This window comes from Simochromis diagramma, unplaced genomic scaffold (assembly GCF_900408965.1).
Source record: "Simochromis diagramma unplaced genomic scaffold, fSimDia1.1 OVJJ01000338.1, whole genome shotgun sequence".
In the NCBI taxonomy this organism is placed as follows: Eukaryota; Metazoa; Chordata; class Actinopteri; order Cichliformes; family Cichlidae; genus Simochromis; species Simochromis diagramma.
This window is the reverse complement of record NW_024387088.1, coordinates 321,073-391,724: the sequence shown is the minus strand read 5'-3', so window position 1 is coordinate 391,724 and position 70,652 is coordinate 321,073. Positions and strand designations below refer to the sequence as shown.

Sequence of the window (70,652 nt, the reverse complement as noted above, 5' to 3'; positions counted from 1 at the left end):
AATTTGAATCAAAAATATATAACTGATTTTTTTTTTTTTTTTGAGAGTTTTGGGGAGTTTTTTTTTTAAATATAAAATTACATTAGATAGAGTGCAGTGTTCAGAGTACTTCAAAGTTTTTTGACATTTCTTTGTCTGATTTTTATCAATTACTGTCTTCCTCTATTCCGATTTGTGGAGTTTGTGCTGTTTTGCAATCACAGATTGCATAAGGGCAATGAATAATGTCAAAAAGCTCTACCTAAAATTTTGATACCCACTCATGTAAATGTGGTTTGCATATACTCAGACAACAACACAGTTTTTCTACTGTTGCTCCTATGCACCACCACAGTGGATTTTAATACATTAAAAAAACAGCATTACCACGGTGGAGAGGTTTGTGTGCCCAAGTGATCCCAGGCGCTATGCTGACCAGATAGTTTGCTTCTCCCACTGGTGGGGTCTTTCAAGGTAAATTGGTCCTCAGTGAAGGGTCAGACAAAGAGCAATTCAAATGACCTCTATAAGAGAGGAAAAAACAAGGGACCTGTGTAGCACTGCCTGGGATAGGTTTACTAAGGGCTTACCCTGGAGCCAGGCCTTGGAAGTGAGCTTCATAGAGAGTGCCCTGTGAGAAAATGTACATCAGTCCACTCTTCTGTAGGTCCACTACCAACTGGAGGAGCTGGTGGTCCAATCCCTGGATTTCAAGGCTTGCTATTAGGACATAGAAAATGACCTCTCTCATAGGGAGAGACACTGATATGGTTGGCCTCACCTTTTGCACAGATCAGACTTCTGGAGAGGGGATCGAGTTTGTACCAGTCTGGAGTTGCCCTCAGTAAGAAGAATGCTGTGTCTACATTAAGATTTTCTCAGTGGACTAGCGAGTGGTTCCCTGTGCCTTTCAATCAGGGAATGGGTCCTGTCTTTCATTTGTGCTTAGAACAAGTTCATAGTACCCAGCCTTCTTGGGACCTGGGTGGGGTTCACAAGGGTGCTTCATCTGGTGACTCAGTTGTCTTACTGAAAGACATCAATGGCCATGTGGGACATGAGGAGCATGATGACGATTAACAGTCTACCTGATGTGAAATGTAATCCTGGTTGAAGGCTCTGCCTCCCATACTGTTTTTAAATATTCTAAGAACCACAAGTGAGCAAGCAATCTGGGAGGTAAGTGCTCTATTGGGTGACATGGTTCTATGAGGTCTTTAAGATAATAAATAATTTCCCCTGGGGTTAAAAAATATTCTGATTCTGATGATAAGATGGGGCCTAAATATTAAAGACCTTGAATGTGACGAGAGAGATTTTAAGTTTGTTTCAGGATTTAACAGGACGCCAACACAGAAAACTCAATATAGGATAGATAAGAAGTCTGGTATTATTTGCATAGCAGTGAAAATGTGTGCCATTCCACCTAATAATACTGCCTAAGGTAAGCACGTATAATGCAAAATGAATTGGTCCCAGCATATGAACCCTGTGGAACTCCATATTTAACCTTAGTGTGTGACTCCATTTACATGAAACAAATTGAAGTCTATCAGATAGATATGGGGGGCTGTTGCTCAGAACATGGAGCAGGTCACCTACTAATCAGAAGGTTGGTGGTTTATAGGTTGGTGGTTTGATATCTGTCTGCATGCCAAATATCCTTGGTAAATAATGTATTAAAATATGGTGAACAGTAATGAACACTGCACTGAGGTCTAACAGGACAAGCACATCTCACACAGAGATGGGTCCACTGCCAGAGAACATAAGAAGATCATCTGTGACCTTCACTAATGCTACACCCAAGGCCTAGCAGCCTGTCCTGTCTGAAACTCTTTCTATCCCTCTTAGTTAACCCTTCACACTGTGAGGTTAATCAACTCTTTTATGAGCATACATTTCAAATAACATTAAATAATAAATAGATTCGATCTTAGAGAAGTACCTTCCTTTGGTGCTCTTACAGGCTTCTGATGATTTAACAAAGATTCACTTAGTATATCAAAAGACACCTGAAGTCTACCATTTTCCATTTTTGCTCAGGTTTTCTACCCACCTGTCTTAGTTATCAGGTAGCATTGTTCAACCAAGACTGGGTTTCAGGTTTTAGACTCCTGGTTGTGAAAGGAGAAATCTAATCCAGGATTTCCAAGCAGGTTGAATTGAACGGAGAAAGCAAGTCGTCGGGGGTCAAGCTGATGGACCTATTTAAAAGTAAGGCATAATTACAATTTTGATAAAACAATAAAAATGATCAGCTGTATCTGAGGCAATGATGTGAGGTCGGTATTTGGACACATCAGATATTTAGAAGTGATTAGAAGTCATAAACCAGAAGAGTAGAGACCTTTTTGAAGAAAAAAAGATGTAAACAAAGTGACCACAAACAGAACAGGTAACAGATGACGGCAAACTACACACACAGGTGCCATCTTCACTCCAATTTCAGTAAACCACCTTGAAATTAGATTTACAGTGTAATTACACTCTTAGTTGTGGAGCAAATCATACAGTGTTTCCAGGTTTTTCATGGTTTTCTTTGAACACTGGCTGCTTTTTCACTTACTTTCAGTCCGGTTCTTGTATGTGGCCATTTTTACAGGAATGTTTGTCTCTTAAGCAACTTAACGCTGACCTATGAATCATTCAAGCATGAAAAGGGGATCTTACTCGAGGGATGAACCAGTATTGTGTCTAGACATGACAAACAGCTTCACAAAGAACCAGCTATTTTTAAACCAACAAGGTGATTTCCCAAAAGACTATTTAAAGTAACTCCCGGCATATTTTTAGCATGGTGTGCAGTGTGTAATTAAAAAATATCGAAAGCAGATAGAAAATATCTGAAAGTAATATTGTCTGGCACATCAATACGAGCCACTGCCAGAAGGTTTTAACTGTCCCATAAGTATGGAGGAAATTCCAGGAGACATATCCTCTAGGACTCTAGGAGAACTGAACATTGCTATGTGGTCATTTACCCATCAGCACGACCAGTATCTGCTCCTTACTGGTAGCTTGAACAGCACGAGCACTGCCAGAGCTCCAAATGACCCTTAAGGAGGACACTGGTGTGAATTTTCCTGACCAGATAATCAGAAACAGACTTTATGAGTTCAGGTTGAGGGGCTGATGCCCTCTAGTGGGCCTGTGCTCACTGCCCACTGCCATATTGAGCCTGATTAGAATTTGGAATAATATCATAATGCCAGATTTAGCAGATCCACCAGTTTTACTTCAGCCCACACTAGGTTCATCATTTTCTTTTCCATTAACCAATCCTTTAGTTCCCAACACATTTCCCAGTCCACATGAGTGTGGATATCCAGCATGAATTTTCCACCTACTGAAATCTGATATTTTTTCACAGTGTTTCTTTAACCTTTGAGCTGTGTACAATCACAGTTGGTTTTAGACCAGTAAAATCAGACTGAGGCAATAAAGGTAAGAAACAGTCAACACCATACATAAATAGAGTGCAAAGAATTGAACATTTGCATAATTTATACAAGATATTCGATACTCTCTAACTTTCTCTCCTACCAGAGCTGTTCCTCTGATGTACTCCTTTCTGGTGAGTCCTGATTGTCACACCTAAAAGAGTTTTTGCAGTAAGGTTTTGACAAAAACAAAACAAAAACAAAAACAAAAAAAATGCCAAAAATAACATTTTGATGACTCAGTCTTTAAACTGACTATTGATTTATTGTCAATTGTGAAAAAGGTTTAGTATTTTTTTCTTTTTCTTTTTTGCGCAGGTGAATCTGTGTTATGAAAAATAAAGTAAACAGGTTTAGATCGAAATGCCCACTAGGGGGCAGAACCGTATTGTATTTGAAAAAGTCCGCAGTCTGGAAGCGCTGACTATAGGTGGAGTTTTCAGAGATTGAAATTCGACCCTTAAAAGTGAAACCAGTTTGTATATTTGCTCTCATTAAAGTCTCCTGCCGTCTCATCCTTTCATCTTCTACTAGAAAAAATACTTCAGAACAGATTTTAATGTGACACGTTTTCTTCTTCAGGTAAACAACGCAATGGGGAAAAAAAGCTTTCTCATAAGGAGACTTTTGTGATGATGTCATGTTGACAAGATAGTTCCAAGACACGTGGATTGTTTCTTCTTATGTGGAGAAGCCTGAGCCAAACACGTGGGGGAGTTTTTTTTTTTTTTTTTTAGGAAAGTACATAGCATTAATTTTGTGTTTTAAAGCTTTTGATGGTAAAATGGAAGAAGAGTTTTAAATGCAGTTTCTGAAAACTGGTGGGGAAAATAAGAGGCAAATATCAAACAGGAGGTGAGTTCATCATGAGTAAATTAGTGGGAAGTTCATATCTGCCCACGTTCTATAAACAGACCCACGCATGACAAGTATATTAATGAATATTCACTCTGATTTGGAGACGTGAAAAGAAAAGGGTTGCAAGAGACTGACTTAGTCAAGTAATTCTGGAGTACTCTCATGAGATCAGGTACATTTTTCAATTAGTCAGCTCCCTCTGAAGCAGCAGAACAGGTTTATCATCACGCTGTTATCTACACTGCCAGCACATGCTGAAAAACAAAGACTGAGCACTCTGTCATCCTTTTCTTCTACTGCAAGATTGGAATAGTTTTTCTTTTTTTTCTTTTTTTTTAAGATTTCTATATATGAGATTAAATGGACTCACTGTATCATTTTTGACCAGGATATGCACTTCAATGCACATATTAAACAAATATGTAGGATTTATTTCTTGCATTTGGACAATATCTCTAAAACTAGAAACATCCTGTCTCAAAGTAATGCTGAAACTAATCTGTTGTAATTTGCTATATAACTAAAATGGAATTCAATTCAATTCATTGCCCCCCTTGATAACCCCGGGCTCTATTATGATATATATGTAGATGTTGTTGCCACTCCATTAATGAAATAGCAACAGATGAATAATGACCTGTGCAAATGTGAAAGAAAAGAACACTAAAGCTTACCATAAATGGAATATCTTACACAAACATCCCAGGCTGCTCCACCTGTTTGCACTTAGAAACCTGTTTCTGCCCCCCTCTTCACTATTACTCTTATCTTACAGGTGTCAAAAGTAAAGTTGATACAGGATGACCTTTCTCCTGATCAGGTGCCAAGAAACACCACATCACTGAAACTGTCTATCACTGCTTTTGTTGGGTGTCACTTGACCATTCCTTCATCAGAGTGTCTATGAATTCAGATCCAAACAGCTTTTTGTAAGTAATCCATTGGCTGCGATCAGACAAACCACCTGGCAGGAAAAAATCAGAGATGAGACGTACAGTAACATCAGACAGGACATGAAGATTTGGTGTTCAGTTAGATTAAAAAAAATCATCAAGATGTCCATAAAGCATTATACCCTGTATCCTTATGATCCTGACCATACATCCATGTAACAGTGCCAGATACCTGCTAACAATAATAACCAGAATTTATTTCATTTTTTAAAAGTGTGGAAAAAACAAAACACAAATAAACAAATAAAGTAAAAACTGTGAAAACCTCACTACTATACAGTTGTTATTTAAAAATAACACTGAAACATGTTGATCTACGAGGTGTTGCTTTGGGTTTTTTTTTTCATTTTCTCACCTTTACCAACCATCTGTTCAGTCAGGACTTTTTACATCTTTGGGATTGAGTGGCATCTCTGTTGTCCTGTGTTTAGCTGAGAAAAGTTCAAGATTTTATAACACAATAGTCATGGGGTCAAAAAAGTTGTTGCTGAAATTGGAATACCTTTATCAAAATTATTTGAGGCACTGAATTTGCTTACTGTTTTTTGGCATTAGGTATAACTCACCAACAGTCAGACGGACAATTGAAAACCTTGTTTGACTTTTTAACTTTGGGATGAAACATCTGTATCTTTCTTCATTTCTTCTAGTGTCACATTAGTGATTCTTAGTGAGATGTTTCCTTCTTTCAGGCCTTCTGTGAACAACGCTGTCCTCCCGATGTACGATGGGATCTTCATGTCTGTCACCTCACAATTGTGCCGATAAAAGATGAACATATTCATTTAGGCTCAGACGATTTTTGGGGTCTGGGTGGAGGTCGGGCCTCAACCACTCCACCATCAGTCTGCCACATTTAACTTTGGCTCCATGTGACACGGCAGGATGGCACCATCATCTGAAGTAGCCTTGACTGGGTGAGGTGCATAAAATAAATGAAACTGTCCTGAGGAGAAGAAAAACTAATTGATTAAAACAAGTTACATTTGGCATTTTTTAAGAGCAATAGAGAAACACATGCTTTCAAAGTTATTATTTAACTTACTGTGTAGTGTGTGGTTGCAAAGTCTCTGTGTGGTAGCCTTATGTTAGACCGACAGTCTGTAAAATGATGGAGAAAAATTCTTTTGAAACACCCACAACTTCTCCTTAGTTGTGAGTTTGGCGTTCTAAAGCCCATCCTGCAGGTCCTGCAGGTTCAAACCGGACTTTGTGGTGAATCCACAAACCACAAGCAGTCATCTCTGGCTCTCTTGCACAGTGTGTCTGTCTCATGACTTCCTTCCCTAACCCCAACTGCACAAAGCACAGAGAAAACATTAAAAACTCCACACAGAAACACAGCAGGCTGGATTTAATCCCAGGGGCAACAGTGCAAGCTAATGGATCACCATACCACCCATAGAGGAAGTGTGACTCTAAAATGACATCCACATTATAAAATCCAAAATGCACCAAAGCTAAAACTTTGAGTTGTGACCACAATCAGTTTGTGTTTGTGACCTTTGTGAACTGTCACTGCAACAAAATGAACAGACAGAAAAACACCACACAACACACTAAATGCTTTTTGATGTGCGTGTGCAGATGAGCTCAGAAAAACACTAACTTGGACAACACACCACTTAACACTTTTGAAATGAACTGTCTGCTTTGGTGATGATGATGATTGATGCTGTTTCAGTACTTCAACCTGTTGTCACTATTTTGGTCAAACCACTTACAGGGATTAAAGTCCACTTGGGTCCAAAAAAATGATAGAAATCCTCTCAGCTTATTGCACCAGCATGCATCTGCACTTATTTAACTATCATTAGCTTAAACCTTGAAGTGTTTAAGGTATGTGGTACCTAAAAATTAAGACAAGATGACAGTTTATTAAACTTTTAATGAAATTTGCAGATTGTTCAGTGAAGTTTAATAAACTCACCCGTCTGCTCTGTGCTATCTAAAATATAACAGGACAACAAAGGCAGTGACGAGCAGTCAAGCTTGCAGCCTCCTGTTCATGCTTGCACAGCAGAATCCTTGTGGTCATCCCACACATTTGAAATTTAACAGACAGTTAGTAATAAAGAATAATTGGGTAGTCAGCACTTTTACCTGCTTTTAAGTAGATGTTTTCTAAAAGTGATTCAAGCACAGTAGCTTTGCTTTGTCAAAAGGAAAATACACAGAGCAGCATGAGAGTGACTTCTTGTTAAACATCATTTTAAATGGTTGGCTCCCATATTGTTTTTGTAGTTCCTTAGTTTTTTTTTTTTAAATTGGAGATTTTAAAATGAATAGGAATTTCAGATCTTAAAACCTCGTCCTGGAGCCAGGCCTAGGGAGGCAGTTCAAAGAACTCACAGCCCAATGGGCTGAGCGCAGCCCAGATAGATGTCAGTGGTCAGAGCGGAGTCCCTGGTCCAATCCCCAGCTGGCTATCAGGTCTGCTTTTATTTTGGTCTTTTAATGTTGTGTATTGTGTTCTACTCTCTTGCTATAAATGTGTTAGATAAATGATTTGGACTCTCTTCGTTTTTTTTTTTGTTCTCATGCTCTCACCTGCAGCTTACATCTATATCAGATCAGGAGTTTGGAGAGTTTCAGAGTTGTCTCTGTTGTCATGGTTTTAGTTTGAATTTTTAGTTTGAATTTGGTTGTGAAATATCAGAAGACATTTAATTATTTACAAAACAATGTTTAGTAGTTCTTTGAGGAGCAATAAGTTACTACCAAAATGACTCTGAGTGTTTTTTCTTCAGTTTTAAGAAAAACTCTTTTCTTTTTAACTCACCAGCAAGCAAACAGCAGAAACGAAGACTGATTTTGAGTCTTTGATGTTGAGATAAAACTTCTGTATCTTCCATCGTGCCATCTGTAAACAACAGCTTCCTCCTGACGTGTGATTGGATCTTCACGTCAGTCACCTCCCTGTTGTGCTGAGATGATCATATTCATCTCGACTCAGATGACGGTGGGGTTCAGGCTGGAGGTCGGGCTAGAACACTCAGTTATATCAGCTTTTGTTTCCATGTGACAAGGCAAGATGACATCATCAGCTGGAGTAGCCACGATAGGCTGAAGAGATGGTAAATGGACTGATTGTTATATAGCACTTTTCTACTCGCCCGTTCTCAAAGCGCTGTGTACAACAAGCCTCATTCACCCCATTCACACCCACTCATATAAGCACTTCTAACATCAAGTGCAATCTAACCAACATTCACACATTCACACTCTGATAAACTCATCGGAGGGCAACTTGGGGTTAGTATCTTGCCCAAGAATATTTGGCATGCACACTGGGGAACCCAAGAATCGAATCACCAATCTTCCAATCAGTAGTTGATCTGCACTGCCACCTGAGCCACAGACACCCTCAACCACATAAAACTGACCTGAGTACAGGGGGGGGGGAATGAAAGTAATTTAAATTTTATATTAAAAAAACAAAGAAGAAAATCCTCACTGGTGTTGAACTTCTTCATATCAACTTTTATATATAACTTTTATAACTTCACAAAAAGATCAGTCACAATCATGAATGATCTGAGACATACGTTGGAAAGCACCATGACTCACTCTCTCAGTCCCCAAAGATGGAACATAAAACTACAATGTGGTTTTCATCTTGGTTGGAGAACAATGGACCAGCTCTTTGTACTCTTGAGGATATTTAAAGGTGTGTGGGAATTTGAATTTGTGGACCTGGAAAAGGCATTTGATCGTCTTGAATATAGAGTGTTTGGCCCATTGCTACGAGCCATTTGGTCCCTGTACAACTATTGCAGGAGCTCCAGTGCTTCACAAGATTGACTCGATCCCTGTCAGTGTTGTACTCCACCATTGGGGTTCTAAATCACTGATTCTGTTTCTAATTTTTATGGGTAGTTTTACTGCGTAACAAGGTGATGGAAGGTTTCCACTTTGGGTGACCTCAGAATATCATCTTTGTTTTTTGCAGATGATGGGGTTCTATTCACTACATTAGGTGGTGTCCTAGTGCTAGAGCAGTTCATAGCAGAGTGTGAAGCGGTGGAAATGAAAATCAGCACCTCCAAATCTGAGTCTATGGTCCTAAGCTGGAAAAGCTGGAGCGGTTTAAGAATCACGAGTCCAACATCATCATCACGTTTGCGGATGACACAACCATCATAGGTCTCATCACAGGCAACGATGAGACGGCCTATAGAGAGGAGGTGATGGCGCTGTACGAGTGGTGTCTGGAAAATAACCTGACTCTCAACATCAGCAAACCTAGAGAAATAATAGTGGACTACCGGAAACGACCGGTCAGGGAACACCAGCCCATCCACATCAACGGTGTCAAGGTCGAAAGGGTCAGCAGCTTCAAATTCCTTGGAGTCAACATCACCGAGGACTTCTCCTGGACCCTTCACACAGACACTGCTATCAGGAAAGCTCGCCAGCGGCTTTATTTCCTGAGGAGGCTGAGGAAGTTTGGCATGAACGCCAACATCACCTCAAATTTCTACAGGTGTGCAATTGAGAGCTTGCTGACGAGCTGCATCACAGTTTGGTACGGAAGCTGCTCTGCCAGCAGCCGTAAATCGCTACAGAGGGTGGTGAAGGCAGCAGAGCACATCACTGGCACGAGGCTTCCTGCCATTCAGGACATTCATCTCCATCGATGCCTCCGTAAAGCACACAGCATCATCAAGGACCACAGCCACCCAGCACATCAGCTGTTCTCCTTGTTACCATCTGGCAGACGTTACAGGAGCCTGTCTGCTCGGACTACAAGACTTAAAAACAGTTTTTACCACCAAGCCATACGACACCTCAACCACAACACTTAAACACACACAACACAGTCCACAGGATGCACTCAGAAGCTACCCTGCAGCTTCACAAGTACTCTGTTTAATCTGCACTGGTCACTTAACTTTATTGTCATTGATATTTATATTTAAAAGTGCAATACTGTAATTTTCTGCTGCTCATTCCTGTGCAATATCCCATCTGCCCTCCCGTCATATTTCTTTTCAAGATTTTCTTATTTAATCACTGGTGTACATATATTTATATTTATAGATACATATATATTTAGTCATCTTTTCTCTTTTACCATGTCTCTCTAATAATTTGCTCTTTACTATTTTTCTATTTTTTTATTATTTTATTTTCTTATATTTTCTTATATTTTCTCCTACTGTACCATTCTGCTGAGTGACTGCTGCTCGTCAAACACATTTCATTGCAATGTTGACCCTGTGCTAACTTGCATATGACAAATAAAACTGAAAACTGAATCTGGGGATGTTGTTCATGCACGTAGAGATGTGCGCATCTCTGCTTAGACTGCTGTCCGTATGACCTACATAATAGATATACAGGAATATTTGAAAAAACTTTTTTATGACTCATACCCCAAAATTCACCTATTTTTTTTTTAAAAATAAGTCAATTTAACAGAGAACAGGCATGTTTCACAGTTGGCTGGTAGATTAAAAACCAGAAACTTGTCACTGAAAGGTAAAAAGTTTCTGGTTTTTGAGTGAAGCTACACCCCCACGCTGCCCACTGCAAGCCTCATTCCTAGCAACAGCCAGATTGCATCGCTTTGAAAGGCGTATTGCTCTGTGGTAGAGCCCACGATTACCCATGCAGAGTGATATGAGTCAGCAATAACTGCTCACATTATCAAATTAGCTTTATCTGCAGATCTTAAAATCATCTCTGCCTGTTTGAACATCTTCACAAGAAGACAAATCATCTTCTACAGTCAGGTCCTGGGCATACTTGTTTTAATCGTAACAGTGTCAAGTGTGTAAATGAGGACATTAGTGGTCATCTTACTGGATGCCACGTAATATTCCAGGATATGTCATTGTTTCCATGCTGAACCAACCCCAGAGAAGAGACACAACTGAAACCCAAAAACATCAGGTCTTTATAAAAATTAAAGTGGCTGCCTGCAATAACCATTGTTATGTGCTTTGCATTGGGACCCTCTTCTTTTCTCCTCTCCTCTGTTTTTGTAAAGTAGCAGCAGTGTTTAGTAGCAGAAAGAAGAGTGTGAGAGTAATGACTCATGAAAGAGGGGGAGCTGAACACGAAGTTTTGCAGCCTAGAGCCACCCACGCTGATTAGTCACCAAATACTACCCCACCACCTCTACCATTACAAATAAAGGAACACATAAATGTGTGTGTCTGTGTGTATATGCATTGTAGTTTACCTTCAACAGGTACGAGGGCAATAACAAACTAAAAAGCCAGCAATTAAATTTGAGAAATACTCTAACTCCACAATATTCATGTCAATATGAAAAGCAAACATTAAAAGTTGTGCTTTCAAGGAACTCAGCCTGCCCACCTGAGGCTTGTAGTTATTTGACAAAGGGTAAAACCTGTTGTGTAACTTGATGGTGGCTCTCTCACTTTGTTGACCTACTTCTACTTCAGCCTCTGCACTCTCACATAAAACAGGGGAAGGTGACCTAGGTGTTGAAATGGCAGTGAGATTTGTGAAACAAAGAGCTAAATTTTCACCTTCATCATTATCATGGCTGAAACTGAAATATAAATGTTTAAGAAAAAGTGGATGAACGTTACCACACAGAGGAAACTTGACAGTGCTGTTGAAATAACATGGATTTATTTTTTAATGTGTTCTTCCACACATGTGACAGGTGAGCTGTTAGATTGTAGTATTTCATTAATGACAAAATCACATTGTTTTGATCATGTTCTGGAGAGTTTGTGGAAGTGAGTTTTTACATTTTGTTTTATCAAGTTATTTATTTGTTTGTTTGGTCATTTAAATTCAGAATAAGTCTGGCAATTAAAAACAAAAAGAAAAAAGTCCTCATAGGTGCTGAACTTCCCAGTGCAGTTAAAAACTTGTAAGTTTATTAAAAGAAGATTAAGAACAAAGTTTACAATGTGCAGCATCAATCCATTTTCTTGTCAACATAACCAAGAAAAAAAAGATGTGGTCACTTCAGAGATGTAAATGACAATGACATAACTACTGGTTCTTTGAAAAGAGCAATCAGTCAAAGAGTCACCAGATCTTCTGATTCTTGCTGTATTTTATATGTTTTGTGGTGATCCTACTTTATTTTGTGTTTTGTGTATTTTAATAATCTATTTTTGATACACATTGGAAACAATCTTGACTCAGACATTATTGTGCTTTGCATTAATTCTAAACTTTTCCCCAAACAAATAAACATCACATCAAAATCACACAGGCCATCATCAAAGTTTTCCTGATGATGCTTTCAAAAGTCTTTTTTTTTTTTCAGTAACTGTAGCATCTTCAATATGAGAAAGAGACAAGAAACTGAGTCACTGATGAACATGAGTCACCTCTCGTCCCTCTGTCTCCATCTCACCCTGCATGGACACAGCATGTGATACATCTATGGACATGTTATTTTAGAGTACAGCACTTTTGTACTCAATGTGTGCATGAACAGCACTTTACACAACATGTCCCATTTACACATCCATGCATGCACATTCAACTAAGTGCTTTTTCTTCAACATTCACACTGCAGAGTGACAAATGCACAAACTTACATATGTGTACATACATATATATGTGTGTATAAGTGTATATGTATGCGTATGTACGCATGTGTATGTATAACTTGTGCATATCTTTCTGGTGTAAATATAAATGCCTGTGTTATTGGGTAGATACTTATGTTATAGTGTGTTACAGACATTCCCTGAGTAGATATTCCTGAAACTTATGTCTATTTTTATCTACTTCTCTTATCCTAAAACAAACAATGTAAAACTACATGCTGCCAATGGAGAGATGCCAAACTGTGTTTCATTGTTCTGGTAACAGTGAGAATAAAGATCTAATCTATTTTTTTTTTTGTCTTTTCCTCCTTTTGATTTACTGAAAAAAAATGAAATTACAACAAAAACCTGATGTCTTCAGTTGAATCAAGTAGGTCAGCAGATATGAGTCTCTTCTTTCCTTCTGACACAAAGTGAAAACTGAATCACAGAGAAGCAGCAGGTTCACCTATCCAGTCAGAGTGTAATGCTCTGTGGTTAAGTCCAGGCTCACGCGATGAGTAATATCAGTCAATTGTAACTGCTCACATGTACAATTCTTTATCACTTATCTCACCTTTCAATTTTATGTGTAACATTTAAATTACTGTAGTTATTATGGCAACTTGTGAGAGGTAATAATGGTTCTTTTTTTGGTATTTTGGTGTATATACCAAAAAAAACTGAGTAAAAAAGTTGTTGTTAGAAGACATTTTAAGAGAAACCGTAGCCTGTCACACACTCACATCCCAGAGAGACCGAAGAACACTACCACAACCAGAAACCAGGGTCAGGCTTGTGTTTTTGTGTTAGTTTCTAGAGGTAGCTCAGGTTTCAGAGCTTTGGATGGTGAACATCAGCTGTTGATTCAAATAAGCTGGTGGTGAAGCTTCAACTTCTGAACTTTGAATAACAAGTTTAAAAAGCAGGTTCTCCACTGGCACTGATGGCACTCTTGGGCATTTGAGTTGACCAAAGATACCAGGAGAGTCGGTGCGGCTGAACGATGAGGCTGTGTGGATAGGGAAAACCCACATTTGTCTCACACAAGCCCTGAGTGGCTGTGCCTACACAGGGGCCAACAGCTGTGTAGGCATCGAGATTACTACTTGAGGTCAGTGTTGTGGGTTGAATTCTGCTGCTAAATGCTGAGGGCAAGCGTATGACTGGAAACAGGTTTATACATTTAATGCATTTAATTCTAAGAAATTGGCAGAGGTTGGAGGATAAGTGAATAAACCAGTTAAATAATTTGGAATTCCCCATCTAAACCTGCTGCTAAAGAAGGCGCATCATTGTTCAGTGCAGAGGCGGGGGCAGACATTTGATACACCTGGGGCTTAAAACAGGACTACAACAGTTCAAAATCAGGACTACTTGGGACTTAACCAAGACAGAACCACAATCAGAACTAGATGAAAGTAGCACTAAAAATCATCATAGACCTGCACTACACTTATTTTTTAATTCTACCAAAGTCCACTATTTAGATTGAGAAAAGTTTATACAATTATTTAGCCTTGTTGTGCAAACAAGCCTGCATAACTTAATAAATATAGAATTTGAAAAATAACAAACCTAAAAAGAAACACTAGGTACGAGATACATGAGGACCTATGATACGGTGATACTTTTGGTAAACAACCATTTGACTAACATGTGTGTCTCACCTGCTCTTGTTCATCTCTGTTCCTCTCTCTCTCTCTTTGTGCTGACAGTCATCAAATATACAGCTGAAACCAGATATTCACAAACTCTTCAGATAAAAACACTTTTTTAATTGTAACATCAAATCAGACTAAATGTTTATTTTTTTAGATTGATAAATATAAAAAACATATTTGTTAACTTTAAGAGTAAAGAGAGAAACTGTCTGTATTTCTTAATTGTAAATGGCACCAAATTGTATTCAAAATTGAGCCACACTTATGGAGCTCCACAATTCTTTTCCTGGTGTTTTGGTTGACATGTCTTGATGTTCCCATGTCAAAGAAACAGGCTCTGTGTTTTGCCTTATATGCATCCACAGCTGTGCCACCAATTTATGCACATGGACTCTACTAACCTATCAGAAGCTTCTTCAGCTCAGAATGGAATCGTCTGCAGTTTCTTATTAATTAACAATAAACTTAGTGTATATGTACTCCTAAATTTGATGAAAGTGATAAAAATAGAAGCTCTGTCTCTCTTTATTCTGACATTTAACTAATTCAAAAGATATTTCAATATTTATTTATCCAAAACAAAACAAGTTTACTCTAAATTGATGTTGTACAGTAAAAACTGTTCTTGTGTTTTCCATAAAGTGTATGTAAATATCTGGTTTAAACTGTGAATATACTGCTGTGTGTTGAAGTTGCTCTTGGTTTGCATAGAAATATACTGAACAACATACAAAGCATAATATATAAAATACTACCAGAGTTTTTTCTTTGAAAGAAGCCCCTTATGTCCATTCTTGTATATCAGTGCATTACTGAAACTGATTTATTTAGCTGTGGAGGGAAACAACTGAAAATATGAAATAAACACACATGTAAGCTAAGACTCTCTAAAGAAACAACATTGTTGTTGTTCGGATTTTCATTTCGCCATTTGTTGATTCACTCGAAGAACAAGTAACGTAATATTGGTCAAGTGATCAGTTTGATATCAATCTTTCGTGATACACCGTCATATTTACATTATTTGTACAGTACGAATGATTTGCTTTCCTGTCAAACTTCAGTTCTCCTCTGTCTGCCTGGCTGCGTTTCTCCAACAGCTCACTCACGGGCAGCAGCTGCCCCGCCCCCTCGCTCAGTCACTTAGTGCCTGAGCTCGGATCATACCAATATTAGGGGGGATTTACGCACAGTCGTAAATTCCCACAGTGTGCACTATGTCCTTCGAATATTGTGTGTACTTTTTGTTTTATACAGTTGTCAGCCAGGCATCTAACTATGAAAAAATTACACTCCAAAAGACCCCGGGCTTCTGAAAAAACAACCCGGGCTTAAGCCCAGTAAGCCACCCCCCCGCTCCGCCACTGGTGCAGTGCATCAAGGTTTTGTTAAATTAAAATGAACTGCAGTTAATTTTTTTTTTATTTTTTTTTTAAATTGCAACACAAATTGATTTCTGAGCCATAAGAATAAAGAGAGGAAACGTTAAAGTTCATACTTTATAAATCAGAAACAGCAATGTTTGAAAGAGACCGACCTTTATTTTTAAATAAAATTTTAAAAAAAAATGCAACCTCTTAAAAACAGCATTAACATAAATCAGCTTTGATGACATTGGTTATTATTTTAGTCAAAGACAGCTGCCCTGCTCAAAGCACTTTAGTTATGACTGTAAAGTAACTGAAGGGCTTTTTAAAGTTCACTAGATTAAAAAAAACAAAAATCTACCACTAAAAATATTATTTTTATCCATCCATCCATCCATCCATCCATATAAAACTAAAAATAGAAAATTTTACTTGATACCACTACAGCAAAACAAAAAACCGCAGAAAAGAACGTCGACCTAAATGCTTCTCTGTGTCCTTGTACAGGTTTCCTCACATGAAACTAACTTGGACAGAAGATTTGCTCAAACAGTCACGAAAAATATTTTTAGAGTTCTGCTCTACAGCAGACCACTTCACGCTTTTGAAGTTTGATCCCAGAAGTCAACTTTGGCACCAAGGATGGTTGTTCTTTCACTGTCTTGTTTAAACCAGGGGTTCAGCGTGACTCCCAATAAATTACAAGACATTGTGAAATCCTCCTGCTGCAGAGCCACCGTATCCACATGAGGCTGGAAACGTTGTTCCTTTGAATCCTTAAACAAAAAATTAAGTGAAGTGGGTGATGCTTTCACCTCTGTAAATGTTTCCAAATTGTCCAAGAGTCACCTATGAAGCTGCACTCGCAAGCTGGAGTAAGAAAGAACAGACACACAGTTTTCCTTGATTTCCATCCTTCAGCCATGAGGTAAATGCATAAAATCAAAGATTCAAGTATTTTACATACTTCTGTTTTTCTACGCTTTCACTCAATGAACCAGCCTCCTGCGACTACGACACAGAGCAGCATAAAAACACAGAAAACCACAAGTGGGATCAGTCGGCTCCGACGGGTCATACCACCTGCCAGGAAAAACCAAACAGAGATGAGATCTACTGTAAGACACAACATGAATGTCACATTTATTAAACTATCAAGCACAGAAGTTACATAACAGTTAAATAAAGTTTGAATTACTGAGATATCACTGCTGATGGTCAGGACTGGTAGCTTTATTGCTTCACAGAAAGACAACAGATCAGAGCTGCTTAAGGAAAGTACACTACACTTCCTGTATGTGCTTCAATTTAAGAGGTGCACATGTTAAGGACAACAAAGAGAGGGTGCCACCAGTGAGAGAAAACCACACCATAATGATGATTTTGATCCAGCTGTAAACTGGTTATTTTAAGGCTTTTTAACTGTCTTGATTTGTTCCTCATGTTCTCACCTTTACTGTGAAAGTCTTCTGCCAGATTAGGAGTTTGGAGAGTTTCAGGATGCAGTGGTGTCTCTGTTGTCACATTTTTAGCTGAATTTAAGTTTGGCAGAACAGAAGATTTTAAATTATTTACAATATATTCAAATATTCTTCAATGAGCAAAAATAAGTTGTTGGTAAAATAACCCAAGTACGCAGTAAGTTTAAAACTAAACAACAAAAATCTTTTCAGTCTGACTCACCAACAATCAGATGAACAATTAAAGACCTTGTTTGACTCTTTAACTTTGGGATGAAACATCTGTATCTTCCTTCATCTTCTTGTGTCACATTAGTGATTCTTAGTGAGATGTTTCCTTCTCTCAGGCCGTCTGTGAACAACGCCGTCCTCCCAATGTACGTCATCTCCCTGTTGTGCCTGTATAGATGTACATATTCCATATTACGATCGGGCCTCGACCACTCCACCGTCAGTCCCACCACGTTAAACTTTGGCTCCATGTGACACGGCAGGATGACATCATCACCTGGAGCAGCTACGATAGGCTGAGGAGATCCAACCACATGTAACTGACCTGAGGAGAAGAAAAATAAAGAAATACATCCTGCTGAAAACCAAGTTAAGTATGACAATTCAAAAAAATGTCTTTAATCTCCTAGGACCTGGCGTTTTTGGGCTTTTTTGTAAATCTCTTTTGAGGAACTTGTGGTTTGCTTTGGTTATGGTCTAACATCCACCTTAGACACATTCCTCGGAGTTGGACCCCCGACCAAGTTCCAAAGGCCAATGTTGTCACCAGTACGTTATCCAGTTATACATGTGTGAAAGAAATATTTAAAAATAAATAAACGCAAAAGCCACATATACTACACGTTTTCTGCATCATCTGCCAGTATAACAGACTTTCAGACTGGTGCTACATCATCACTGACTTTTATCACAGTTTTAAATCACTTCCATTATCATTATTTCTATATTTGTGTATAAACTCGCAAGTGTAAACACGGTGACAGCGCATCAGAAGCACGGCCAGGGGCGGAGCGTGGGGGTGGCTTACTGGGCTTCAGCCCGGGTTGTTTTTTCAGAAGCCCGGGGTCTTTTGGAGTGTAATTTTTTCATAGTTAGATGCCTGGCTGACAACTGTATAAAACAAAAAGTACACACAATATTCGAAGCACATAGTGCACACTGTGGGAATTTACGACTGTGCGTGGATCCCCCCTGATATTGGTATGATCCAAGCTCAGGCACTAAGCGACTGAGCGAGGGGGTGGGGCAGCTGCTGCCCGTGAGTGCGCTGTTGGAGAAACGGAGCCAGCCATACTAAGGAGAGCTTAAGTTTGAGCAGGTACCAAAGCAAATCATTCGTACCGTACAAATAATGTAAATATGACGGTGTATCACGAAAGATTGATATCAAACTGATCACTTGACCAATATTACGTTACTTGCTCTTCAAGTGAATCAACAAATGGCGAAATGAAAAGCCGAACAAATGCTATTTTTTTTTTTTAGAGAGTCTTAGCTTAAGTGTGTTTATTTCATATTTTCAGTTCTTACCCTCCCCGACTAAATCGGTTTCAGTTATGTACTGAAATATAAGAATGGACATTAGAGGCTTCTTTCAAAGAAAAAACTCAGGTAAATGTTATTTTATATATTATGCTTTGTATGTTGTTTAGTGATGGGATTTCCGGCTCTTTTTAGAGAGCCGGCTCTTTCGGTTCGACTCACTAAAAAGAGCCGGCTCTTTCGGCTCCGAACCGGCTCTTCAGGTTGTTTTGTTGCTTTAATTAATTTATTATTAACAATAATATAAAATTATGCACAAAAGGAATTACTAACATAAAAACAAGTGGTTTTATTTATATATGTTTATATATAAATATATGCGGTGGCCCCTAGAGACAAAACACGTACAAACTCCAAAACACATTTCTAGCATGAACTGAACTTCCAAAGCAGAGCTACTAGATCACTTAAATTACACAATTGAAAGCATGTGTGTTTTGTTTGTGTATTTATACACAGGCACTCATATATATATTCAAATAATTTTAAAAAAAGTTCATTTACCTGTTATTACCACACACCAAATCCGGTCGTTGGTACTTGCTGGCTTGTGTAGCCACAAGATAACAAAGGCTCAACACTGCGCCCAGCATCCTGGAGCACTTCTGTTGTCTTTTGTACGTGTTTTGAGTTTTTATATGCTTCTGAGTTTTTATGTGCTTCTGAGTTTGTACGTGTTTTTACGTGTTTTGGAGTTTTTACGTGTTTTGGAGTTTGTACGTGTTTTTACGTGTTTTGGAGTTTGTACATGCTTCAGAGTTCGTACGTGATTGAAGTTGTATGTGCTTTGTCTCTAGGGGCCACCGTAAATATACTTTTATTTATTCACTCCACATAAAATGTAATAAATAAATCATATAATACAAAAATCAACTATTCACATTTCAAGTTTTAACTATTTAAATTTTCAGCTTTTTCCTTTCACAAATTTAAAGTGAAAAGAACACAAAACACTGCAAACCACAACACAATTAAATATAAATTATAATATGAAAACTAAAAGAACATGCATATTCTCTGTCATATGGACCTGCATGAATAAACTTTCTCAATCCTTTATCATCTGCAACTGAAAATAGTTGTGGATGATTACTATACCTTTCTAATGTTGTTGTCCCTGCCTCTCTTTCTCTCTCTCTGGCTCTGTTCCTGTGCTACTGAGTGTAACTACCGCCCCTCCCCCCTCTGCCCAGCATAAAGCACAAGGCTCGCGTGCAGAGTGAAGCGGAAAAAAAGTGCGAGAGAGAGGCTGAGAGAAAGAAAAAAAAAAAAAAACCCACGTGACGGCTCGCGATAAGGAGCCGGCTCGCGTCGTTCACGTCAAAGATCCGGCTCTAAGAGCCATTTCGTTCGCGAACGACCCATCACTAATGTTGTTCAGTATATTTCTATGCAAAACAAGAGGGATTTCAGTACACAGCAGGATATTCACATTTGTAACCAGATATTTACACTTTAGGGAGAAAACATAAAACATTTTTACTGTACAACATCAATTTAGAGTAAACTTTTGTTTTAGATAAATATTGAAATATATTTTGAATTAGTTAAATGTCAGAATAAAGAGAGACAGAGCTTTCTGTTTTTTATCACTTTCATCAAATTTAGGAGTACATGTACACTAAGTTTATTGTTAATTAATAAGAAAACTCCAGACGATTCCATTCTGAGCTGAAGAAGCTTCTGATAGGTTAGTAGAGTCCATGTGCATAAATTGGTGGCACAGCTGTGGATGCATATAAGGCAAAACACAGAGCCTGTTTCTTTGACATGGGAAAATCAAGAGATGTCAACCAAAACACCAGGAACAGAACTGTGGAGCTCCATAAGTGTGGCTCATTTTGAATACAATTTGGTGCCATTTGCAATTAAGAAATACAGATAGTTTCTCTCTTTACTCTTAAAGTTAACAAATATGTTTTTTTATATTTATCAACCTAAAAAAATAAACATTTAGTCTGATTTGATGTTACAATTAAAAAAGTGTGTTTTTATCTGAAGAGTTTGTAAATATCTGTATATTTGATGATTGTCAGCACAAAGAGAGAGAGAGAGGAACAGAGAGGGAGATTGAGAATGAGGACAGAACAGAGATGAACAAGAGCAGGTGAGACACACATGTTAGTCAAATGGTTGTTTACCAAAAGTATCACCGTATCATAGGTCCTCATGTATCTCGTACCTAGTGTTTCTTTTTAGGTTTGTTATTTTTCAAATTCTATATTCATTAAGTTATGCAGGCTTGTTTGCACAACAAGGCTAAATAATTATATAAACTTTTCTCAATCTAAATATTGTACTTTGGTAAAATTAAAAAATAAATGTAGTGCAAGTCTATGATGATTTTTAGTGCTACTATCATCTAGTTCTGATTCTGGTTCTGTCTTGGTTAAGTCCCAAGTAGTCCTGATTTTGAACTGTTGTAGTCCTGTTTTAATTCTGGATCAGTTCTGGGTCTGGTTGAATTGGGGTTTAGTCCTCATGTCTTGATACAGCCCTGATTTTGTTCTGCCTTGCTGCTTAATTAAAAAACTAGTTTAAGGTGTCCTGCAGATGTGATATATATTTTTCCCTATATGAAGTCATTCTTTTTTGAACAAAACTCAAAACAGAGCCAATTAATCTTTCAGTCATTTCTACCCGCCCCAAGGGAAAAAAAAAATCCCACATGCATACTACCCTTTTGGGCTAAGCCCCGGGTGTTTCAAATGTCTGGCTCCGCCTCTGAGCACGGCCAAAAAAAGATGATTAACATGAATTAAAAGCTTAAATGTTTTCTAAAGAAATGAAGTAACTAGTATTTCAGAATTATTACTTTTTTAATTGCAGTGAAATCTTACCTTCAATAGACTTGAGAGCAAAACGCAGCATAAAGCTGAGAGAGACACACTGAACCTAAACGCTGCTACATCCATCTACAGTGAGAGGGAGGCAGAAACTGTCTCACGGCAGCTGATAAATGCTGAAAAAGTGCAGCTCTAACAGTGTTAAACATGCATCTCAGTAAAATGTGCAACATGGACAGGTTTGGGTCTCTGAAATCAGCACAGCTTTAATTTTAGAACCAAAGCCTGTTTTAAAATAGACACAAAGCTCCACACAGCTGTGGGGCAGGCTTCAGGTCTTTACATCATATTCTTGCATTGAATGTAAGTTACATTATTCTAAAAGTAAAATAATAATGGTAAATAACACAAAAGAGCACCTGTAACTTCAAAAACAGTGATTAAGAAGATTAAGACGAGCAAAATCAAATCACTGACAGAAAGATTCCTCTGTTTGCGAAGCATGTGGAGAGCAAAGTGGATCCTGACTGTCACCGTTTACACATCAGTTAACAAAAAGGAATCAGTTGCATGCACTTTATCCTTGTTTATAACCTGAATGTTTTGTGCTCTTCCTTCTTTATTTACATGGTTCAATTCATGTATTGTAGCTTAGTGGCTCATTTACAACATGCACTGAAAGCTAGCTTGGCTCAGGCTGTAAACACTGTGGAAATGTGGCTTTGGTTAATGCTACACGTGTCTCTGTACAAGCAAGCATTAATAAAATGAATCATTTTCACAGCTAATTATCACCACCATCCCAAAATAACTGACCATTTCAGAAAGTTTCTATTTGGCTGTTTAGCTACAGGTTTAAAAATAAATGAATTAAGTTAGTAAAAATCTTTAAACTGACACAGAAACTAGAAACTTCTATAGTGAAATGCTCAAACCTGACTAATAGATTCAGCTCAGTTATTTATGATTTAAACATCTGTTTCATTTCCAAACACAATATATATAGGCCTATAAACTAAAAGAAATAGCTAAACTCTGATAGCATAATAATAAAAAAAATGAGCTCCCTTTCTAAACCCCCAACATAACTTTACACAGAAGAGTAAGGCACAATTTTTGGTGCAGTATTTTTAGACTAATTTACACTTGAATACAGCGTCTGCTTTTATTTACAGTGTGAAACATCTGCAACATCAGCCAGTATAACAGACTGCTGCTACATCATCACTGAGTTTGCCACTGTTTTTAAATACTCCCATTAAATTATATTTGTAACTAAAGCAAGTTTAATAATTTGCATCATTGACAGGCGCTCAAGGTGCATCGGAAACAAAAATACGACTAACATGAATTAAAGCTTAAACAAAACTGGACTCATATGTCAGAGCAATCTTACCTTCAACAGGTGAGAGAGCGAAAAGCAGCATAAAGGTGAGCTTTAAAGCTGAGAGAGACACACTGCACCTAAACTCTGCTACATCCATCTACAGTGAGTGTGAGACAGACGCTGACTGACAGCAGCTGATAAATACAAGTCTGTCTCTCTCCCTCCGCCCACTTCGCAACAATTTTAAAGTGCTTATTTTTTTGTCCCAGCCCCCCCGCCCCCTGTATTTACCTCTTTCCAGGTGCCATTAATAATAATAATAATAATAATAATAATAATAATAATAATAATAATACTACAAGCTTACATAAATGTTAGCAGGGAATTTTAGTGCCAGAAAAACAGGAAGTTTTCTGCAACAGTAAAGGAAGCCTGAAAAACTCCAAATCAAGTGACGGGAAATTCCTATTAATTACAGTAAACAGTAAAAAGTTAACAGCCCACAAAAATCAAAAGCAGCAGTTAGTTCCTCTTTATTCCGATTTTTAATTAACCTGTAGTTCAAGAGCGCGGGCAAAAAAATGACAAATATTTACAAATCCCAGCAAGAGTTGCACAAAAGCTGAATGACAGAGAAGAAGCAGCTCACCTGTTCAGACAGGAGCTTAATTAGCTGATCGTCACCACCATTCTCTTCATGGAGACGAGAAAAAATGATAAAACAGGCTGTTTTCTTCAGTAACATGAAGGAAGGAAGCGCTTCATGTGCGGCTCGGAGTCTGAAAGTGAAAGTAAAATAAGAAGAAGGAGCAGTGGCTTCCTGCTGACGTGCGATTAGTTTCCATTTTTTTCTACTCCCGCTTTTAAACACATTTTTAAGTTTTAGTTATTCTAACTGTGTTTCCAGCGTAATAATCTTAATCCACACACATATTAATTTTCTTTACATCTTATCCGGTTCAGGGACCTGGTTCAGGGGAATTTAGAGAGAGGGTGGATGGAGTGAAGCCGATGACACAAGAGTGAAAGGTCTACACATCTACACCGACACTGTAGTGGGTAGGTGTAGATACTCACAGCCAAAGTCAAAGACACAATTCAGCCTAAACGATTCCAACCAACAACCTTTTTGGTGCGATGCAACACTCTTAACGACCACATTTAAAAGAACCTAATTCCTGTCAATGACTGCATCAAATTCAAATTTTATTTGTCACACACACACACAACCATACACAGTATGACATGGGGGTGAAATGCTTGTAGCTGTACAATGCCCGACCATTAAATGACAGAAGAAAAGTTTTACAATATTTACAATTTACAGTTTACTACAAAAATTTACAAATTAACTTAGGAATTTACAGTAAAGAATGTGCAAATAGCAGAAGAGATTATAAAGATAAGGATTATAAATTATAGGAATTATAGGATTATAGGAAATGTGTGGTGACGTGTGTGAGAGTCCAGTCTTATAGTGACGTGTGTGGGAGAGTCCAGTCCTACACCTGGTTCAGGCCCCGAATAGCCTGGGGGAAGAAGCTCCTCCTCATTCTCTCTGTTTTGGCCTTAAGGGAGCGGAAGCGCTTCCCAGACCTCAACAGTGAGAAGAGTCCATTGTTGGGATGGGAGAGGTCCATCATAATCTTCCTAGCTTTGGACTTGCACCGCTTGGTGTAGATGGACAGCAGGTCAGAGAGCTCTGATTGAATGATGCGTTCTGCCGAGCGCACCACCCTTTGCAGATCTCGTCTGTCCTGCTTGGTGCTGTTCCCAAACCAGGTGCAGATGTTTGCCGTCAGGACGCTCTCGATGGTGCAGGAGTAGAAGTTCTTGAGCACCTTCAGTGGCAGATGGAAGTCTCTAAGTCTTCTGAGGAAGAAGAGACGCTGACGGGCTTTCTTAACCAGGGTGTTGATGTGACAGGACCATGACAGGTCCTGAGTGATGTGGACACCCAGGTATCGGAAACTGTCCACTCTCTCCACTGGCGTGCCACTGATGATGAGGGGTTTGTAATTCCTCGCCTGCTTTGTAGTGAAGTCCACGATCAGCTCCTTAGTCTTGCTGATGTTTAGGAGGAGGTTATTCTCCTGGCACCAGGTCTCCAGGTTCCTAATCTCCTCCAGGTAGGCCGTCTCGATGTTGTCGGAGATCAGGCCCACAACAACAGTGTCGTCAGCAAACTTGACAATGGAGGTGGTGTCGGATGTGGCTACACAGTCATAAGTGTACAGTGAGTACAGCAGGGGGCTTAAAACACAGCCCTGAGGCACTCCAGTGCTGAGTGAGATGGAGGGGGAGACTTGTTTTCCCACCCTCACTGATTGGGGTCTGTCTGTGAGGAAGTTGAGGATCCACTGACACAGTGATGAGCTGAGTCCTAGATCCATCAACTTGGTGAAAAGCTTAGAGGGAATTATTGTGTTGAATGCTGAACTGTAGTCCACGAACAGCATCCTAACATAATTCCCTCTGCCAGTGTCCAGGTGACTCAGGGATGTGCGGAGCAGGTGAGATATGGCATCGTCTGTGGAACGATTAGTCCGGTAAGCAAACTGAAGTGAGTCGATGGTGGCAAGAAGTGAAGAAGTGATGTGATCTCTCATCAGTCTTTCAAAACACTTCATCACAATTGAAGTCAGTGCTACTGGATGGTAGTCATTGTGGCAAGCGGGCTGTTGTTTCTTTGGAACAGGGACAATAATGGACCGTTTGAAGCACGTGGGAACCACAGCTTGGGCCAGGGAGAGGTTGAAGATCTCCGTGAACACCGGTGCTAGTTGATCAGCGCAGGCTCTAAGGACCCGGCCAGGGATTGCATCTGGTCCTGCTGCTTTCCTGGTGTTCACCCTCCTGAAGGTGTTCCTCACGGCATGCTCTGTGATGACGAATGCATTTTCTTCACTGGTGCACTCCGAGCGCGCGCAGCCGTTTGTTGTTTTAATTGCTGCGGCGTCGAAGCGAGCATAAAACGTGTTCAGCTCATCAGCCAGTGAAGCATCTGCATTCATCATTGAAGAAGCTGGTCGTTTATAGTCCGTTATAGTCCGCAGTCCTTTCCACAGGCTCCTAGAGTCGCACTGTCGTAGCTGTGACTCTAGTTTTTCCCCGTAGCTCTGCTTTGCCTTTCGGACCGCGCTGCGCACGTTGTAGGACGCAGCCTTGTATAGGTCCATATTACCAGAGACAAGCCCTTCATTGTAGGCAGCGGTGCGTGATCTCAGAGCGTCGCGGATGTTTTTATCCACCCACGGCTTCTGGTTGGGAAACGTTCGGATGATAGTTCTTTCTGCTGTGTCGTCCGCTAGTTTCCCGATAAATCCCACAACCGCTTCCGTAAACATGTTGATGTCATCAGAGCTGCGCCGAAACATGTCCCAGTCTGCGTCATCCAGTGCGTCCTGCAGCGCGGCCACCGATTGGTCCGTCCAGCGAGCGACCTCCCTCCTGATTGGTGGTTGCTGCTTTAGCCTTTGTTTGTAAGCAGGCATGAGGAAGATGGCGGAATGGTCCAATTTTCCAAATGCCGGCAGGGGCTGAGCCTTGTAACAGTTCTTGAATGGGGTGTAGCAGTGGTCTAATGTCCTCGTGCCCCAGGTGGGGCAGTTGATGTGCTGGTGAAGGTTGTGAAATGTCCGTTTGAGATTCACTCTGTTAAAATCTCCCATAACAATGAGTGCGGCATCTTGGTGAAGTGTTTGTTGATGTGTGAGAGCCTCATGTAGCTCACATAAGGCAGTATCCGAGTCCGCGTGAGGCGGAATGTAAACAGTGCAGGCAATGACCGCAGTGAATTCCCGAGGGAGATAGAAAGGGCGACACTTAACGATCAAAAGCTCCAGATTGGGCGAGCAAGAGCGTGTGAGTGGGGGGATGTTTGTGCTGTCGCACCATCTGTTGTTCACCATCAAACACACTCCACCACCTCTTTTCTTCCCCGACTCCATTGTCCTGTCCATGCGGTAAACTGAAAAGAACCCCGTCGGCTGCACGGCGTGGTCTGGTATCGCTGGGTTCAGCCAAGTCTCGGTGAAGCAGAGGAGGTTGCAGTCCCGAATGTCTCTCTGGAACTTGATTCTGGCTCTGAGGTCATCAAGCTTGTTCTCGATGGATTGAACATTGGCTAGCAGGATACTGGGCATGGGTGCGCGGTGTGCGCGAGCCCGTAGCATGTTCCTGATGCCGGCTCTTTTACCTCGAGGCCGTCGCTTAGGGTCGCGTCCTTTGTTCTCTCTCAGGATCTCCTTTGGCCAGGTTGGGTCCGGAGTTAAACATGGTGAAATGTTCGTGTATTGCAGACCAATAGAAACCAAAGTGTCTCTACTGTAGCGGATTTGTGTGTTTTGCATGATGCCCATGCAAGATTATCGCAGATACAGTGGGGCAAAAAAGTATTTAGTCAGCCACCGATTGTGCAAGTTCCCCCACCTAAAATGATGACAGAGGTCAGTAATTTGCACCAGAGGTACAGTTCAACTGTGAGAGACAGAATGTGAAAAAAAAAAATCCATGAATCCACATGGTAGGATTTGTAAAGAATTTATTCGTAAATCAGGGTGGAAAATAAGTATTTGGTCAATAACAAAAATACAACTCAATACTTTGTAACATAACCTTTGTTGGCAATAACAGAGGTCAAACGTTTACTATAGGTCTCTACCAGGTTTGCACACACAGTAGCTGCTATTTTGGCCCATTCCTCCATGCAGATCTTCTCAAGAGCAGTGATGTTTTGGGGCTGTCGCCGAGCAACACGGACTTTCAACTCCCGCCACAGATTTTCTATGGGGTTGAGGTCTGGAGACTGGCTAGGCCACTCCAGGACTTTCAAATGCTTCTTACGGAGCCACTCCTTTGTTGCCCGGGCGGTGTGTTTTGGATCATTGTCATGTTGGAAGACCCAGCCTCGTTTCATCTTCAAAGTTCTCACTGATGGACGGAGGTTTTGGCTCAAAATCTCACGATACATGGCCCCATTCATTCTGTCCTTAACACGGATCAGTCGTCCTGTCCCCTTGGCAGAAAAACAGCCCCATAGCATGATGTTTCCACCCCCATGCTTCACAGTAGGTATGGTGTTCTTGGGATGCAACTCAGTATTCTTCTTCCTCCAAACACGACGAGTTGAGTTTATACCAAAAAGTTCTACTTTGGTTTCATCTGACCACATGACATTCTCCCAATCCTCTGCTGTATCATCCATGTGCTCTCTGGCAAACTTCAGACGGGCCTGGACATGCACTGGCTTCAGCAGCGGAACACGTCTGGCACTGCGGGATTTGATTCCCTGCCGTTGTAGTGTGTTACTGATGGTGACCTTTGTTACTTTGGTCCCAGCTCTCTGCAGGTCATTCACCAGGTCCCCCCGTGTGGTTCTGGGATCTTTGCTCACCGTTCTCATGATCATTGTGACCCCACGGGATGAGATCTTGCGTGGAGCCCCAGATCGAGGGAGATTATCAGTGGTCTTGTATGACTTCCATTTTCTGATGATTGCTCCCACAGTTGATTTTTTCACACCAAGCTGCTTGCCTATTGTAGATTCACTCTTCCCAGTCTGGTGCAGGTCTACAATACTTTTCCTGGTGTCCTTCGAAAGCTCTTTGGTCTTGGCCATGGCGGAGTTTGGAGTCTGACTGTTTGAGGCTGTGGACAGGTGTCTTTTATATACAGATGATGAGTTCAAACAGGTGCCATTCATGCAGGTAACGAGTGGGGGACAGAAAAGCGTCTTACAGAAGACGTTACAGGTCTGTGAGAGCCAGAGACTTTCCATGTTTGAGGTGACCAAATACTTATTTTCCACCCCGATTTACGAATAAATTCTTTACAAATCCTACCATGTGAATTCATGGATTTTTTTTTCACATTCTGTCTCTCACAGTTGAAGTGTACCTCTGGTGCAAATTACTGACCTCTGTCATCATTTTAAGTGGGGGAACTTGCACAATCGGTGGCTGACTAAATACTTTTTTGCCCCACTGTATAGCAAAAAGTGACGAAAAACTGCAAAAAGTGGAGAAGTTAGGGCAGAGCATCCAGCACGGCAGCCGACCTCACCGGCGCCATTTTAAAGAGTGGGCGATTTTAGCCCATTCAAAATGAATCAAAGCACCCCCAAAGATCTCTTACTTTTTTTTTTGACAATGTCTGCTGTTTGTGTGACACACTACTAAAAATATAAAAAGCATTAGGTACTTGGTTGAGACGTAACATTTTAACAACAAAAGTATAGATACCGCCCCAGGGCTGGACTGGAACAAAAAAAAAATCGGCCCGGGCATTTTGACTAGAGACCGGCCCACCAGGTATTATAGGAAAAACCATAAATCCTTTGAATGAAAACAAACGCTGTTGTGACAGTGATGTACACTGTCTTGTTGGTGTATATGTATCAGTCTAATAAACTTAAACCTACACCGTCCTCCCTATTCTGGTATTCTAAACAGTACCCAAAAGTAGACTGCTTGGTTGAGTTAACCTCCTGAACTATCTACAACACATGGTGAAAACCTGAAATTAAGACAGAGAAGACTAGAGGTGAGACATGATCATTACTCATTACTGATGACAGATTTAAATATATTTTCATAAACCATTCATTTGCCACATCAATAAACAGCATGGCAGGGCAAAATATTTTTTCTAACATGGCAACCTTTAAAAAGTGAAAGGAGACAGAAAGACAGGTGAGAAAGAATAAAACTTAATTGACTTTTTGATGGCATTTTACACACAGTACTGGTACAGTATCTAGAAAATGCGGGAAAATACTGGCATCATTTACAGTACTTAGCTACTTCTGAACAAATTATGATGGGACCCTGAAAAAAATTTACTATGTACAATAATGGATTTCTATACATTTTACATCAGATGAAAACGTTTGTTGTAAGATTCAGATAATTATTTATTCAAAGTTTTTAAATGACATAACAAAGAAAAATATTTCTTTGTGCCCCCCTCTCCCTGTTAATGCCCTACATGGCCCCCCTGGCAAAACTTTGCTAGATCCGCCCCTGCACAGTTACCAGTTGTCAGCTACTTAGAAAAGGATCCTGGTGTTATTTGTCTCTCAGAAACAGTTCATAACTTCCCTTCAACTCATTCATGTCGAGAGAAAAGCCGATCAGCTGATCATTGATCAGTTTCATGATTGAAGTAGCAACAGGAGAGGGAGGGTGAGAGGATGAGAGAAGAAGAGGCAGCTGTGCAGCAAAGACACAGAATAAATCCAGCTTTGTGTCTTTTTCATTGTAGCTGAAGTCGGTGTTGTGCCAAAAAGTGATTTCCAATGTTTCTGTGTATTTTTTCTGTGTAATATCTTTACGTATGTACATAAATAGACTTCGGTGAACAGGGTTTACAAAGGGGTTATATATAGAATTAAAAAGTTATCCGTTTTTCAAGTATCTTCACAACTCTGTGTTATTGTACTTACATTATAACCAATCCGGTCCTTTATCCCTACTTAAAATATTTTTACAGAACTATTGTAATATTTGCTGCCATTTCTGCTGTCCTATTTGGCCAACTTACTCTTACAAAAGACATTTTTAATGTTAATGAGATTTTTTTTTAACTGCATAAATAAAGGTTATATAAAAGTCACTGCCAAAAACTGATTGCGGCTTCTACCTTGTTACACAAATGTTGTTTGTGGCTCAAGATGACTTTATGTCACCCATGAGGGATGCATTTGACATCTGTTTCATATATTATAGCCCAACAAGTTACTTATAGCAGTTTAAATATGAGCAATCAATTTTTGGCACAACACCGGGGCAAACTGTGCTCCTTTTCACCTCAAAACGAAACGTGCAATATTTTCTCTGAATATGAGATGATTCCATTTTTTATGGGACGGTTGGAAACTCTAATAACTAACCTTATAAATAAAATAAGATAAAACAAGTTCAACATCAATAACATCATAGCACCCGCCCAGCTGTGTATAAACTCCATCATGCTAGCTAGTACGCAGTACGAGTTATTGTAACTGACTGTAAAAAGTCAGCATAACGAAAATAAACTCCACCTAAACTTGGTTTATATCTGACCCCTCTAGTGGGCCTGTTTTTTACATACTTCTGTTTTTTGACGCTTTGAATCAGTGAACCAGCCTCCTGCGACTGCGACACAGAGGAGAATAAACCCACAGAAAACCACAAGTGGGATCAGTCGGCTCCGACGGGACAAACCACCTGCCAGGAAAAACCAAACAGAGATGAGATCTACTGTAAGACACAACATAATGGTCACATGTATTAAACTATCAAGCACATAAGTTACATAACAGTTAAATAAAGTTTGAATTACTGAAATATAAGCCCTGATGTTGACTTTAATACTTCAAGTCACAGAATTCTCAGAGCAGAAAACATAAAACAGAACTGCTTAAGGGTATTACACTACTTCCTGTATGTGCTTCAAAATAAGAGCTGCACGTGTAAAGGACTAGACAGATAGGCTGCAATCAGTGAGAGAAAGACTTTTTAATGGTCTTAATTTGTTCTTCATGTTCTCACCTTTACTGTGAAACTCTTCTGCCAGATTAGGAGTTTGGAGAGTTTCAGGATGCAGTGGTGTCTCTGTTGTCACAGTTTTAGCTGAATTTAAGGTTGGCAGAACAAAAGATCTGAAATTATTTGCAATCATTTTTGCAATAGTCTTTAAGGCAAGTTTGAAATCAAACAACAAGACTCTTTAGTCCAACTCACCAACCATCAGATGAACAATTAAAGACCTTGTTTGACTCTTTAACTTTGGGATGAAACATCTGTATCTTCCTTCATCTTCTTGTGTCACATTGGTGATTCTTAGTGAGATGTTTCCTTCTCTCAGGCCGTCTGTGAACAACGCCGTCCTCCCGAAGTATGATGGGAGCTTCATGTCAGTCATCTCCTTGTTGTGCCTGTAAAGATGAACATATTCCACTCGGCTCAGATGGCCGTTGGGGTCAGGATGACGATCGGGCCTCGACCACTCCACCGTCAACCTCGCCACATTAAACTTTGGCTCCACGTGACACGACAGGATGACGTCATCACCTGGACTGGTTATGATAGGCTGGCGAGATCCGACCACATGAAACTGACCTGAGGAGGAGAAATAAATAAACGCATTCTGCTGAAAGTATGACAATTTAAAAAATGATTCAGAAAAAGAAAAGGCAGAGCTGCAAAGGATGAGAAAATAAAATAAGTCCATGATGAACAAAAGATCAACAAAAGTTTTTTGGTTTTTTTCATCTCTTTTGAGTAACTTGTGGTTTGCTTTGGTTAGGGTCTAACAAGTTCCAAAGGCAAATATTGTCATCACTACGCTATCCAGTTAAGAAAAAATCTAAAGCAAATACACACAAAAGCAATATACACTACACGTTTTCTACCAGTGTAACACTTTCAGACTGGTGCTATATCATCACTGACTTTGATCATGGTTTTATATGACTTGCTTTATCATTATTTTTATATTTGCGCATAAACTCGCATGTAAACACGGTGACAGCGCATCAGAAGCACGGCCAAAAAAAAAAAAGACGATTAACATTAATTAAATCTTAAATGTTTACTAATATCTTAAAGACGGGAGTAATTTCCCCATCTTGGAATGAGGCATCTATTTCCTTAATAGCTAAAGAAGGAAAGGACAGGCTTGACTGCGGAAATTACCGCCCTATTAGTGTTCTTAATCAGGACTATAAGATATTTACATACATTCTTGCTAAAAGAATTGAAAATATTCTTCTTCAGATAATTAGCTTGGATCAGACTGGTTTTATTAAGCAGAGACAAACGCAAGATAATGTTCGCCGAATACTACATGTTATTGATTATGTAGAGAAAAATAAAATTCAGATGGTCCTTATGAGCTAGATGCTGAAAAGGCTTTTGATCAGGGTTAACTGGGAAGTTATGGGCAAGTTTGGATTTCATCAATCGTTTATCATCATCATTCAAGCATTATATAAATCACCAAGCGCAAGAATCAAAGTCAACGGGGCACTTTCTAATTTTTTCGATCTACAGAGAGGGACACACCAGGGTTGTCCATTTAGTCCTCCACTCGTTGCCCTTTTCATAGAGGCCCTGAGTCAAAGTGTTATACAAAGTGTTAATATTACAGGAGTCAAGATCATGGGTCGAGAACAAGATCTTTGTTTGCTGATGATATTTTGATTTACTTGACAAACCCAAATATTACTTTCCCCAAGCTGTTATCACTCCTGGAGACCTTTAGCTCACTATCAGGTTATAAACTAAATATATCAAAGACTCAGATATTAACTTTTAATTATGAGCCAAATCAGGAAATTAAGTCTAAATTTAACTTGAATTGGGAGTTGGAGAAAATGAAGTATATCTTGGAGTAAATATCACTAAAGATCTCTCTAAAATATATCATGCAAATTTTAAACCCTTGTGTTATCAAATAAATGAGGATATTAAAAGATGGAACTTAATACCAATTTTAAATTTCGAGTCACGTATTGATACAGTCAAAATGAACGTCTTGCCTAGGATGCTGTTCCTAACACTCCCAGTTGAAATAACTGATAAACAATTTCAGGAGTGGGACAAAATAATTTCCAGGTTCATATGGCAGGGGAAAAGACCACGGATTAAGTACCAAACTATCCAGCTGGCTAAAGATAAAGGGGGGTTTGGGTTCCCATGTTTGAAAGATTACTATGTTGCAGCTCGACTGACGATCTTAGCGTGTTGGTGCAGCTGCTTGATCAGTGTTTTTCATTAGCAATTTAGCCAAGTTGATGGTGGTAGTGTGCGTGTCTGTGTGAGTGAAAGGCAGAGAGGGAAAGCGAGCGACATATTTTCTGTTGTAACCTTCATTTTATGGAGGCACAGTTTGAGCACTCAGGTCGCATCAGAGCATCGGGCCGTATAGTGTGAGACCCTGCATCGTGACCTACCAACTTCTAACCCCTGCGAGTCAATCGTGCAGTTTGAGCAGAAGCTGAATAACGCGACTGAAAAAAATCGCACAGTGTCTGTCCAGCTTAACGTGAATTAAAGCTTGAAAACTGGACTCATATTGCAGTGAAATCTTACCTTCAACAGGTGCGAGAGCGGAAATCAGTATAATGAGGAGGTTTAAAGCTGTAAGAGACACGCTGAACCTGAAGTCTGCTACATCCATCTGCTGTGACAGTCAGACAGACACTGAGTCACAGCAGCTGATAAATTTCGGACTTTATAAAACAGGTTGTTTCCTTCCGTCACAGATCTGAACGCGCTTCAAGTGCAGCTGATTGCAGCAGCTGAGTCTAAAAGTGAACAGAGAAGCGCGTGCGCGTTGGGACACAACCTGTTTCACTTCTGCTGTTAACTTGTTACTGTGTGTTACTGTGTGTTCAGTGTAACACTTACACACATCTTATCCTCTTCAGCGTCCTGGGTCAGGAACAAAAAAAAAATCACCAAGTTGTATAAAGCAAGATATATAACTTTATCTAAGGCCAAAAGTTCCCTTTATCCTTTAAAAGAAAAAAAAAACATGCTTTGTGTGGAAGATTTTCTAACAGGTAACCTGAGCTGTTGTGAGCAAGTCAGTGTAAAAATGTGAGGAAAAAAAATGAAATGAAATGAATTAACAGATCAAACTGTCTCCATCAGCTCCGTCATTCATGTAAGGAGAGATTCTGGGATTTTTTGTGAAATCAGTTTAGCAGACAGGACTTCAAAGCTACACCTCCTCGGGCGGCTGTTGGTGCATGTCTTCACAATATTCTTCCAACAAAGAAACAAGCAAACAAAAAACATATCACTGTCTTTACACGCCTCGCTGCACAAGCATTTCTTATCATGGCTGGGTATAGTCACTACAACAAATTCAGTTCTGAGTCAGTCAGAAATTTTATAATTATGATTTGTCTTAGATATGTACTGTTGAAAGAACCCTCTAACGTTGTAAATTAAATATGTTGATTTCCAAAGTAAGAATAAATTCTAAAGCGTCTACAATTTTGCACTTTTTATTTAACCTATTAAGGCCCAGGGTTTTTTCTGAGGTTCCTGCTGGAAAATGACATGTTCAAAGTGAACTGCAATTACAAACTCAGTGTGAATGATCTTGGTATAAACACAGCAGATGCCTTTGTGTCAGAGTAACTCAGGATAAAACACAGAAAAAATTTGCTGTTTTAGCTGTTTGGTGGTTGTTGAAATAGTTTTGTGAGCTTTTAGCTGAGATTCTGACATTTTGGACAAAATAGCTCTAATTTAAAAATCAAGGATTATTCAAATTGAAATCGATTTGAATTAGGAAATCGATTTTTTTAAACCCATGTCTGTTTCTCATATAATCAGAGGAGCAGTGAGACATTGAAACATGAATGTTGCTGCCACATTAGCCTTATCTTGCTAGTGGAAAACTGATTCTGATTTTAATATGACTAATGCTGTGAGTACTAACAATAGAAAAACAAAGAAAAACAGCAGACACTATTCTGACTCATGAAAAAGGAGAGGAAATACCTCTTCCCCTCAAAGTTTAGTGTTTTCCCCACATTGGCAATAGGACTGTTAGGTCAAATGTGTTATATCGACAGAATTACACAGTCACTTCTAATGTGACAGTAACATGCTATGCCGCAATCAGCCTTCTACCCTACCTTATCTTGCACAATTTTCCACATCAGCAAGTAAAAACTAAAGTAGTGGTGTAAAAATCCCTGTGACAGTCGTCATTAGAGCATCCTCAGTTTACTGGCTTAGTGAGCTAATATGTTAAAAGTGGAATGAGTTTACGATAGTCAGTGTTCTTTGATGTGGCGTTTGAATGATCGAGGTGGGGGCAGCATCACGGGCATCTCCAAAAAAAAGTTGCTCGTACTCATGCTGCCCCGACATCAGCAAGCGTATTTTGGAGATGGCATAGGCACTGTGATATCCTACAACTAAGGAACCACGGAGACCGTGTTGACCTCACAGTCACTTCTTTTATTGTATGAACTGGGGCATGCGCCACACACGCTGACACACTCTCAAACAACTGTTGCCCCCGGTGGACAAATCTCTGCTACCACAAAACATCCCCCCCCCCCCCCCCCCCTTAAACTGAAACTACTCTGTAGTTTTAATCACAACATAAAATACCCATAAACAAAAACTTCACCTTTATTAAAATGCAACAACCCCGTCCCCAGCCTTTATGGAAATTTCACTCCGTAATAATGAACCTTTAGTCCAACAGTCTTAGGTTAAACTATAACAGTTCTCCGTAATCTCCTTTTTATTATTGTCAATCATGGTACAAAGTCTCTCAGATGCTCAGGTCTCTTGGTTCTTTGCAATCACCGTAACACAGTGGCTGGTGACTCCTGTGAATCACTACTCTCCATCTGTGGCTTCACCACTGGTGTAACTTGCACCTCAATGTTTTCTCATCATTGTCTCCTGCCTCAGCGCTGATGATTGGTGCTGCTTTTGGGTTCTTGCCCGGGTGGCCTTCAGGCATTCCTGCTCACAGGCACGGCTCCAGGCAGGCAAACAACTTTTCTACATGACGCCTCACCACTGCCCCATTACCCAGCATCACCAAGTAGGAAACAGGCCCTGTCATCTCCTGTATAAGTCCTGGTATCCATTTGGGTCCTCTGCCAATATTGTGTCTGTAATAACAAACTTGTGTTTGGCATGTGTATCATGATACAGTCTTTGGCTATATTGTTTTGCTGTCACTTTCTGTTTCAAGTCAGGGTGTATGAAATCAAGAGTACACCTCAACTTCCAGCATCATCAACTCAGCGGGAGACCTCCCCGTTTTGGACTGTGGTGTGATTCGGTAACTAAGCAGAGCCCTGTTTAACTTGGTTGCCAGTGTGTCTCCAGCACTCATTTTCATGAGTTCTTTGAAAGTTTGCACTGCTCTTTCGGCTAACCAATTGGATGCTGGGTGATATGGAGGTGACATGAGTGATTCCATTCTTTGCCCTGAACTCTTTAGTTTGTGCACTTACGAAACACTGGGCATTGTCTAAGACCACCATCTCAGGAAGGCCGTGCATGCTGAAAGAGTTTCTCAGGCAGTCTATGGTTGCAGCTGATGTAGCGGATGGAACTGGATACACATCTAACCATTTGAAGTGGGCGTCCACTATTACTAAGAACATTTTACTCAAAACGGGCCCGCATAATCTATATGTATCCTTCTCCAGGGCTTTTCTGGCCACTCCCAGGGGTGTAGCGGTGCCTCTTGAGACTTGTGTCTATGTTCTTGACATGTACTGCAGGACCTCACCTTGTCTTCAATGTCAGTCTCCATATGCGGCCACCACATGTAGCTTCTGGCCAGGCCCTTCATGCGGCTCATTCCCGGGTGTGTAGCTGTTCCAAAAGGGGGCGTCGACCTCGTTATGGTATCACCACCCTAGCCCCCCACAGCACACGCCCATCCTGCACACTCAGCACCTGTTGTCTCTGTCTGTAGGGCTGAAAATTAGGATGCTCCATAGTGGGCCATCCTCTCAAAACATACTGACGCACTCTGGAGAAAATGAGATCTTTGGTTGTCCATCTTTGCAGCTACTCACATGTCATCATGCCCTCCTGGTCCTGATTAACCATCAACACCTAGTCCTCAGCTGCCACCTCTTTAGGGAGGTTCTCTGGAAGATGAAGACGACTCAGACCATCAGCATTACTGTTATTCTTGCCTTCTCTGTATTTAATGACATACTCATATGCTCTTAATAACACTGCCCATCGCATGATCCTCTGTGATGCCATCTGAGGGATGGCCTTCATCTCATGGAACAAACTTATCAATGGCTTATGATCCGTGATAATCATAAACTTCCTGCTGTACAGGTACTTGTGAAAAATACTATACACCAAATATTACAGCCAATTGTTCTTTATCCAGCTGTGAGTAGTTCTTTTCTGCTGCATTCAGGGTACGTGATGCAAACCCAATGGGTTTCTTCTGACCACCTGGCGTGCGGTGAGCTAGTACTGCTCCCACTCTGTAGGGGGACGCATCGCAAGAAAGAATTAAATCTTTCTGCTCATCATAGTGTACCAATACACTGCTTGACTGCAACAGTCTTTGACTTGCAGAAAAGCTTCTCCTGTACTGGTCCCCAACACCATGGTTCCTCCTTTCTCAGAAGCTTGTGCAGTGGGGCCAACAGTGTGGAAAAGTTTGGCAAGAACTTATTACAGAAGTTCAACAACCCAAATAAGCTTTGAGCTCTGTCACTGATTTTGGGGGTGGCACCTCCTGCACTGCTTTCACTTTTGCTGCCATTGGATGTAAACTGGTCTCATCCACCCGATGTCCTAAAAATGTCACTTCCTTCTCCATGAGTTGACATTTGCTCCTTTTTAAGGCCCGCCTCCTCCAAGCGCTGCAGCACTCCATCCAGTGTTTGAAGATGTTCTTTGTCATTCTTTCCCGTCAGAATGATGTCATCCAGATACACTGCGACATTGGTCAGACCTTGCAACACACTCTCCATGGTGCGCTGAAAAATGGCAGGACTTGAACTTACACCAAATGGCAACCTGGTGTATGTAAACAAACCCCTGTGTGTGTTTACTGTGACATACTTTTGAGATTAGTCATCAACCTGTTGTATGCGTGACTCATATCTAACTGGTGCATTTTTCTCCTTCCGCCAGCCCCGCTATCATGTCCTCCATTCTTGGAATGGGTATTGTTCTACAGGCGACACCTTTTTAACAGTCTGTTTGTAGTCACCACAAATTCTGGCGCTGGAGTCTGGCTTTAGCATGGGTACGATGGGCGTGGCCAACTCTGAGAATTTCACTGGTTGGATGATCTTCTCCTCCAAACAGTCTCTCCAGTTCCTGTTCCACTTTCTTTTTCATAGCAAACGGAACTGATTGGGGCTTATAGAAGCACGGTTTGGCTACATGTATCTTTGCTGCAAACCCCTTCAGCATTCCCAACTCATCCTTAAACACTGTTTCATGTCTGGCCAGTATCCACTGTAAGGCATCGTCTCTGCCTTCTATCTTATGTACAGGTTGCCAGTCTAATTGAAGGGCCTTAATCCACCCCCGACCCATCAAACTAGTTCCAGCCCCTTCAGCCACCACCACATCCAGGTTTTTTTTTACTGTCTCTGAATTCCACCTGCTCTTTGGCTGCTCCCCACACGGGCAGGGGTGGACTTTGCATCTGTGTATTTTGGAGAATCACAGAACAGCCGGTACTCCAGGAAGTACCGGCTGTTCTGTGATGTGGTATTATTTGTGCAGTAAGAGTAATTACTGCATAAATTGTTAAGCTTATCAAGTAATGAATTCATTTTAAGACATTATATAACAGCATGTTATATAATCTATTCCATGCTATCTTGGAAGAAAACCTTTTTTAAATCCATTCCATCATTTTATTTTCAACATCAGCACTGTTGCTATAATTTTGATGGTTTGATAGCATAGGCCACAATTAAAGTCTTGTAACACCAGTGTTGGGAAGGTTACTTTTAAAATGTATTCCATTACAGAATACAGAATACATGCCCCAAAATGTATTCTGTAATGTATTCCGTTACGTTACTCAATGACAGTAACGTATTCTGAATACTTTGGATTACTTAATATATTATCATGCTTTTTACAACAACGTGAATGTACTATTGCTGTGTGATTTATTACTATTACTGAAGGTCCGCGACTCCGAACTGTAGTAAAGGGACCTCTGACTAATACGGCGGGGTCCCTGTCGGCTCGTAGCCGAAAAATAGCTTTACTTTGTTGTGTGGGTCAACTTTTCTTGCGAGAGACAGAGAGAGGCGTTGAAAGACTGCTCCAACGGAACTTATTGTTTTCGGAGGAAAACACGAACACAGTGTACAGTCGAGTCTTAATAGCTTACTTACAACTGGGCTCGTCAGGCTCTCTTCTTGGCTGAAGTGGTTATTATTATATTTACATGCTTCCAACTCCCGTTTTTCCTCGATGACAACTCGTACCTTTCCACTCCCCTTTTTCTCCTTCCTCGCTCACAGACCCATAACGTGTATGGCAGTCCATTCTCCCTGCAACACGGACTACACTGCCCATGATGCTACATTCTTTAGAGCTATGCTTGTAGCATTCTGCCTGTTAGCTTACCACAACAACAACAACAACGAAAAGGCGCTCTCTCACCCAGGAAACACACAGTCGCAGAGAGAGAGAGAGAGAGAGCGTGTCGCCCTGTAACCATGGCAACCGTAACGTTGCCGCCTGGAACAACAGAACGTAGCTGTCAAACAAACCCAAACAGTCCTGACCCGCGACAATATGAAACAGGAAAGTACCGCAGTGTAATCCATTTATTTCAACAAAGTAACTGTATTCTGAATACCACCTTTTAAAACGGTAACTGTAACGGAATACAGTTACTCATATTTTCTATTTTAAATACGTAACGGCGGTACATGTATTCCGTTACTCCCCAACACTGTGTAACACTCATGGCAAGCATTATTGTTGCCGAGTCTCCGCACGCCGATTACTTTGGTCCGGGCCCAGTCAAAGTCCAGGGCTGTTTTTTAGTCCCAGTCTGTCCCTGCACATGGGTACCTTGTGGCCTCCATACAATCTCAGTTTGATTCCACACTTGCTTACTTTGGGTGCATTACTGCCTTCAAAGGGTTTTTAAAATGACTCCTTCAACATGGCAGTGTAGCCACAGCCTGTGTCTACTTCAGTTGTCACATTGTGTCCATTTACTTTTAGCTTCTGTCTGAAGCTAAGGGAGGACCTTAGGATACTAATCTCCTCATGCACATTATACATAGTCACACTACTTGCCTTTATGTGGTCCATTTTAGCTCCTTCCTCCTCACTCTCCACATTCTCCTCCTCTAAGAAATGTGCTTGTTTACCTTGTCTGCCACGCCCTCCTTTTTGTTCCATTTTCATTATCATCGTATCCTTTATTTATTGGATAAGATGTTAAAAGTGTAACACTGATTAAAAAACATGTCTAAAATATGTGATTACAAAATATGGGTTTGTTAAATATGTAAAGTGCTGTAAAGTTTGTATGAGGTAGAGTTTGTAATGGTCACATGACCAGAGTTTGGCTGAGAGCACAACCATGGCATTGTGGAGCTAGCATGGATACAGAGCTACAGATGCATCTACAACCTCAACGTTAATGCTATTCTGCATGTGTTCCAAGAGGCGCACGGTATGGTTCCATGTATATTGTTTATATAATGTTACATACGTGTTCTACATTGGCAATAAGAAGACACTTTCAGTGATATCCATTATTTTGCATTTTTTCTGTTCTGCTTGCTCAAGACTGTTTATGGACACTGACATCAGAGACTCTGATAAGCTCAAAAACATTTGTTGTAAACTTTGTGTTTCTTCAGTTGTCACAGTGTCTAAAGACAATCAGAGTGAGAGAGAGAGAGAACTTTTAACTATTTCAATTTTCAGCTTTTTTTTTTTCTTTTAAACAAATTTAAAGCGAAACAACACAAAACACTGCAAACCACAACACAATAAAATATAAATTAAAATATGCAAAATTGAAAGAAGATGCACATTGTCTGTCATATAGGCCTGGGATGCCAGTCTGTGGCAGTCCCACAAAAAACAGGGTAACAATGCGATAGAAAAAAATGCTTTGTCATGACTTGCTTTCATTAGTATGATTACAAGATATTTCTAGGACACGTGGATTGAGTTTCCTCTCACATGGAGAAGCCTGAGGCAAACAAGTAGATGAGTCAGTGTTTGCGGGAAAGTACAAAGCATAAATCCAGTGATTTAAAGATATAAATGGTAAAATTGAAGAAGTTTTAAATGCAGTTGAAACAATGATTAAATGAAAACCACATTTCTAAAAACCTGATTAAAATTAGAGCCTGACAGGATCTGTTGATGAGCTCTGAGTATCTGAATGAAATCAGATACAGTGGAAAGAAGGAACAGGAAGTGAGCTAATCATGAGTAAATTAGTGGGAAGTCCCTGTCTGCTCAGTTTCTATAAACAGATCCACACATAATAAACATATTAAGGAAGTTTCACTTGTACACGTGAAAGCAGAAACTGTAACGAGAAATTGCAAGGGACTGGCTCAGTCGGGTAATTCTGGAGTACATTTTCCAGTTTTCTATTTTCCGAGCTTCATTCATAGCAGTAGAACAGGTTACTCAATACACCGCTGAAAAACAGAAACTGAGCACTCTCTCATTCACTTCTTCAACTGCCAAGCTGGAAGTGTTTGTTTGTTATTCATGAGTTATATAAAAAATTAATTTAAAAAAATCACAAGCAAAAAAATGACAAAAAGAATAAACAATAAATAGTTTAAGAACAAAAGTCTATGATTTTACAGCAGTGCATGCAAAACAAATGCGGGTCTTCAGCTGCAGCAGGACTCGGCTCAGTTTACATTTACAGTTTTTATACATGAAGACGAAACAAAAATAGATCACAGCACAGACTCTGATGTCTCCGCTCAGCTGGCTGCTGGTTTGATTGTTGAATAGAAAGTTGCTTCAGAATCTGTTTCTGCTAAAGACACAAAGATGCAAACTGTTAAACTACTAACAACATGCAGACATTAAAGTTCAACTACACTTCATCACATGCTATACATTTTTAAAACATCTACTTACAGTGACACCAGGCAGGGAACAGATGTGTGGGCTTTCTTTGTTTCACGCTTCATTTTTCAGTGACTCTCACACAGTATGAAGGGGGTGTCCCCGCCCCCTTAAAATATGACTGCCTCTACCTTCAGCACTGAAGTGTTGCAGTGAATCAGTACTCACTTGTAGTAATGGGCAATTCTTTATAATGAATACTTTTACTGTAAGCACTGCATACATTTTGATGCTAAAACATTTTTAACATTATTATTAAGGAAGATCTTTGTGTACCAATAATAGGAAATGCAGTAAGTCTTTACATTTAAAAGAATCTCTGTGATGGTACAGGACACAGCAGTCATTTATAAGCCACTTTTCTCTGTTTCTGTCATTAAGACACGTCATGGCCTTGTAGAGGAACCAAATGCAAGGCGCTGAGGGAGGCTGAGCAATGACCAGAAAGTAAAGTCAGTACTCCATGTGAAAAATCCCTAAAATGCATTTAAAGGAGAGAGGACAGAGTTCAGCCTGTCTAGGGATGGGTACCGGTATCCGGTGCCATGATGGCACCGGTTCTGACATAAACGGTAGTAACCAGACCGAAAAACAGCGCACATTTCGGTGCTTTATTTCGGTGCTTTTTTTTCCTGAGATGTGATACACTTTGAATTCTAGCCAATCATTTTACGTTTCCGAGGATAGTAGGCGGGTCCAGGTACGTACGTTCTTTTAGAGCAGAGCTACAGATTAAAAATGCCCAAGGCGAAGCGGTCAAAAGTCTGGCTGTACTTCACAGCAAAAGATGCAAACTCAGCAGCCTGCAACAAGTGCTTTAAGCTGATACTGTGAAAACACCTCAAATCCGATGAAACACCTGGCGACGCATAGCGTTTTTTTTAAAAGCCGAAAAATGCGCCGTATTTGATAGCTTGCCGCGAGACCTCACACCGAGCGCATCTACTGCGGGTGTGGTGCCTGTTATCGACCCGGATGATGATGGCAGCAGCAGCCGTTCTTCTCTGCGTGAGTAGCTTAATGTTGTCCGTGTGTAATTTACTTTGAGTAGGCTAACCACGTTATTACATTAATGCATGTAAGGTGAACTAGCAAACATCATCATAGCTACATGCGGCTGTCTTCTTGTTTGATGGCAGATACTCCCTTCACCCTGGCCAAAAAGGCTAAAATGACCAAAGAAAAAGTGGAAAACAGCTAAACATGAGAGGTTTTTGGATAAAGTTTGTGTTTTTTCCATTGTTTAAGCACTGCTTCCAGCCAAGAGTGATACCATATATGCCCTATAGCTGCAGAAAAGGCTAACATTGTTATCTTTTACAAAAAAAAAAAAAAAAAAAACAGCTGAACATGAGAGGTTTTTGGACCAATTTTGTGTTCTCCATTCTTTAAGCACCGGTTTGAGCACCGTTTAAGCACCGGCACCGTTTCAAAAGTACCGGTTTGGCACCGGTATCGGATAAAACCTAAACGATACCCATCCCTAAGCCTGTCTTATATGGAAAATGGACGCGATGATGCAGTGAAACGTGCAAACATAGAATCACAGTATATTAGGCAATGAAAGCTTGTACAGGTTGAAGGTTGTGTTATTCCTCAACACAGCCTGAACTCTCTTAGGCAGCGTTCTTGTTTCTTTAAGTCATCTTCAGGAATAGTTCTCCGGGCTTCTTGAAGGACATTCAAAGCTCTTCTTTAGATGTTGTCTGCCTTTATATGATCCCGTACTTCAACAATGTTGAAGCCTGGGCTCAGGGAGGCGAGTCCATGACTGACAGTGTTTCTTTGTGTGTTTTTTGAACACTCTGTTTGTAATGCAAGTGAAGTTGCTGCCTTTGAGATGCTTTTCAGATGTCGTGGATCAAAACCTGATGGTATTTTTTCTGTATTCATAATTTCAGCAGTTTTGACAAGATCTCCAAAACACTGGCTGAAGTGAAATGAAAAACCACGAGGAAGCTTTACAGGTGGCTGTAGACACTCACTGTACCTCTCTCACGACCTCCACTGTACATACTGATGACAGTTTGAACCAAATATTTTAATTTGGGATTCACTCCATCACTTCCTGTTTTCCTACCTTAAGAATGGGTTCTTGATGGCAGCCCTACCACTTAACACCAATTCTGATGAGGCATCAGTAAATGTGCAGAGATTTCCAAGATTTTCGGCTAATGGTTCTTTGGGAAGCATCGTGTTGGTGCAAAAATGCTGTGCGGTGTTTCTCAAACTGTGTTATCTTTGGCATTTTTGTAGAATCTGATGACAAAATGGGAATATTTATGTGCAACAAAGATGCAATTAAAAATGTGTTCTTTGCTAATCCTTTGTTATGTGTTGACACATCAGTGGGTTAGGTTCCTTATACTTCAGTAATTAATAGTTGAGTTAAGTAGCTTAACAAATAAAAAACACATTCCCCTAAAAAATTAAAATAAATAAAAAAATAAAAAAGAGTGAAAAAGCAGCCAGTGTCCAAAAGAAATATTTGAAAGGCCTTCAGAAAGCCTGGAGAACTACTGCTCAAGACCGCTTTGAGAAAGATTACAGGGAAGTCTGACCCCTTGGAAACCAAATATAAAAAAATTAGGTTAGCTCAGGACTTTTGCACAGCACTGTATACTATCTTGCCACACTGTGTCATATTGTGACTTTAAATCGGGGCCCTAAATATCAAATATGAGTAGTCTCTCCTCATGGTAGGGGGGACTAAGATGCGAGGAGAGGAGCGTAGGAGAATAATGAGCAATGCCCATAGACCAGGCAGAAGTAAACCCGGAGAAACTAAACATAGTAACATTTAAATAGAAACCAAAAGTCATTAAACGCGACAATCTGGGAACACAACAGATTTTGATTATATTTTTATTACTCATGGGTGCTCTCTGTCTGGTTTTTATCCCCCCCGACCACAAGTGAAACCACATTTTTAGAACTCTCTGAACCCCCTGTGAGCCACCCACCTGTATTTGTTTCTTTCTATGTTTAGTTATCGTTTGTATCTTATTATGTGCTGATACTCCACTGACTCTATAAATCATTAACAAAATGAAACTTGTTCGTGTGCTTCCTTGATAACGACTGATACTCTTGTGTCATTAAACAATGAGGTCGTAGTTTCATGCAGGCGTTACGTTTACACTTGACTCAAAGATAAAAGAAGTTTCACTCATGACCAGATAACATAGCACAAATAAAGTCTTTATAACTTTCCACAAAAGGGAAAAACTGAGGTAATATAAATAACATACATATGCTTCAGGCTCTTGTGTACGTGTGGGAAAAGAGCTCTGCATGTGTTTTTACCTTTGTCACTCTTTGGCTGCACTTCCGGTACGATGGTGACATCAGTGTAGGAAACATCAGGGTCAGTTTCACCTGCAGCACAACACTTCTCACTGTTAAACATCTGCTTGGAAATATGATTCTCGACCATAAAACAACCATGTAAAAAGTTAAACATATAGCTCTCTGCTACATGTAATCGATCTCATTTATATAGTTTGTTCGGTTAAATCACTAAATATAGATCAGCTTAGTAAAGAGAGAACATCACAGAAAACCATTTGTAACGTAAATCCTGCTGTTGATTCATCAAAATTAGATTCTTAAAGCTGTAGCGCTCTTCCAGGTGTTTTGTCTTCAGTGACCTGAATGCTTCTACATGACACTCTCTGACTGTTTTACCAGGAAACATCTACTGCTTTTTTATGCTGTTTCCCAACAATGAGCTCTCAGCGATGCATAAACTCCTGCAGATACAGACGAGGAAGTTCAGTTAAGGCTTGCAGTGTGAGCAGGAAGCTGGACTACCCGAAAGAAACCCACACAGGGAGAACATGTGCAGTCTTTACATAAACCTGTAAAAGTGTGGGGGAGGGTTTGATAGTTTCATAGTTTAATACTACAAGTATTATTTTTGGTCTCTTACAGTTATGTCTAAACACACCAGAACCAACAACGACCCGATTACTTTCTGATTGTGTTTTTTCACACAGGCCCTCTGTTTTGACCCAAATCAAACAAATACAACATAAACGGTTTCTGTGCAGCGAGTTTCAACACTTTCATCATACAAATAGTGACTAATCAGAGATCAGATCTGCAGTGAGCTCATGAAACACAAAGACATACCAAGGAGATCGAACAGCTGATAACACAGAAGAATATGTAAGACACGATGCACTCATACTTTTTTACGTTAGTCGCACCACTGTGTTTTAAGTATATCAGCTCATGTATGTACCGGCCTGTGTTAAAACCATGTCTGGTGCCAACAATTGACCCAAAATCTTCAATCAGAAGGGGGAAGATATGAACAAAGCGAAAGTACGTGGCTTTTGCAAAATAACCACAACGAAATGCAGCAAAACAGGAAAATGTTGTGTTGATGTGGAAAATAATAACTAAGAATCATATCAACACTCAGCAAAATCAAAAATAGTCCAATGACTAGCCCAGTTTCATTACAGCCCTTCTAAGAAAGTGTTCATTAAGTGTATATAAACAGTACACATAAGAAATATTAAATCATCATTTTAAATTGATTTAATCACATTTTTAAAATGTGCATTTATATTTATATTGTGAGCAAAAGATGTCTTCTTTTTTTAAGTTCAAAAATAAATTTGGGAGGATCTAAAACCTGAAAGATTGTTCTTTTATCTTTTGAAAGGCAAAGTTAATTGGTCGGCTAGAAATGAATAGAAACTATGCGGGAAATGACGCTCGCAGTCACCTTTGTTTAGACTGTATCATCATTTTTAAGATGTTTTATTGGTTGTTAAGCTTAAGAGTGTAAAAGTTAGCACCAAGATTTAAAAAAGGCATCAAAGACACTGTTTACGTCCGATCACTTTTTAAGTTTCAATATTCTCATTTTACTAAATAAAGAGCCACAAAGGTTCAGTGTGCAGAGATGCACTGATACTTACATGCGATGACTACGCACATATAATTTTCTTCTGGAAATTTGCATAATCTGACTCTTTGAAACTGCATGGTGTTATCTGATGTGACACAACCCTCCCAGAAATGCCATCCAGGGGAAAATAATCGACTAAATCAAGTATGCGGTTCTGCTGCTGTGACAGCCGAAAGAACAACAGATAAACTTACTCTTTATCGCCACGCTGAAAAACTAACAGTTAATCTCTTTGAAACTTATAATATAATCTTAATATGTACATAGTTTCATAAAGTAAAGTACCTTAATTTATTGGAAACTTAGGGCACTCTAACCAGCAGTGCACTTTTGGATTTTAGCGGCGGGATTCTGTATGAGAAATTGAACGATATAAACTGTGTGTTTACAGTAACTAAAGAATATGACTGTAAGTGCAAAGCTGTGGCTAACAGATATACTTCAAAAACAGACTGACCTTTGTGGTTCCTCCAGAGGCAGAACAGCAGCACCAGCACAACCAACACCACAGCCAGCGAGAGGCAGACACCCACCACAGGAAGCACAACATACATAGGAGGGGAGTGAAAAGATTTGGGTCGCCCAGCTTAAACACAATAGAAAACAGAAACCACAGTTTGTTCTTGATGCAAACGCAACAACAAGTTTGGGCTATCGCGTTGGTAGACTGTGATCTCTGTGCTACGCTCAAATAAAAGCACCAACAAATGTGGAAACAGAAGTTATATCTACTGTGTGAAAAAGTTTGTTTCCTTTTTACTTTTCAGTCCTCTCACCTTTGACAGACAGCCAGCTGTCCGGTGATTCTCCGCTACCAGAGATGGTACACTTGTAGAAACCTTCATCAGACTTTGAAACTTTGAGGATGGTCATGATTCCTGTAGAGCTGTTCCTGATGAGGTGGCCATCTTTATAAAATTCAGCTGGGAGGCTGATAAAAGAAGTCTGTTTAACCATGCAGCGCAGAGTTGCAGCATCGCCCTCCTGCAGAGGATGGACCGGACTCTCCAGGATCACAGAGCCTCCTGAACAACAGCATGACAGAAATGATCAATTAGTTGGTTTTAAGATGGCTCAAAGCTTCAGTTAAAAAAAAAAAAAACTGAAATCAAACATAGTCAATCCAAACTATCCTTCTTCCTTAAACCAAGACATAGTCCAGATCAGATAAGCTCAAAATGGAAAAAAACTTCCTCCTCAACATCTGGCATGTTTGAATGAATTCAGCTATTTCAGCCATTCAGATGCCATTTTAAGTTACTACTGCATTGAACAGCTTTTCATTTCATTACACATAGCGATAAATTTCACTAATGTATCCTTTTTGTTTACCGAGCTAGATTTTTAGTTCTAAATATTAATTTTCATTTTTATCCAAACATTTTAACTGGCAGGGCATACTTTTAGGTCAATAATTTATAGCTTTTTGTTCATAATTTTAGCTAGCTCCAGCATTTCATCTAATTATTGATTATGCGAAGCTATGGAATTAACTAAAAGCTTTAACTGTTAGCCATGCTTGGAATAAGCTTTGTCCATGCACTAATATCTAAATGACCCTTATTGCAGTTCTTTAATTCAAAACCCATTAGATTCTGCCATTAGATTTTCTGCTAATTTCTTTAGCTAACTGCAGGTGTTGAGTTACCCTTTACATGTTTCTCCCAGTTACTCCAGAACTACACCCTCTGGTTAGCATGCTTGTACCCCATGATACAAGTTTTTGTTTATTTTGAACTAAATGATTTATGCTAAGCTAACAGGGTGCAGGTTCTAGCTTCACATTCGATATTTAAAGAAGTAAAACAATAATAATGCTCTTTTCTGTATTTTAGCAAAAGTCTGTTTTTTGAATCTGCTTGTTTGCTATCAGGAGGCCACAGTCAGTATTAATATCAGACAATGGGTAAGAAGTCATTTGGCTGGAAAACATAAATGAGGTTTGTAGCTGTTTCAACAAATCCTCATGTCAGGCTTCTCATGGTGCATATTTAATATTTAATATCACGTTATCAGTCTGTAATAACACAACATTAACATAAAGTGACCCACTATAACGGTTACTGGTTGGATTTCCCTGAAATTTGATGCATTAATTTAAATGCCCTCAGTCCACTCAGTGACATTTTCTATTAGGTTCAAATCTGTGTTGATTGGTGCTTAATTCTAATTAGAAATTTTTCACTATTTTAATATGCTAAACTTCATAAACCTGCTGAACATCCCACCCGCATGTTGGTGTCATATTTCAATCAAGACTCTGCAAACAGAACTATCTGTAATCCATAGATCCATAAATCCAAATGACGCCTTCTTCAATTTAGTACTTAAACTCACCGGTCACCGTGATGTTGACAGCTTCACTGCAGGCTCCAGCTCCAGAGTCACACCAGTACAATCCACTGTCTGATGGGTAAGCATCTTGAAGGAAGCAGTTTGATTCATTTTTTGTACCCCAGTGTTTGGAACACTCTTCATTTGTTTTTGTTGACGTGTTTCTCTTTATTGTCCAGTTAGAGTTTTTAAGCTCTCCACAGCTCAGTGTAACAGACTCGTACCTGAAGAACTGAGATCTGTTGGGAAAGATACTCAAAGTGGCTGAAAGAAAGAGAGAAAGAAACAACAAACAGAAAGGTGAAAAACAATTAAATACTTTTACAATAACAGATATAAGGTTTGAGCTATAAGGTAGCCACCACCACCTAAAACTGAGTCTAGCTGCTCTTGAAGCTGCTGTAGCATCTGTTCTGTGAAAATTCTCTACCAAACACTGATGAGAAGGTGCTTCCCTCCATTGTCGTGGGTGAACGGAAACCAAATGAGTGTAGAGTATTTGCAATTAATAATGCTAAATGGTTTCCACCAGTTGCTGTTTCATGAAACAACAATGCACTGTAAAATCAAAAGAAACACAACTGACACCATTTGTCTCCTCTTTGCAGCTCTGTTACGTGACATATGTAATGAAAGCTTCACATATTACCCACAAAACAGATACATCTGCATCTCCTGTTACAAGGTTTCATATGAAACACATGTGGGGTTTTTGAACGATGCTCTTTATGGGTGAATATGTGATCTGTATCAGGATGTCAGAGTGCAAATACGGTTTTATGCCCTAAATAAATGCTCAGCTGCAATTCTTTTTATTTTGTCTGTGTCTATTGTATTATTTACCTCATGAGCACATCAATAATTAATTAGCATTTGCTTAATTTCACTTCATTATCTGAAAACAACTTCATAGGTAAATTAACTCAAATTAATAAAATATGAACAAAAACTTCTGTAGTTAGAAACTACATTAAAATACTGAAGCTGTAAACTGAACACAGATAGCAATAAAATGTAAGAAGCTTAGCAACAATGAGGCAACTTTTTGCTTGTAAAAGTTGCTCAGTTTTGCACGATGGTTTAACGATTATAAAGTAACAATTACCTTGTAATATCAAATAATCACAAAGCTTACACTTTATTGTAAAGTATGTTTGAATTCATGTGAAATACAAAAACTAAATTTCTCTTTACTGTTATGAAAAGATCAAAGGCTGAACTATTAATCCATCTGTTCATTAAAGCCAAAAGCTAAAGCCCACACACAGACTCACTGGAGACTTGACACATTCTAGTACTCACCCATAATTGTGCACAGAGCTGTGATCTCCATGCTGCTTGGCTGGTGTTCGACTCTCAGACTGAAGAGTTTCGGAGGGGCTGCATCACACCTCAGTGCTGACTTAGTGAAAAAGACAATTATGCAGGATGTATGTCACAGTTTTATTTTTGAAACCACAAATGCAAAATGTTTACGTTCTTCACCCTGAAGACCTGAAGTATATTAATGATGTATTAGACCTGAATCAAAACAGCCCTGAGATTCATGCAGAAAAACTTAAATCTTGCATAACAATCTTCAAACATTGCATAAAACTTAGAGAAGAAATTTAATTATTTTGATGTCTGGAAGTATGTTAGTGTTATATTAAAGTTGCATTTGTTGATTTGTGCAGTTTGCACATGCAGGTTGCAAAAGAAGTTTCATGTCACAAGACTTTGGAAGTGAGTCAGGTTACCGGCAGGATTTTGGTAAGAAAAGCAGATATCCCCTAAAGTTTTTTTTGTTTTTGTTTGGTTTTTCAATAATGGCACAACTAAAAGCATTTCCCTCAGCGCCCCCAAAAACTCCAGATTTGACTTGATTAGGTAACTGTAACGCAGGGTTTGCCAGCAAAATTCCCAGAGCGCCTGGCTTGATGAGGCTCACTATCACAAGTGATACTTTGGGCACCTTTTCCATTCAATCAAAACTTAAGACTTTTGTTTTCTCACCAGTACGATTTCAAACGAATCTCTCTCTCTATATATATATATATATATATATGTGTGTGTGTGTGTGTGTGTGTGTGTGTGTGTGTGTGTGTGTGTGTGTGTGTGTGTATGTATATACATATATTTATTTATTTATTTATTTCCAAGCAGCTTTATGTTGGTGTGTGTCGGCAGTGTTTGCTTTGAGTTGGATAGAGAGTTAAACAACTCTGCACACTCCCACACAGTAGGTTGGCGTTCTTTCAAACCTCTACGCTTTTGTGTCAAAAGGGTTTCAGTTAGTTACAGAGAGATTCGTTTGAAATCATACTGGTGAGAAAGCAAAAGTCTTAAGTTTTGATTGAATGGGAAAGGTGCCCAAAGTATCATTTTGGGTACTTATATATATATGAATACAATTTAAAAAATCCTGTCTTAAAACATATAACACTTATTGACCCTACTGTACAAGCACTGAAATATACCAGGCCAAACACAGCTGCAGCAGTGAAACTTCCATCAGAGGCGGTGTGGTGTGTTTCAAAAGCGTCTTTTACTCCATTGCTTCAAAGTGTGCTGAGTCTGTATTTACGGGAACCTTGTTAACAGAGTAAAGTCAAGCAGGAACTAAGGGAATCTAATTACTCTTCAATGAAAAGACTCACTGCAGTCCATGGGCCTTGTTTCTGAAGCAATTCAGCGACTGCGGTGATACAGAGCAGGTGATGATCAGACACAACTGCTGGAGACGTGACTTTAAAGACACGGGGTGTATTTCAGGAGTTATATTTATGTATGAAGCAGAGGTTGAGACATTTAGTGAAGACATTACAACATTACAACATCTGAACTAAATGTTAACCTCACCAGACACAGGTCGCTGGCCCAAATATATGGAGAGAAATTTGCATTACACACATGTGCGGGTCCTCAAAAGTTACACACAAATCACTGGGCACATTATTAAACATTCATTTAAGCTTTAGGATCGTATCATGCAACTTTCTAACACTTTTGAGACAAATTTCTCTCCAAATGTATCCGTTTTTTTCTAATATTGGTTTACTCAGGTTACTAAGTAAATAACTTAACTAACTTCACTTGAAATATGAGTGATTACTCATATTTGTGAGATTATGGAGGAAAACTCATCTCAGAGATTAAAGATACCAACATCCACAGCTCTTTTCTGTGATTTCATCTATGTTTGTTGTCTTATTCTTCCTGTTGCTCCTTTTATCTTTTAACTGACATAATATACTATTACGTAGCAGTGGGTTACATAATAACATGTGGGATGTGCAGTCATACTTTAGCAGATAATTCAGTTCAATTACAATTTTTTTTTTATTTTTCCAAATTGCAAAAACAGTCATCTCAAGATGCTTTTTATTGTAAAGACTCTACAATAGCCCAGAGAAAACCGCAACAATCAGCTGACCGCTATGATCCAGCACGTGGCAACAGTGGGAAGAAAAAAGAAACCCTCCTTTTAACAGGAAGACACCTCCAGCAGAACAAGCTCAGGGACGGGCAGCCATCTGACATGACCAGCTGGGATTGGCGGAAGAAGTTGAGACACAGACACACTGTGGAAGAGAGTCAGAGATGAATAATAGCTACTGATGAAATGCAGAATGGTGTGTATATAACAGATAATAATAGTATTTTAAAACATCTACAAGTATAAACTGTACAGTTCCAAATCATCTGGCCTGTGGCTATACTTACCATACTTACCATACTTACCAGCATAAAAACTCCAAAACAAATTTCCCTGGCAGGTTTAGTAAATCTAGTGTTAACGTGTACAGATGTGGTTTGTGGTGAATCTGTGTACCAGTTCCTCTAAAGTCCAGTTTGAACCTGCAGGATGGGCTTTAGAAAGTCAAGCTCACAACTAAGGAGAAGTTGTGGGTGTTTCAAATACATTTTTGGTGAGATTTTACTGGATGCCAGTCTAACATAAAGCTAACGCACAGAGACGTGCAACCGCACACTCTCACATCCCAGCCAGGTTGAAAAAGCAGAGCTTCTATGAAATGGAAATCCACTACAACTTCTATTTAACCCCACACAGAAAAGTCCCAGCTGACCAGGATGTTTGAACACAAGGTGATACCGACAAATAAACACCGTGGTGCACTGATGTTTCACTGGCAGCACGTTCGTATTTATCACATAGACAAGATAAAAGCAAATAAAGTTTAAATGAATGGCCGCATCCATGAGGAAAGACAAACTGCACACATATACAGACTCGGTGGAGGCAGAGGAGCTCATTCTTGGACCATGTGAGGCCTTTGCATGTTGATCCTTTCAGCAGCTACTTCATTCAGTTGTTGCCCGCTGTTGCTCACTAAAAATGAGGAACGGAGGTGTTTGATTTCGTAACCTCCCCCATCCCTGCTGCCGCTCCTCTGATCTTTTTACTTTCATTTTACCAGCGAGGCAGCAGCTGCTCCACGGTCTCTCTCTTTTACCAAATAAAGTAGTTTTCTTATAAACACTGCTCCGAGAATCCGATGGTCACCGTGAATTTACAAATCTGCGATCCGAACAGGTGAGTTTCTTCTCTGTGATATCACAGCTGCTTATGAAGTTTGGTTTTTATATTCACCCATGTGTCGTTCAATTGTCGCTTTCTCAAACTTCAAGTTCAGTAAAAGTAGAGATAAATATTCACTACTTTCTCCATTTGAAGTTTGATACTGTACAATTAATCAGGTTAAAAGCACTTGTTTCTGGGGAATTCACCTGTTAGGACACGCCCCTCATGTATTTATAGCTCGTGTTCAGACTTATATTCAGCTGGTTTCGAGATGCTTTAATTATTTTCTGCATTACTGTCATATTAAAATGGGCGTAGGAGAGTTCAGTTACAGGATTTCTATCTCAACTCTAATAGTCGTCTTTCCGCTCCTTTTCGTCTTCAGGCTTGCTCAAGGTAAGCTTTAAAGTACATGTAAGGTATCCTTGCTTTGCAGCCAAATATTATTACTACTCTATATATATATATATATATATATATATATATATGTGTGTGTGTGTGTGTGTGTGTGTGTGTGTGTTATGGAAGTGTTTTCGTATGTAGCGCTCTTAGAGACCTGTCAGACTTATGCGGCTGTACTGTTATCGTAGCCAATTAAATAAACATGACTGAGACAATCCCTTTAATTTCTATGAAGACAAAAAAAGTAAACATGTCAGCATCTTTGATACTAATGACGTTAGATGCTGTGATGCCTGTGTGTAACGTTTCAGTTTACTTCTATTGATATTTGGTGGCAGTAGGCTGCTTGGATTTGATTGGTCAAATCTTACCCTCGTAAAACAAATCACTGAAAAATATTTGGCTGAATTGAACTGATATAAAGCATTGTCCACAAATCTCTGTTGATTTTGTTTTTCATTAAAAATATTTGGTTGGTTTACTCTTTTTTCTTTTGAATAACCAATAAATTATTCATCTATCATAAACACTCCCTTAAGAAATGAAAATTGATGAATGAAAAGTGTATTGGAAACATTTTTAAAATCTTAGACAGATTTCTTTTCTTTTTTTAATGAACTTACATACTTGCATGGTTAGAAGAAGAAATACTAAGACTGCATGTTTGACTCGAACCTTTTCATTAGCAGTTTGTTTAGCTGGGATAGGCTCAAAGAATTGGAATCTGTATTACTATAACTTGGGTACCACTGGCCTATTTAAATCTTAGGAACACATTATGTTTTCTATGCCATATATAAGTATAACTGCATGAGATTTTGTACTTATACCAGAGGTGTGATTTGAACCATCAAGGTCTTATGTCAGTTGCCTCTGGAGTCAGTTAAGTCTGTGAGGATTAAGTGATTAGGCCTTAGTGATTAGACTTTTGGTGGAGATGGGACTGGGCCAGTGTTTGGTTGGAATTTAGGAGCAACTGAGCAACATTGAGATTAAATAAATGCCAAGACAGATTGCACAAAGATGTGTGTGTGTGTGTGTGTGTGTTGTTAATGCATGATATGTTCACTTCACTAAGAAGAAAAGTGGACAGTTATAAGCCTGATGTTATCTAAAACATGAATCAGAAACATGACTGTTGTAGGAGGGTGTCCTAGTCACTTGAAAAGCTCTTTCAATAGCATCTGATTTGTCTGAGAAGTGCTATATAAACAAGGCCTAATTGGTTGTATGTTGATTTGATTTATATCTGCCACTAGACAGATTTAAAATCTCCCTTTTTGTCCTTCAGGTCAGTTACACGTGGTTGGATCCCTTCAGCCTGTTGTAGCAGCTCCAGGTGATGATGTCATCCTGCCCTGTCAAGTGGAACCAGCATTTAACGTGGCGAGGTTGACGGTGGAGTGGTCAAAGCCGGACCTCCGTCCTGACCCCAACGACCGTCTGAGTCGAGTGGAATATGTTCATCTTTACAGAGACGCCCACGAGGTCCCCGACATGAAGCTCCCATCGTACATCGGGAGGACGGCGTTGTTCACAGACAGCCTGAGAGAAGGAAACATCTCACTAAGAATCACTAATGTGACACAAGAAGATGAAGGAAGATACAGATGTTTCATCCCGAAGTTAAAGAGTCAAACAAGGTTTTCAATTGTTCGTCTGATTGTTGGTGAGTCAGACTGATAAAATCATTTTTTTCTCAGTTTATTTTTTCTCAAAAGTATTAAAAACCTATAAGACCAATGACTTTAGTTATATCAGCTGATAAATACATATTTTTATTTAATTTATTTTGTTCTTTCAGACCCAAGTTTAACTGAAACTGGGACAACAGAGACACAACTGGGTCCTGAAAATTCCCATGTTCCTGATTTAAATGAAGAGATAGATAATAAAGGTGAGAACATGAGACCATCATACACCCAACACAGAATATGAAAAAGTCTTGAAATCAGCACTTTTTTGCTCTTGGGTCATATGAAACCTACCATAAATGTTGCAAGTGCCTGAGACACTGAACCATTCATATTAATCTTAGCTGAATACGTGTGTGGTCTACGACACGAGTACATGTATTATGATTGTAAGGCAGCGGTTGTTCTGCGAGATAATGAGCAGACCTCTATGCATGCCAAATTTAATGCAGCTCTCGTCATTGTAACACTGTCACACAGCTAGATCTAAGCCTGTAACAAAAGCCTTTGCTTTCCACATTGTAGTACAGATGCAGGTCTTTTGCAAATCCATGCGCCAAATCTTTATCTCACCATTGTCAAATAATACAGTTTATCTCCACCTTTGCTGACCTCACAAAAAATGTCCCAAAAAAGTCAACAACATGATCTGGTGGACTGAAAAAGAAAGTGATTTTATGATTCTACTACTATAAAGACAGTTTCAATATACCAATATAAGATAATTGTTATCTTATATTGGTACCCATAATATGGGTGGATGAGAATGTGAAGTCAGCACATAGCAGTGCTATGTGTTAGCTTATGACATCAGTGTTTTATCTAAAAGTGCAGCAGAGGCTGCCTTATGCTTTATTTCATGACTGTACTGAATTATAAAGACATCACAGGAACTAACTTATCGTCTACCAAAAATTAAACTTCATATAATTTCCTTAGGGATTAATAAAGTATTCTGATTCTGATGATTAGACATAAAATTTCTATCAATAAAATATTGAAATATAAAAATGTGCAGCTTCGTGAGTTTGACAGTTACAGCTGGTCTCATCTCTGTTTGGTTTTTCCTGGCAGGTGGTTCGTCCGAGCGGTGCCGACTGATTCCAGTTGTGGTTCTCTGTGTGTTTATTCTTCTGTGCTTCGCAGTTGGAGGATGTTTGATCACAGAGTCACAAAAAGCAGAAGTATGTTAAAGTCTTAAATATTTGTTTTTATGCATTTACTTCACGTTTGAAATATTTGAAATATCACTGTACACAAAAGTGATTAAAAAAATCTTTCTCCAGCTCAAGAAACGTCCAATCGAATTGCTTTGTGCAAGGGCGCATTGGAACTGTTAACAGAGAAGAGTGCTGCCTACGTACCTGCGGATCTTTCATATGTGTTTGAAGATTCGAAGCATTAACTCTTCCAGCCTCTTCTGGACACAGTGGACGTGTCCCATAATCTGTTTGGACCCAAATGAACTTTAACTCCTGTAAATGATGACCGTGCCTTCAGTGACTGGTCAGCTGATGTCAAGTAGTTTCGAGTGCAGAAACAGGATCCATCATCTGAGCCAAAGTTGAACTCTGGCTTCAGAGTATACGGTTACTTTAAATCTGTTGAAGTGATGTGTTGCAGCACTTTGTGTTTTACATGTCGACACTAAAGCTGAATTTGTTTTTGTTACTTTTATGTTAAGTTATTTTGCTCACAAGGAAAGATTTAGCTCTGTTCACATAACTTTGCACTACATATAACGTGACTTCAGTGTTTTGCATATATACACACTTGCAGGATATATGAAAAACTGAGGATTGGTGGGAACTGAGGGGAGTTTTGTGTTTGTGTTTTTTTAAAGAGTCAAATCCAGCAGTAATGTATTGAGACAGCCTGGAGCTGTAGGTGCTTTTTCATCTCTTAGTTTTCTTATAATGACACATTGTTTCTGTATCAGTTTTAGGATTTCAGTATTTGGATGTCATTTTAGAGGTATGTTTCCTTTATCAGGAAGAACTTTTCCATCCTCTGAACTCTAAAGTGCTTTTCAGTTACTTAACACTGACAATTAACGGGCTTTTGAGCCACGCAGCTATATTTATGGAGAAAAGAGCCAATATCATCAAAGTTAAATATTCATTGTTCTGTTTATTTGAGCTTCTTCATATTTAAATTCTTAAAAAATTGGTCTTTTTTTTTAAACGATTGTTCTGATTTTTGAAGTTTGAAACTCTTGTCACTCCTGCATTATCAAATGAATTTATGTGATATTTGAAACAGTGTTTATTCGGTTTCATGCAACAAAAAACAGCCACATAAAGTGCATTTCCAAGTGATTGCAGTGTGTTTGCGTCATATATTCAGTGATTAAAATCTGTTCTGGATTTCAGCTGTTACATCACATGATAGGCATCTTATGTTGTGTTAGCATCAAGGAATCATGGATGAGTAATGTGGGTGAGAATGTGAAGTCAGCACATAGGTCATAGCACTGCGTTAGCTTATGGCATCAGTGTTTTATCTAAAAGTGAGCAGAGGCTGCTTTATGCTTTCTTCTATGACGGTACTGAATTATAAAGATATCACAGAAACTAATTTATCATCTACGAAGAATTATACCTTACGTCATAATCTGTAGTAGATTTCATTTTCACTGAAACTGTAAACGTATCTGTTGGGTGAAATTTCACATCCACCGTGCTTCGTCATATCCCATCATATTGTTTTCATTTCCTTTCTGTGATTCTGTATAAACTTTATGTTTGCAGCCAATCCAGACATAAAAACTAACTGCTTCATCAGGTTCTAATGCTTTCTAATTTGGGCCAAAACTGAATAATTTATATGTGTATCTGGAGTTTAGGTGGATCTATTTCTCCAAACATAGGCCGGGGTGTTATTAAAAAGGTATATGCTTATGTATGTTTGATTTTACGCACTTACTTCACGGTTGAAAAATGTTAAACAGAAAAAGCTGTGCACAAAAGTTTTGGGGTTTTTTAGATTTTTTTTTTTTTAGTTATGAAAGCCACTGGAATTCTTTAATTTTCTTGAAGGTTTGAGATGTGTCTCAAAACTGGATTGTAGGTAGCAAACAGTTAGTGTCTATGTTCAAGGATGGCCTTTCACAGTAGACATAGATGGCCTCTTTCACTCCTCTTTCAAACCATTTGTCTTCCCTGATCTTCTTTTCTGTGCATCTTTGATGATTTGATGAAAGCCCAGTTGGGATTTCCACATGTTTTAAGAGTTTTCTTTACATGTGTGTGTTCCTTTTCTTTCTCATCTGGCTTAGAGGGAACATTTTCTGCCCAGTGCTGTAGGGTCCTGATTACTCCAAGTTTGTGTTCCAGAGGGTGGTGAGAGTCAAAGAGGAGGCACTGCTCTGTGTGTGGAGGCTTCTGGTAAACTTCAATGTTGAGGTTTCCATGCTGCTCAATGTGCAAAGCACATTCCAGAAATAGCAAACTGTTATCCTTTGTATCTTCCCTGGGGAACTTTATATTTCTACCCACTGAGTTGATGTGAACAGTAAAGGCTTCTACTTCTTAGGTTTTGATTGTGACCCAGGTATTATCCACATACCTGTAACAGCAGCTTGGTGCTGTCCCTTTAAAAAGCCTTTACTTTCCACTTGCTCCATGTAAAGGTTGGCTACAATAGGTAACACGGGGCAGCCTGTGGCAAATCTATGGCCTCATTGTATTTACAATTCATGGTGGTAACACAGAGGTCTAACAGTGTGCATATCTGACTGGGGGTAAAGCTGGATCTTTTTTCTAGGGAGCTGTCTTGCTGTAGTCATTGCTGCTTGAAATCAGGCCAGTACAGAATAATATGGAGTTCAGATGAGAACTTAAAAGACTTACTCCAAATATAGGCTCAGGAGGGTTATTAATAGGCTGTATTGGAATAAATAATGCATTTAATTAGGATAAAGTAAACACCTCTTCTTTTTTTATTTTTTTTAAATTCGACAATATTGCAGAAAAAATCGTCTTATGATCCCACAAACTGAGTTTGTTCAAGCAGATCAAGTCAAACTCAGATTTTCAGGACAGAGCCATGGAGCATCCACAACTACTGAAGACCGAAGCCTGAGCATACCACTAACCACAACAAACAAGAGAGAAGCTAATCGGGGATCACACAATTTTGTTTTCATTTAAAATGCTTGTTAATTAATTTTTAGTAGAAATTTTTAGCTATATAACAATTTTAGCTATATAATTTTATTGTCACAACAAGTCCTGGGTTACACGTATGCTCTGCATGATTCAGCTGGTTTGTGTTTATGACAAGTTGCAGAGTGCCCTCTAGTGGACCAGTGATGCAACATCAACACTTATATTTTAAGAGCGTTCCTTCTGTCTCTTCTTTACTCCTTTATTACATTTTTCATTTATTCACCATAATAATTGTTGATTCCAGTGTAGATTCTGATTGCAGCCAGGCTCTAGTTATTAATACTAAATGGTTTCTTGCCACCAAACAACTTTGTGTATCATATTTACCCCATAAACCCAGCAATGATTAATTAACATTTACTATATTTCATGAAACCTATTCTTTTTCATGTGAGAAGAACAAAGTGAAAGTGAAAATAAAACTCCAATTTTCAACTTTTCTGCATACGTCAGGAAGGAAATGGCTGAGGGAGGGAGGGAGGCATGAAGGATGTTACTTAGACTTGTGGGAGATGACTCAGACTTGTTGCTGCCAGGAGATGACGTAGAAGAGGCCCGGACATGACAGCTTTAAGGTGCCTGAGCAGGAACAAAGTGATCGCACCCAACATCCACACTGGACGAGTAAGGCAGAGCTCTGAATTTTGTGGCATTGCAATGTGTAGGAAAGGAAATAAGAACACTTAGGCACACACAAGTAGATTACATAATCAGATCATTTCTATTCAAGTCACTTTTATTTATATAGCGCCAAATCACAACAACAGTGGCTTCAAGGTGCTTAAACTATGGGCACTTCCTATTGAACTATTTCTTTGATTTATATAAATAATATTTTCTAAAACTAATTAAACTTTATCAGTTCAGTTTGGACCCTAAAGAAATGGGGTTACAACAGTTTTTAACATGAAACCTAAAAACTGCCCACAACCACCTCCTAAAGACCTTAAATAGAAAATAGGCAAAGTGGTTTTAAATATGTCAGACCACACAAACCAGAGTCAGGTGGTTGTCGCTGACTGCAACTTTAAACTGAAAACAGAGTATCTATAAAATGTTTGATGCATGACTCTGATACCCTGGGATCTGGATACACTGGGTCCCAGTGGTAGTAAACTCAACGAGTCCACACATTATCCTTAGATTAGGCAGTCCATCAAGAGGCCTGAATCAGCCAAACCATGACACAGGAAAGCCTTTGTCGATGAGCTGATGATTCCCTGCACACACTGCAGTTTGTGTCCAAGTTTGTGCTCCAGAGGGTGGTGGGAGTCAAAGAGGAGGCACTGCTCTGTGTGTGGAGGCTTCTGGTAAACTTCAGATTTCTATTCTCCTCAATGTGCAACTGTTATCCTTTGTATCTTCCCTGGGGAACTTTATATTTCTATCCACTGAGTTGATGTGAACAGCAAAGGCTTCTACTTCTTAGGTTTTGATTGTGACCCAGGTTGCATCCACATACCTGTAACAGCAGCTTGGTGCTGTTCTTTTAAAAAGCCTTTACTTTCCACTTTCTCCATGTAAAGGTTGGCTACAATAGGTAACACGGGCTCCCTCGTGGCAAATCCATGGCCTCATTGTATTTACAATTCATGGTGGTAACACAGAGGTCTAACAGTGTGGCTATCTGACTGGGGTTAAAGCTGGTTCTGTTTTCTAGGGAGCTGTCTTGCTGTAGTCATTGCTGCTTGAAATCAGGCTTCTACTCCAAACATGGACTCGGTGGGGTTATTAAAAGGCTGTATTGGAAATAAATAATGTATTTAACTGCGATAAAGTCTCAACACCATCTTTACTCATACATTTTCATTATCACCATAATATGTGCTCCAGGTAGATTAGCAGCAGCCTGGCTCTTTATTAAACTAAATGTTTCTTGCCACCAAACAACTTTGTGTCATATTACCCATAAACCAGCAATGATTAAAAAACTCTTTCCATCCTCTATTTAAAGTAAAGTAGCATTTGTATAGGTTATTCTTTTATTTTATAAATATACAATAGGGTAAACATCGATTGTTTATTGACCAGGTTTTGGGTGTTTTTTTTTAAAATTCCTGATTTTACTATTGCTAATGTTTTTCAATGTCTGTTAAACACAGATCTTTCGTCACAACTACTCTGTACTCAGAGGCGAAACCGGCAACCGCAGCTGCAGTGGAACATACTTTATGTTCTGTCTCTCTGGCTCCCTACAGAGGACCCCATAGCTACAATTTTGCGCTTAAGTTGGGAGGGGTAATAAAACAGAAGTCAGTTCAGTACAATCAACTGCCATCCAGCAGTGAGTTTACACACTAACTTAAATCAGCATTTTGTAGGTAAATGTCTAAATGAGCTCGAGTGAATCAAAAATGAACCAAAACTTATTGAGTTAAGGAGAAAAATGAAGACTAATACCATGAGACTGAAAACCAGAACACATATCAAAATGAGCACGAGTAACAGTAATCACAAAGTAAGCTTCTGTGGTAAACAAACTTGTAATGGTCTTTTTTTGTACAGCTATTTAAATCATTTATTGTAAAGCATTTAAATGAGTCTCCTGTGAATTCATATGAAATACAGAGGCGTGCTTCCTCTGGTATTCTGAAGTAAAACATCACAGGCTGATCAGTTTGTTGCTACATCTATTTATAAAATGCAAAAACAGATGGCCACACATGATTGACTTTTCACACATTTGGCTCAATAATGGTGCACAGAGTTGGTGAGCTCACAGTGTCAGAGCGGCTTTGTAAACCTATTTGTGGAGGATGTATGTCACAGTTTCATCTTCGATACCACAAATTTCAAATGTTTACTGTCTTTACCAAGAAGTGTATCACAATGAAGTGACGTTATGGAATATTTATTAAACTCTGAATTCAAATAGTGCAATGTTATTAGGAGAAAACTTCAATCCTGCAAGAAGATCAATTGACACACTGTGGGAAGGTGATTTGTACAACACTTAAAGGAGAACGTCAATGTCTTTTTTTCCAGATATTTATGTGATATCCCTTAATTTCTGGAGTTTACACACACAGACAGTACTAGAATAAAAAAAAAAAAAATACAAATTTGGCATCCATTCAGATGATGATGTAAACTCACAGATTGAGTTAAAGACTCATGGAACAGCTCTGCTGAGTTTTCTCTTCTGTGACTCCAAATATTATCATCATGTCTAAATTACAATCGAATATATACAATATATTATTCTGTAAGAGGGGAGTAGGAGAGCTGAAATAAAGTAAATGTTCATCACTCTATGGAGGATGTGCAGTTACATTTTAGCTGATGCTATTTTAAAATATGTGTAAATATAAAGAGTGTGTTAGTAAACCAGCTATCTTAGTCTTTGGCCAAATGAAGAAGTTCAGTGAGGTTAAACATCCTCTTTGCCTAATCTGTATGTGCTAAATTTATCCTACATTTCCTCTAATTGCTGGTTTGTGGTTGCTACATTTGGATGGGCTTGTAGAAAAAAAATAAGTGAGTAGTTAAGCAGAAGCTGTAGATGTTGCAAAGGAATTTCCTGTTGTATTCTACAGTAGTCCATCTATTGCAGGGATGGCTGGTATGAGCAGGAAGTCGATGCACCGTAGGGACAGAGAAACATACAGCGACACACTCAATGAACACTTAACAGTCCATTCTTTATTAAAGCTGTGGTTCTCAGCATCAGAAAGCTTTTGTACTCCCAGTGTTCTGCACAAACTACCACGCTGCATGTGACAGCGATAAAAAGGGAATAAATATCATACAGCATTTATATATTCCGTCATATTCCTTCTTATCAGGTAGGCGGGATGAAAGCATTGGAGGTAAGCTTTCACACACACACACTTTTTAAATTCAGTTTAACAGGATTTGTGAAATGTACAGTAATCGTACCCCTTTCAAAATAAAATTTTGTAGTGAAAGGAACTCACTAACTCCAATTTTCAACTTTAGTCCATACTTTAGGAAGGAAAGGGCTGACAGAGGCAGGATGGATGTTACTCGGGATTATGGGAGGTGACTCAGACTTATTGTCAGGAGATGAGGTAGAGGAAGCCCAGACATGACAGCTTTAAGGCACCTGAGCAGAAATAAAGTGATCGCACCCAACATCCACACTGGACGCGTAAGGCAGAGCTCTGAATTTTGTGACATTGCAATGTGTAGGAAAGGAAATAAGAACACTTAGACACACACAAGTAGATTACATAATCAGATAAAAGTTTGATTTCTTTGATTTATAGAAATAACATTTTCTAAAAGCAAATTAAACTGTACCTTTCATTTCTTCATCAGTTCAGTTTGAACCCTTCTGAAACAGGGTTACAACAGTTTTTAACATGAAACCTAAAAACTGCCCACAACCATCTCCCGATGACCTTCAACAGAAAAAAGGCAAAGTGGTTTTTAAATATGTCAGACCACACAAACCAGAGTCATGTGATTGTCACTGATTGCAACTTTAAACTGAAAACAGATTATCTAAAACATGTTTGCAGCATGACTTGGATACCCTGGGATCTGGATACACTGGGTCCCAGTGGTAGTAAACTCAACAAGTCGAGACATTATCTTTAGATTAGGCAGTCCATCAACAGGCCTGAATCAGCCAAACCGTGACACAGGAAAGCCTTTGTCGATGAGCTGATGAGTCCCTGCACACACTGCAGTTTGTGCCTGGGAACTCAAATCGCACAACTTCAGAGCCCCACCTTACACAGCACTTCTTGTAATTGACTTTGAATGTTGGCATTTTGTTCCAGCTCAGACTTCTCAGAAGCCAGTTTGTCCTATTCTAAGGTTTCACCTTTCTGTTCCTTCTCTCTGTTATTACATACACGATTACTGTTGGTGTCATGCCTCAGGCTGTTAGTGACCCAACAATGGAGCTTCAGAAATAATGACCATATGTTAAAAGTCCTCACCTCTGTCCATACGTCAGGAAGCAGAGGACTGGAAGAAAAGTGATTCTCATCGCTGTTAGGAGATCAGGTGGAGGAGGACTAGACAATGATTGTTAAACACGGCATTTAAGTGTGTGTAATCCACCTCTGAGCACTATGATAGCTGCTATAGGCTCCACCACTCCACCCTCCCGAAACCTGAATTGGACAAGCAGACGAAAATGAAGAAAAAACAAGACATGAGTATTTATGGAAACATGAAAGTATAATAATAATAATAATAATAATAATAATAATAATAATAATAATAATAATAATGTATTTTTTAAAAAGAAGCATAACCTGGAAGGGAAACATAAGCCACTCCCTCCTCGTCGTCTTTCTCTCTCCCTTGCACACCGTTGCACACACGCACTGGTGCGTCAGCTTCAGGCGGACCATCACTACTGTTTTTCATAAAGTTTTCTCCCCTCGATAAAGAACCCGATGGCCGCGATCAGCTAATGAAACTTCTGACTGAAAAGGTGAGCCGCTTCTGCTCTGATCTACAATACTGTTTGATCATTAATGAGAACGAGCGCTTCCTGGATTCAAACCGCTCCTGTCTGAATGTATAACGTCTTCTACGCATTGGCTAAAATATTACAGCACTCCAAACCTCTCTTTAAAAGTAAGATTAAAATTACTTTATTCTCACGGAACGGTTATGTTTAACCTGAAAACACGTCGACGCGTGACATAATGTTGGCAGGCAGCTGACTCATGGCCCAGAGCATGACTCAATCTTTGTCAGGTGATTAGTTCCAACATGCCCACAGACCGGTCATTCATCAGCTGCTCTGCAGTCACATAGTCCTGTCGAAGATGGACACAGAAGAGTCAAGTGTCAGTGTTTCTACTATATTCACGTTCTTGTTGTTGCTTTCCCCCATCGTGTCTCTTGAAGGTAAGCTATAAAGCTATACATATGATGGCTCGCACATGTAGTTGGGTTTGATGATCTAACTAAACGAGATTTATATTCTAATGTGAAGCGTTCCTGTATGTATGGATACAGTAATATATATATACAACATTTAATTTAACAAAGCAATTTAAAACAATGATGAAACTCAATGGTAATTTAATGTGTTGTGTGGTGGATGTTGGCAGTGTTAAGAAGAAACACAGTCAAACTAGTAAATACTTTAATATGAATAAAATCCTAAAATGTCCTGGTGGTATTTTGGTTTCTACATAAGCTGTTAGACTGTTTTCAACAGCTGTGAACTAAATTATACTACATGACTTGTGATGGAACATAATGGAAAAGCAAAACAATCAGTCAACTCATGTAATGGCTTGGTAAGCCATTACAACCGAAGCCTTTATAAGGGGTTTTGTGTGTGGGGAAAAATAGGTTCTTTCAGCCAAGAGGTGACCACAGACAATGTAATCCCAAGCCCCACCAGGCTTTAAGTGCATACATTAGCTTGGTTCATTTGTCCTCCCATTCTCAATTAATACACAGTATTTCTGCTGACACTCTACTATTGTACTTATTTGAGGACATGTATTTGTTGGGTTTAAGGCCTTTTTTTTTTTTTTTATCAGGGAGAAGGTCAAAAGACTACACAGAGCTCACTGTGCGGTGAGCTCTGTGCCTTTTGTCTGAAGCTGTGGCGTGGCTACTTTTTTTTATAAATGAAATAAAATTTGCTCTTCATAACCTTTTTATGAAATTAGAAGTGTTTAGAAGGTAGATAGATATAGATATATATTTATTTATTTTTTTATTTATTTTTTTATTTTTTATTTTTTTTGTAAGGACAACACCAGTGAATGATTATTTGAAAATACTTGACTTTTTAAGCAGGATGTGTGTATTTATTTCTCCTCCTCAGGTGAGTTTGATGTGGTCGGATCACTTCAGCCTATCCTGGCCGCTCCAGGTGATGATGTCATCCTGCCGTGTCGCGTGGAGCCAAAGTTTAATGTGGCGAGTTTGACGGTGGAGTGGTCGAGGCCCGATCGTCGTCCTGACCCCAACGACCGTCTGAGTCGAGTGGAATATGTTCATCTTTACAGAGACGCCCACGAGGTCCCCGACATGAAGATCCCATCGTACGTCGGGAGGACGGCGTTGTTCACAGACGGCCTGAGAGAAGGAAACATCTCACTAAGAATCACTAATGTGACACTAGAAGATGAAGGAAGATACAAATGTTTCATCCCAAAGTTAAAGAGTCAAACAAAGTCTTCAATTGTTCATCTGATTGTTGGTGAGTCAGACCGAAAGGATTTTTGTTGTTTTGTTTCAATCTTTCCCTAAAGACCGGTGTGCTTGGGTTATTTTACCAACAACTTATTTTGGTGTTGCTCCTTAAAGACTTCTGGATATTATTTTATTGTAAATAATTAAATGTTCTTACAATCTTATATTCAGCTGAAACTATGACAACAGAGACACCAGTGCATCCTGAAACTCTCCAAACTCCTGAGCCGATGGACGAGTTTCACAGTAAAGGTGAGAACATGAGGAACAAATCAAGACAATTAAAAAGTCTTGAAATGGATTTAAATCACCTTTATGATGCAGTTTTCTCTCACTGATGGCAGCCTCTCTGTGTAGTCCTCAAAATGTTTAACATGCGCTGCTTTACTTTGAAGTAGATGCAGGAAGTGTAGTGTAATATCCTGGGAGCAGCTCTGCAGATCTCTTTATTTATTTCTGTGAAGCAGTAAATGTATCAGTTATTCTCTTGTGGTTTTTGACAAAGTCATGTTTGCTGCCCTGAGAATTCTGGGACTTGTAGCATTAAAGTGACCATCAGGACTGATATCTCAGTAATTCTAACTTCATTTCACTGTCAGGTAACGTCTGTGCTTAATAGTTTAATAAATGTGACATGTCATGTCAAAACATGTCATGTTGTGTCTTACAGTAGATCTCATCTCTGTTTGGCAGGTGGTTTGTCCCGTCGGAGCCGACTGATCCCACTTGTGGTTTTCTGTGTTTTTATTCTGCTCTGTGTCGCAGTCGCAGGACACCGGTTCACTGAGTTGAAGCATTGAAAAACAGAAGTATGAGTAAGTCTTAAATATTTATGCATTTACCTCATGGCTGAAGGATGGAAATTAAGGAAAACTGTTTTTGTGTCTGTTCTTTGTTACTCCAGCTTGCGAGTGCAGCTTTGTAGGTGGACGCATTGGAAACATTAACAGAGGCGCAAGCATCACCCACTTTACTTGAACGTTAATTAAAAGCATTGATTTTTCCAGCCTCATGTGGACACAGCAGCTCTGCAGCAGGAGGATTTCACTATGTCCTGTAATTTTCTTGGAGTCAACAACAACCATCCTTTTTGCCAAATTCGACTTCTGGGATCAAACTTCAAAAGCGTGAGGACCTAAAATTTTGATGCCTTGCTCATGGGCACATTGGAAACATTAAGAGAGGAGAAAGTGCCAACTTCTTACTTACTTTGAGATGTTTCTTATTTGTTTAAGGAGCCGAAGAACTTTTCCAGCCTCCTGTGGGCACAATGGGCCTGCAGCAGGTGAATTTCATGACGTCCTGCAGTTTGTTTGGACCTGAATTCTACCTTTAATCCCTGTGATGGTGCCTGAGATTGTATGACTGGTCTGTTGACTTCCAAAGGGTTTAACCACAGGTTGTACTGCAGCACTAAGACTGAAATTGTTTTGTGAGACTTTGATCAAATCTGAATAACCTCACATATAAATTCTCTTGCATGTGAGGTTATTTACAAAGAAACACTTAAGTCTAATTGGATGTCCTTTCACAAGAACTAGATCTGAAGTGCTTTAACTGTTCTTGCATTTATACCTGCGTTAGTTTGAACTTTTTTTGTAGCTTGTGGGAACATGAAATGCTAGTTTAGATACTAAGAAAATGAAACCTGTTTAAGAGCCTCTTAGAGTCATCTTGTATTTTGAGGAGATATGAGTGAATATTTGCACTTTGTTTTGTATTATGGGTGAAATCTTACTTTATTCTGCCCTTTAGAGAGCGGACTATAACAGTATTAGATCAGGTTGAACTCATGTAAACATGTTTGCTGTGATGTGGTTGTAGGTATTTATTTTGTCTTTCGGGACAGCTTGGAGCTAAAGGTGCTTTCCATGTGTTTGTTTTGTTAAAGTTCCTAACTGTCACTCTGACATACTGATTGTTTTTATCAAGCTCAACTTTCTTCTTCCTTCTTACAGAAGGAATATCTAATACATAGTTCTGTTGTTTTAGGCCTTATTCTATTTAAAAATGTCTCTTAAAGAAAAGCAGGTCTTCTCTTTGAAACACTGATTTTTATATTTTGAACCTTTTGTTATTTTGGATTTTCCAACTAATTAAACTTAAATTTGAGGCAAAATGTTTCCAGATAATTGCTTCTCAGATAAAGTTCATTTGCAAATGATTTCAGTGTGTTTGCATCATTTATTCAGTGACTAACATCTGTGCTGCAGTTCAGCCTTGTGTTGTTGTGTTATCATCACAGGTCAGCAATGTTGTTCAATTCACAGAGGTCATCCACATGAAAGCATGCCGACCTGAGCTGTTTGTTAGATTAGCTCAGCGTGACAACAGTGCTTCATCCAACAGCAGTACAGCAGGGGCTGATTTACACATTCATTTATGTCTGTACTGAAGTAAAAAACGTATTACAGATTTGTTTCACTGAAAGTGAAATCTCAGCTGTTATTGGAGGATGCTTTTACTGAAGGACAAGATTTACCTCCCAATGCTCTGTCACCTCACCTTATTATTATTTTTTATTTTTTTATATTATTTATATATATATATATATATATATATTTTACTTAAAACAGTTTTCTAATTTTGTCTCTCCCCCCCCCCCAAAAAAAAAAACACAATTAAAATAACGAGACAAATAAACCTAAAGCACAATCGTAACGGGATAAATCATGAACAGAAGCCACCACCTTCGACCCAAAGTCTGTTTGAGGTTTTAAGTTTTATTTCAGAACACAAAGAATATCTGGATATATATTTATAATAACTCTCTGTTGTACTAAAAATCACAGCAAATGATTTTCCATTATATTTATAGACAAAGGAAGTACTCTAGCCTATATATAGATTTTATCGTTTCTGTTTACATGGGTATCCATCCACTCAAGAGAGGAAAAATATTTGGTGGTGTTCAGCCAGTGGGTGGGTGGG

The 70,652-nt window shown here is 39.3% G+C and overlaps 4 protein-coding genes across 17 annotated transcripts; 2 read left to right on the top strand and 2 right to left on the bottom strand.

The window, feature by feature from the left end:
- Window positions 1-16,177: 16,177 nt before the first annotated feature.
- On the bottom strand, window positions 16,178-35,093 carry LOC120742698 (myelin-oligodendrocyte glycoprotein-like). 5 transcript variants are annotated; one of them, XR_005697929.1, is made up of 6 exons: window positions 22,990-23,156; window positions 17,762-17,809; window positions 17,477-17,652; window positions 17,245-17,325; window positions 16,761-16,876; window positions 16,178-16,663 (listed from the first exon to the last, which is right to left on the bottom strand). XR_005697929.1 is itself a non-coding variant. In XM_040046137.1 (5 exons), the coding sequence occupies exons 1-4, from the start codon at window positions 34,081-34,083 to the stop codon at window positions 16,779-16,781; spliced, it is 645 nt and encodes a 214-aa protein (XP_039902071.1). In that variant the 5' UTR covers window positions 34,084-35,089; the 3' UTR covers window positions 16,178-16,663; window positions 16,761-16,778. The 5 variants fall into 5 exon arrangements, 3 of the variants coding, with proteins under 3 accessions (XP_039902071.1, XP_039902070.1, XP_039902072.1); XR_005697930.1 differs by lacking the exons at window positions 17,245-17,325; window positions 17,477-17,652; window positions 17,762-17,809; window positions 22,990-23,156 and adding exons at window positions 31,452-31,561; window positions 31,644-32,021; window positions 33,996-35,093; XM_040046137.1 differs by lacking the exons at window positions 17,245-17,325; window positions 17,477-17,652; window positions 17,762-17,809; window positions 22,990-23,156 and adding exons at window positions 31,452-31,532; window positions 31,644-32,021; window positions 33,996-35,089.
- Window positions 35,094-40,362: 5,269 nt separating this feature from the next.
- Window positions 40,363-51,245, bottom strand: LOC120742697 (sialoadhesin-like). Of its 6 annotated transcripts, none has more exons than XM_040046134.1 (6): window positions 51,091-51,245; window positions 49,792-50,052; window positions 48,231-48,479; window positions 47,912-47,922; window positions 45,837-45,908; window positions 40,363-42,435 (listed from the first exon to the last, which is right to left on the bottom strand). In XM_040046134.1, the coding sequence occupies exons 1-6, from the start codon at window positions 51,119-51,121 to the stop codon at window positions 42,328-42,330; spliced, it is 732 nt and encodes a 243-aa protein (XP_039902068.1). In that variant the 5' UTR covers window positions 51,122-51,245; the 3' UTR covers window positions 40,363-42,327. The 6 variants fall into 6 exon arrangements, with proteins under 6 accessions (XP_039902068.1, XP_039902067.1, XP_039902064.1 ...); XM_040046133.1 differs by having other exon boundaries at window positions 40,363-42,438; window positions 51,091-51,244; XM_040046130.1 differs by having other exon boundaries at window positions 40,363-42,438; window positions 47,912-48,040; window positions 51,091-51,242.
- Window positions 51,246-54,357: 3,112 nt separating this feature from the next.
- Window positions 54,358-58,727, top strand: LOC120742717 (myelin-oligodendrocyte glycoprotein-like). The gene is made up of 5 exons (XM_040046156.1): window positions 54,358-54,709; window positions 56,007-56,384; window positions 56,520-56,612; window positions 57,484-57,593; window positions 57,696-58,727. Exons 1-5 carry the CDS (start codon window positions 54,622-54,624, stop codon window positions 57,747-57,749), a joined length of 723 nt encoding a protein of 240 aa, XP_039902090.1. The 5' UTR covers window positions 54,358-54,621; the 3' UTR covers window positions 57,750-58,727.
- A 7,295-nt stretch (window positions 58,728-66,022) lies between these two features.
- LOC120742694 (myelin-oligodendrocyte glycoprotein-like) lies at window positions 66,023-70,136 on the top strand. 5 transcript variants are annotated; one of them, XM_040046125.1, is made up of 6 exons: window positions 66,109-66,413; window positions 67,351-67,728; window positions 67,893-67,973; window positions 68,415-68,530; window positions 68,626-68,848; window positions 68,957-70,136. In XM_040046125.1, the coding sequence occupies exons 1-4, from the start codon at window positions 66,332-66,334 to the stop codon at window positions 68,519-68,521; spliced, it is 648 nt and encodes a 215-aa protein (XP_039902059.1). In that variant the 5' UTR covers window positions 66,109-66,331; the 3' UTR covers window positions 68,522-68,530; window positions 68,626-68,848; window positions 68,957-70,136. The 5 variants fall into 5 exon arrangements, with proteins under 5 accessions (XP_039902061.1, XP_039902062.1, XP_039902060.1 ...); XM_040046127.1 differs by having other exon boundaries at window positions 66,023-66,413; window positions 68,392-68,530; window positions 68,626-70,136; XM_040046128.1 differs by having other exon boundaries at window positions 66,023-66,413; window positions 68,392-68,536; window positions 68,626-70,136.
- Window positions 70,137-70,652: the final 516 nt, after the last annotated feature.

Excerpts from the sequence above, each read along its gene's own strand:
- LOC120742697 (XM_040046129.1), bottom strand. The coding sequence starts at position 51,121 with ATGGAGATCACAGCTCTGTGCACAATTATGG. Across the intron at positions 48,480-49,791 it reads TGTCAACATCACGGTGACCG|GAGGCTCTGTGATCCTGGAG; the intron begins GTGAGTTTAAGT and ends GCTGTTGTTCAG. Across the intron at positions 48,041-48,230 it reads CAGCTGGCTGTCTGTCAAAG|CTGGGCGACCCAAATCTTTT; the intron begins GTGAGAGGACTG and ends ATTGTGTTTAAG.
- LOC120742717 (XM_040046156.1), top strand. The coding sequence starts at position 54,622 with ATGGGCGTAGGAGAGTTCAGTTACAGGATTTCTATCTCAACTCTAATA. Across the intron at positions 54,710-56,006 it reads CGTCTTCAGGCTTGCTCAAG|GTCAGTTACACGTGGTTGGA; the intron begins GTAAGCTTTAAA and ends TTTGTCCTTCAG. Across the intron at positions 56,613-57,483 it reads TGAAGAGATAGATAATAAAG|GTGGTTCGTCCGAGCGGTGC; the intron begins GTGAGAACATGA and ends TTTTCCTGGCAG.
- LOC120742698 (XM_040046136.1), bottom strand. The coding sequence starts at position 34,083 with ATGGATGTAGCAGACTTCAGGTTCAGCGTGTCTCTTACAGCTTTAAAC. Across the intron at positions 31,533-31,643 it reads AATTGTTCATCTGATGGTTG|CTAAAACTGTGACAACAGAG; the intron begins GTGAGTTGGACT and ends CCTTAAATTCAG. Across the intron at positions 31,128-31,451 it reads AGAAGAGTTTCACAGTAAAG|GTGGTTTGTCCCGTCGGAGC; the intron begins GTGAGAACATGA and ends TTTTCCTGGCAG.
- LOC120742694 (XM_040046126.1), top strand. The coding sequence starts at position 66,332 with ATGGACACAGAAGAGTCAAGTGTCAGTGTTTCTACTATATTCACGTTC. Across the intron at positions 67,729-67,892 it reads AATTGTTCATCTGATTGTTG|CTGAAACTATGACAACAGAG; the intron begins GTGAGTCAGACC and ends TCTTATATTCAG. Across the intron at positions 67,974-68,414 it reads GGACGAGTTTCACAGTAAAG|GTGGTTTGTCCCGTCGGAGC; the intron begins GTGAGAACATGA and ends TCTGTTTGGCAG.